Genomic DNA, 72,089 nt, shown 5'->3' with positions numbered 1-72,089 from the left:
ACTCAACACATTTTATGTACGGTTATATAGCGTCAGAGATATGGTTAAGGGCAACACAGACTTTGAGAGGAAAGCCGGTGTCAACACTACATGGGCTACTCTTTCCGATTAACAGCAAGGGATCTTTTATTTGCGCTTCCCACAGGCAGGATAGCACAAACCATGGCCTTTGTTGAACCAGTTATGGATCACTGGTCGGTGCAAGTGGTTTACACTTACCCATTGAGCCTTGCGGAGCACTCACTCAGGGTTTGGAGTCGGTATCTGGATTAAAAATCCCATGCCTCGACTGGGATCCGAACCCAGTACCTACCAACCTGTAGACCGATGGCCTAACCACGACGCCACCGAGGTACACGAGGGTAATAACGATGACTGCTCCACTGATCTTACACATGTCCTGAGTGTTTGGTTTTGATATATATGTTGTATTTATTGTGTGTGAAGTCTATGGACGATTACTCCACCATTGATCTCATACACGCACTTCCTTTATAGTGGGGTAGAAACAACCAGAGGTCGTTACCATGCTTGTGAAAGTTATTTTTTCAATGGGATCTTATAGTACTCGACCCAAGTAACAAATATCTGAAGGTGCCACACAAATTTGACCCCGAATAAGGTCAGTTTTTGTGACCTTGAAAGGTCATAGAGGTCAAATAGGGTAAAAAAAGCTAAAAAAAACCCCAACTATATCAGTAATGGATAGTCATACAAAGGTCATTCAGTGATGTAAATTGATAGGGTCAACAACGTGGTTTCTAGGGGTGAATAAAGGTTGTTTTTGGTAAACAAAAAAAAACAATACCCCAAAAGATGATACTATAATGATCGTGTATGGTGTCAAATGAAAGCTCTCATCAAAACAAAACACTTACACTTCAGAGTATACGTGGTGCTATCAACCGTTTGACCCCTATAGGTCATGAAAGGTCATGCACAGTCAACAGTCCGAGAACATCAAGCAGCGGATTTAAGATGGTCGCTTATGGTGTCAACTGAAAACACTCCTCAAAACAACTTGCTGCTGGTTAAATGTCTTGTGGTTAACTATGTGGCCTCTAGATCTCTTTAAGCAGGAACATTTGCAGTGGTATGCGTCCCGAAGAACAGTGTTTAGTGCTGCTACAGTGACCTGGTGGGCATACCAAGTCTTCATTGGATCTGCAGCAGTCAGAAAAGATGCAGCTGTCCTGGGTGTGGCAATCCCCGATTCTGCTATGACTTCCGCCCATCCACCGTCACGAAGAATGTCTCCAAGTGTATGCCACAATGCTATTTCGATTTCTGCTCACCGAGTTCATCTGGAAATGTCCACTGGAGCTTCTTCGCGATTGCATAAAGAGGCTGATCAACAGCAAATACGGGAACCTGACCAGGATTTAGGAAATCAACGATCTGTCTGACAATTTACATGCCATGTTTCATCATAAGGGGATCTGAAGAAGACTCATAGAAAAAATGCAGAATATAATAGCTGGGAGTGACATCGGCATATCTATGCCCCGAGATGCATGGTAAGATGACCACATAGATTTCACATCAGTCTCTGCCTCGTTTCCACTTTGGATTATTTGGCGTACATGTTTCATCCATTCTATTTCCTCAAGGCCTCCATCCTCTATAGCTTCGGGATGAGACTCGCTCCTCTTTCGCGGAGATGGAATGTCCATTACCAGTGACCGTGTCAGCGGAGCGACTACTGTGTAACTATCAGGCAGTAGCTTTGGACGATTCTCATCCTCATGACTGTATACACACGTGTCTCTTGGTGTCCCACATTTAGGCATTGACCGTTGCCGAAATACCAGTTCCATGGAAGGAAGTCTTGGATGTGCGTGGTCGGATTATGATCCAGGTTATCGAGAGCACCTACTGTGAAAAGCTGGTTCTGCAAGTTATGTGGGCAAACAATACCATCCCTCCGAGCTTGGTGTGCCACTGTTTTCGCCAATCGTTTCTCTATTGCTGTGACTCTGTCGAATGAAACGGATATTTCCAGCTCACTCATGTGCTTAATGAGTTTTTTTACTGCGTGTTTGGCTATTTAACCAGATACCAATGTATAAGGGTAACGGGGTTTCACACCTCCCACGACTAGACAAGCTCTCCATATTAAATAGAAGAAGCTCTGAAATTGTTTTCTCTGGTTTAGACATAGACCTTTGCTCCCCACCTGCATGGTAGCCGTAGAGAAGAAGACGAACAAGATGGAACAGTTGTGGGGACACCACTTCCGTACTGTCGCATAAGCTTACCTCACATTTGAACCGTTCTGTTGCAGATACTGCCCTCCGACAAACCATTGCAGCGTTCACAAGTATCTTGGCATGGCCTTCGGCATTATATTGAATAGCATAAGAGACAAGTTTCCACATTTCCGTTGATGCTATCAAATAAACGCAATGCCGAGCGCCTTGTTGTTCTTGTAATTCAGGAAAACAGGCAATAATTTCCTTTTTCAGACGTGTCGCATTGGTGGTGGTGGCCGTGTCGCCAAGTATTGTCTTGTAAATGTCTAACAGTTCACGCATACAGAACACTGTGATACCGGTAGCTATGTCATCCTCAATTTGACTAACAGTTCCTCCTTTCCTACATCAGTTGTGGAAAACTCACTTGGCACAGGCTTTATCTTCCTCAAATATGCACACTCATATGTGGTTAAACAGTCGTGATGATATTGGATATTCAAAGCAACCACATCACCTTGCTCCAAAAGGCCAATCAAGCGGTGATCTTCTAATGCATGTGCCATTTGTTTCACTTTGTTATCAAGTTTCTCACATTTATGTAGATCTTTCGCTAATCCATCTTGGCAGAAGGCACACTTCATTTTTTCGAAGACAGGGTTACACTACGAGTTGACTTTCGCTTCCTACTCGTTTTTCTTCGAATCTTCGACTCGTTGGAGCATATAGGAGGAAAACAACTTTGTGCAGGATCGATGCCAGGGTGCACCTTTCTCCTTCCATACTACCTTATCTTCATTGTCCGCATCAAATGCAATAGGCATGACATCCAACTCTTTGAATCGCCGCGCCCGATCCAAAATATATTTATACAGTTTCATGCCCTGAATGTTTACTAGACATTGGACAGTTCAGTTTCTCCTCAGTATCTTTCTGCCAAATGGCACACATCGTGCAGTCCATTGTAACGTGCTGATGATGGGTGTATCAGGTGTGTGCTCGCTTAGATCCGCTGTGTTGTACATGCACCATTAATGGTTCAACATAAAGGTAACACAATTTCAACCAAAGAATGAAATTAGTTGATCCTATCAATATACATCCTGGAATAAAAGTGTTTTGCTTTGAGTGTTATGGTTTGATAAGGGCTTGCATTTGACACCATACGCGGTCATCATAGCATCACAGTTTGGAGTCTGTATTTTTACCAAAATTACCCCTATTGACCTCTGGAGGTTACATTGTTGACCCTGCCAATTTACTATCTGGAATAGAAGTGTTTTGGTTTGATGAGAGCTTTCATTCGACACCAACATTGCCTTTTTATGACTATCCGTTATCGATTTAGGTTTTTGCCCTACTTGACCTTTCAAGGTCACTGAAACTGGCCTTATTTGGGGGGGGGGGGGATTTTTTGGCACCTTCGGATTCGTGTTCCTTACATCAAAATCTATAGGAATGTGTTAAAAAAAAGTAACTTTCACAAGCATGGTAACAAACTCAGTTTTTTTGTATTGCTCTCATCCCTTCTATTATACAAAGGATATAAATAGATAGTCATTTGCTTGTTTGGTATCTTTATAAACAAAGACATACACTATTGAAGTTTAAGTTTTATTTGAACACACAAGGTGTAACACACAGGAAAACACAACAGTAATGGAACATGTAACAGACCCTAGCTTCAACACGTAAAAATGGACACTAAGTTTGGTTAAGTTACAAACCTGTGACACATTTGAATAGCGTTACCAGAGAGTGAAACAAGAGTCTGCGAAGTTGAAACGGTGAAATACCGTTAAAAGCAGACTAAAACTCAACTCCATAACTGTTACTTCTCAGACGCACGCGCATTTAAAAAAATATAATAAAAGCATTTTGTGGTATTATAAGCACCAGGAAGATCAGAAAAACGTCGGCTGTACAGAAATGGATAATCTAAACAATAAAATATAAGTAGTTTGATTTCAGTGACCATAAACAGCTCTAACAGTGAACACTGTGCCTATAGTGTTTAAAACTAGGGTATGTATCTTTAATGTAAAACTAATCTTAGCTCATTTATTGGAATATCTATATAAAATACAATCATCATTAAGTTGAACTGCTTATTTAAATAAATAACAAGAGGTCTATCAGTCTAGAGAACTCAACTATGTGATTTTCATCATTAAGTTGAACTGCTTATTTAAATAAACAACAAGAGGTCTATCAGTCTAGAGAACTCAGCTATGTAATTTGCATGTGTTTGTCTGCAGTAGATAATGCATCACTTTTCAATGTAAAATGTTTGATTAAACTTTTGAAAATGTAATACAAATTCACAAAATTTGAAACTTTCAAAATATGTTTCTGTTTCTTTGTGAATATTGCAAGATAATCGCAGTATTAACTTTCACAACTATCTGATCTTAAGTCCAGGAGAACGTAGCTATTCTAATTTTGCCCCAGGAGATCCTAGCACCAAGTTTCAGAACAACCCAATCAAAACTATAGGACAAAATATACTACCAAATCCGAACTTTCATTATTCTCAGTCTCAGGAATATCAATTAAAAACTAGGAAAAGACTTTGAAAGTGTCGTTGATAAATGTACATTTAACTTAAATTAAATTTGAAATGTTTTGAAATATCTCTCCATTGCTTTGCGCGGACCGACCCACACGATAATTGTGCCAAATTTCAGAACAACCGTTGTAAGCTTAAAGGAGGAGACACACTATACATTTTGACGGACGAACACCGGACAAATCAGTCTTGAAGAATCTCCACTGACGAACGTCTGAGCGAAGCCAAGAAATGGTAAAAAAATGGAAACACAAAGAGCAGCAACAAAACTCGTAAACTATCGTAAGTTTGTCATAGTCTATATTCAAAACTCACAAATATATGAAGATACTGTTCCGAGTTTGTTGTCATAGTTTGGGCTACTCTAAACATTTGAACGATCAGATACGCACTGAATAAACTGAACCTGATATTGTAAAGAAGAACATATTGTTAATATGGAATGTTCAACCCTGGAGATGTTTCATTATTTGGAAATGTTATAATGGCAGCAAACTCGGGACAGTCCCTTTAAGTTGAACTTTAAAACACAACTAACAGTAAAAACATATGAACACACAACGTGCAGCAATAGCAATGGTAAACTGTATTAATGTAATCTAACTTTGTTTATTAGCGTATCTACACCAAGGAGAAAAACACCATTTAGTTAATGGGTTTATTAAAGGAACAACAGGATGAGAAATACTGGAGCTAGTCCCAGTTAACATATTGGCCGAGTTTGACAACATCCACAATGGTACTAACAAAGTTGGTGCAACTGTTTTCATGTTCATTACTAATATTTGTGGAGTTTTTGTCACCCACATTCCTGTGGGTGTATTGCTGGTTGATGATGTGTCTGTGGAGTTTGCCACAACATTCCTGTGGGTTTATTGTTGGTGAATGATTTGTCAGTGGAGTCTGCCACAACATTCCTGTTGGTTTATTGTTGGTGGATGATTTGTTTGTGGAGTTTTCCACAACATTCCTGTGGGTTTATTGTTGGTGGATGATTTGTTTGTGGAGTTTGCCACAACATTGCTGGGTAGTGAACCCTCTTCATATAGATCCCTTGCCTTCACCAGAGTACGCGGCAAAACTAGATATTAAAAACATATATATATTGGGGTATCATCTGGTTCTGAAGACTGCCACATTGATGTAACACTAGCCAAAATAGTTATAATTTGATGGCATCAGTTTCATGAACACTGATTGAGTCAAATACATTCAGTTCAAGGATGATTTTATTGACAAGTTACATAGAAACAGTTGGTCTCATCATGGCTGTCAGTAGCTAAGTTTTATGATCTGTTGTAATGTCCCCCGCAATATGTCACTGTCACTTCCTGGCAGGCCATGTACACGAAGGACTTCCTTCACTGTGTCACCACGCTTTCAAATCATCAGCTTAATGTCCTCTTTATTACGTGTTTCCATGCTCTGAGTTTTGTCCTCGCATAATAATGGACACGAAGTAGAAACACAGGTGTGTTGTCCAACACCACTGCAACTCTGTGTGGACACTCCAAAGACCTTCTGGGCAATAATTGTGTCAGCATAGTGGGATGTGTCACAGTCGTCCTCGTATGGACGAAAACTTGATAGTGGTTCATGGATTCAGTCACGACTTTGTCTAAAGTCCTTTCAACTCTGCTTTGTGAAACAGACTACAACCAAGCATATAATCTCTCAGTAGATGACAACTGCAGACTTTAAGCTGACAGGAGAAAAAAAAAACCCAAGTAATTCTGACATATAAGTCTTAGTGAGAGAACCTGCGACATATTTCCATTAGTAGCAAGGGATGTTTTATATGCTCCATCACACAGACAGGACTGCACATACCACGGCATTTGGTGTATCAGTCATGGTGCACTTGCTGGAACGAGAAGTAACCCGATGGGCCCACCGACGAAGGTCAATCCTACATCACACATTAAGTGAGAACTTTACCAGTGGGCTACACCCAGTCCCTTAAATTTTCCACCAGTACTAATATAATCATATTATGAACGAAAGACATTAGTAATAAACACTTGCACCAACTACCATTCAGGACGGTATTCAACTCGACCCAGATTAGATCCTGGAAGTGATAAAGTCTGTGGTCTACACTGCAGTATTTTGTTGTGCTTGTTACGCAGTAGACCGCTCACGATGACAGTAGGTTAGATGTACAACTGTCATCGTAGATGAAAGAGCTCCACAATGCCAAGAGGTAGACGGGGAAGGGCTATGTTACTAAACATCATTTTGCCAGTTTGTGTGTGCTTCATTTTATTAGAACTGTTACTTCATCCTAATGTTTAGCTACCACTGTTTATGTGTTTATTGCATATCCCATTTAAGTAAATGTATTTAACAACAGCACTCTGTTGGTGTCTCTAGGAAAATAACAAACTCAAGTTTGTTTTGTTTAACAACACCACTAGAGCACATTGATTTATTAATCATCGGCTATTGGATGTCAAACATATGGACATTTTGACAGTCATAGAGAGGAACTCGCTATAATTGTTTTTTCCATTAGTAGCAAGGTATCTTCTATATGCACCATCCCACAAACATGATAGCACATGCCACGGTCTTTGATATACCAGTTGTGGTGCACTGGCAGAAACGAGAAATAGCCCAATGGGTCCACGGACAGGGATCTATCTCAAACTGACTGCGAATCAAGCGAGTGCTTTACCACTGGGCTATGTCCCGTCCCCAGGAAAATAACGAAGAGCTACCCCGTACATTGAAGAACAACAAACAAACTAAACAGCAACAGGAAAAAACAAACAAACTAAACAGCAACAGGAAAAAACAAACAAACTAAACAGCAACAGGAAAAAACAAAACAAACTAAACAGCAACAGGAAAAAACAAAACAAAAAAACAACCCCAAAACCCCCAACGCATTAAGAAAACAATGGGTATAAGTAATGATTTTGTTCTTTGACGGTGTGGTTCAATTTTAGTATGCATGTGCAAAATAGTGGTGTGTAACCATTCATAAAGAATAGAAGCACAGTATTGTTCACTGTACTATGGTTGTGGTGTGTGCATACCCATTCATATGTAGTATGAAAACATTAATGTATGCAATGTTCAAGAAAATAGAAGTACAGCACTGTTCACTGTATTATAGTTGTGGTGTGTGCATAACTACTGATATGTAGTATGAAACCCTAAATGTATGCAATGTTGAGTAAAATTGAAGTACAGCGCTGTTCACTGTATTATAGCTGTGGTGTGTGCATACCTATTTATATGTAGTATGAAAACATTAATGTATGCAATGTTGAGGAAAATAAAAGTACAGCGCTGTTCACTGTATTATAGTTGTGGTGTGTGCCGTATTTATATTTAATAGGAAAACTTGAGGTCTTAAAGTTGAATAAACATGTCTGTATTTGTATTCAGTCCCTGGAGAATGATTCATTAGTCAGAAACGTTATAAAGACAGCAAACTTTGGACTGTCCATTTAAAATGCCAGGAATGTTTTATACGAGGCGTCTAACTGTAATAATGACAGCAAACTATGGACTGTCCGTTTAAAACTCAGGAATGTTTTATACGAGTCGTCTAACTGTTATAATGACAGCAAACCATGGACTGTCTATTTAAAATGCAGGAATGTTTTATACGAGTCTTCTAACTGTTATAATGATAGCAAACTATGGACTGTCCATTTAAAACGCAGGAATGTTTTATACGAGTTGTCTAACTGTTATAATGACAGCAAACTATGGACTGTCCATTTAAAACGCAGGAATGTCATATACGAGTCTTCTAACTGTTATAATGACAGCAAACTTTGGACTGTCCATTTAAAACGCAGGAATCTCTTATACGAGTCGTCTAACTGTTATAATGACAGCAAACTATGGACTGTCCATTTAAAACGCAAGAATGTTTTATACGAGTCGTCTAACTGTTATAATGACAGCAAACTATGGACTGTCCATTTAAAATGCCAGGAATGTTTTATACGAGTTGTCTAACTGTTATAATGACAGCAAACTATGGACTGTCCATTTAAAACGCAAGAATGTTTTATACGAGTCTTCTAACTGTTATAATGACAGCAAACTTTGGACTGTCCATTTAAAACGCAGGAATGTTTTATACGAGTCTTCTAACTGTTATAATGACAGCAAACTTTGGACTGTCCATTTAAAACGCAGGAATGTTTTATACGAGTCATCTAACTGTTATAATGACAGCAAACTATGGACTTTCCATTTAAAATGCCAGGAATGTTTTATACGAGGCGTCTAACTGTTATAATGACAGCAAACTTTGGACTGTCCGTTTAAAACGCAGGAATGTTTTATACGAGTTGTCTAACTGTTAAAATGACAGCAAACTATGGACTGTCCGTTTAAAACGCAGGAATGTTTTATACGAGTTGTCTAACTGTTAAAATGACAGCAAACTATGGACTGTCCGTTTAAAACGCAGGAATGTTTTATACGAGTTGTCTAACTGTTAAAATGACAGCAAACTATGGACTGTCCGTTTAAAACGCAGTAATGTTTTATACGAGTTGTCTAACTGTTAAAATGACAGCAAACTATGGACTGTCCGTTTAAAACGCAGGAATGTTTTATACGAGTCTTCTAACTGTTATAATGGCAGCAAACTATGGACTGTCCATTTAAAACGCAGGAATGTTTTATACGAGTTGTCTAACTGTTATAATGACAGCAAACTATGGACTGTCCGTTTAAAACGCAGGAATGTTTTATACGAGTTGTCTAACTGTTATAATGACAGCAAACTATGGACTGTCCGTTTAAAACGCAGGAATGTTTTATACGAGTCTTCTAACTGTTATAATGACAGCAAACTTTGGACTGTCCATTTAAAACGCAGGAATGTTTTATACGAGTCTTCTAACTGTTATAATGACAGCAAACTTTGGACTGTCCATTTAAAACGCAGGAATGTTTTATACGAGTCATCTAACTGTTATAATGACAGCAAACTATGGACTTTCCATTTAAAATGCCAGGAATGTTTTATACGAGTCATCTAACTGTTATAATGACAGCAAACTATGGACTTTCCATTTAAAATGCCAGGAATGTTTTATACGAGGCGTCTAACTGTTTTATGAGGGCAAACTATGGACTGTCCAGGACTTTTTTATACGAGTTGTCTAACTGTTATAATGACAGCAAACTATGGACTGTCCGTTTAAAACGCAGGAATGTTTTATACGAGTTGTCTAACTGTTAAAATGACAGCAAACTATGGACTGTCCGTTTAAAACGCAGGAATGTTTTATACGAGTCTTCTAACTGTTATAATGGCAGCAAACTATGGACTGTCCATTTAAAACGCAGGAATGTTTTATACGAGTTGTCTAACTGTTATAATGACAGCAAACTATGGACTGTCCGTTTAAAATGCAGGAATGTTTTATACGAGTTGTCTAACTGTTATAATGACAGCAAACTATGGACTGTCCGTTTAAAACGCAGGAATGTTTTATACGAGTCTTCTAACTGTTATAATGACAGCAAACTTTGAACTGTCCATTTAAAACGCAAGAATGTTTTATACGAGTCTTCTAACTGTTATAATGACAGCAAACTTTGGACTGTCCATTTAAAACGCAAGAATGTTTTATACGAGTCTTCTAACTGTTATAATGACAGCAAACTTTGGACTGTCCATTTAAAACGCAGGAATGTTTTATACGAGTCTTCTAACTGTTATAATGACAGCAAACTTTGGACTGTCCATTTAAAACGCAGGAATGTTTTATGCGAGTCATCTAACTGTTATAATGACAGCAAACTATGGACTTTCCATTTAAAATGCCAGGAATGTTTTATACGAGGCGTCTAACTGTTATAATGACAGCAAACTATGGACTTTCCATTTAAAATGTCAGGAATGTTTTATACGAGGCGTCTAACTGTTTTATGAGAGCAAACTATGGACTGTCCAGGACTTTTTTATACGAGTTGTCTAACTGTTATAATGACAGCAAACTATGGACTGTCCGTTTAAAACGCAGGAATGTTTTATATGAGTTGTCTAACTGTTATAATGACAGCAAACTATGGACTGTCCGTTTAAAACGCAGGAATGTTTTATACGAGTCTTCTAACTGTTATAATGACAGCAAACTATGGACTGTCCATTTAAAACGCAGGAATGTTTTATACGAGTTGTCTAACTGTTATAATGACAGCAAACTATGTACTGTCCGTTTAAAACGCAGGAATGTTTTATACGAGTCGTCTAACTGTTATAATGACAGCAAACTTTGGACTGTCCATTTAAAACGCAGGAATGTTTTATACGAGTCTTCTAACTGTTATAATGACAGCAAATTATGGACTGTCCATTTAAAACGCAGGAATGTTTTATACGAGTCGTCTAACTGTTATAATGAAAGCAAACTATGGACTGTCCATTTAAAACGCAAGAATGTTTTATACGAGTCGTCTAACTGTTATAATGACAGCAAACTATGGACTGTCCATTTAAAACGCAGGAATGTTTTATACGAGTCTTCTAACTGTTATAATGACAGCAAGCTACAGACTGTCCATTTAAAACGCAAGAATGTTTTATACGAGTCGTCTAACTGTTATAATGACAGCAAACTATGGACTGTCCATGTAAAACGCAAGAATGTTTTATACGAGTCGTCTAACTGTTATACTGACAGCAAACTATGGACTGTCCATGTAAAACGCAAGAATGTTTTATACGAGTCGTCTAACTGTTATAATGACAGCAAACTTTGGACTGTCCATTTAAAACGCAGGAATGTTTTATACGAGTCTTCTAACTGTTATAATGACAGCAAATTATGGACTGTCCATTTAAAACACAGGAATGTTTTATATGAGTCGTCTAACTGTTATAATGACAGCAAACTATGGACTGTCCATTTAAAACGCAAGAATGTTTTATACGAGTCGTCTAACTGTTATAATGACAGCAAACTATGGACTGTCCATTTAAAACGCAGGAATGTTTTATACGAGTCTTCTAACTGTTATAATGACAGCAAGCTACAGACTGTCCATTTAAAACGCAAGAATGTTTTATACGATTCGTCTAACTGTTATAATGACAGCAAACTATGGACTGTCCATGTAAAACGCAAGAATGTTTTATACGAGTCGTCTAACTGTTATAATGACAGCAAACTATGGACTGTCCATGTAAAACGCAAGAATGTTTTATACGAGTCGTCTAACTGTTATAATGACAGCAAACTATGGACTGTCCTTGTAAAACGCAAGAATGTTTTATACGAGTCGTCTAACTGTTATAATGACAGCAAACTATGGACTGTCCATTTAAAACGCAAGAATGTTTTATACGAGTCGTCTAACTGTTATAATGACAGCAAACTATGGACTGTCCATGTAAAACGCAAGAATGTTTTATACGAGTCGTCTAACTGTTATAATGACAGCAAACTATGGACTGTAAAACGCAAGAATGTTTTATACGTTAGTTTCTAATTTGAGCTACGAATTTATTTAAAGAAATGATAAAAGATAAAATACTGGAACACAATATGTAGCAATAAAAAGCCATGTAAACCATCTTAATTTACTCTAGGCTTCTTTTGTGATATAGTTGCATCTGAAACGAAAACCACTGGGTAATACTAGGGTTAGTGTCATTTTGCCTTCCATATCGGGACACTAGTTAGAGGCGAAGGCAAGGTTGTCGACTGTATTTTGTTGTTCTTCAGTTGTCCGTTCTGTTTGTTCGTTCTGTGCACCTGTTTTTTTCTTTTGTATTTCCCTGTAAAACATTATAATCTATGCTATATTCCTAATGTAATGTGCCATAAAATACCAATATCTGATAATGTTATAACACAATTTTCAATGTGTTATTTACCAAATATTAGCATTGAAGAAAGCAACATAAATAGAGTATAATAAAACAATGACCTGGTATCCAGTCTCAGCATGGCTCCAGTGTCTTTAAGACAACCTTACACAAACATTTATATTAACAGACATCGGAAGCATTCAATTCTTCTATTTGTTTAACTATTAAAGCGAGCTGACTAGAATCGGGGTTTCTGCCAGAGGGTAAAATGGGTATGGTGCCATACCCTAATTCGTTTATATATATATATATATATATTTTTTTTTTAAAGTTAACCTTTTTTTGACAACATTAATTACTCTTATCATTACTGTATGATTTTCTTAACCCTAACCCTAAGCCTAACACATTTTCTTTCTTGGGGAGTATAAACAGTTTTAAGACTCCAATAGTAAATTTGGAAATGGATTCCAACCACACCATGTAAACAGACAAACACACACACACACACACACACACACACACACACACACACACACACACACACACACACACACACACACACACACACACACACACACACACACCAATCAAGTCACTAAAATTAAGTAGTTTGTGGGTTTTTTTAAAATAATGTTAATGATATTTAGACCAATTAATGCTGATTAAAATTATGAGAAAACCCAAAAAAACACAAAAAAAACAACGTTGCGTCTATTACGGGTATTTGTGGCCAGCTGTCCCGTATTTATGTCTATTATTCTCGATAACAGTGGTTTTCATTCTTGGTCATAACAGACGAGTAGTGTACTAAAGATATTTTTTGTTTTAAAAAACCCCCAAAAAACCCCAATTATACCCGGTGCTTGAACCTTAATTGGATATAAGCACGGAAATAAGTTGAAATGAAGTATAGCAGATATGTGTGCAGGGTTGTTTCCACCAGGGTCACATGTCTGATATGACTGTTAACATTGGCACCAGGGTTGTTTCCACCAGGGTCGCATGCCTGATATGACTGTTAACAATGGCGCCAGGGTTGTTTTTACCAGGGTCACATGTCTGATATGACATTGTCGGCATGGTTGTTTTCACAAAGTTCACATGTTTGATATGACTGGGAACATTGGCGGCAGGGTGGTTTCCACCAGGGTCGCATGTCTGATATGACTGGGAACATTGGCAGCAGAGTTGTTTTCAACAGGGTCACATGTCTGATATGACTGGAAACATTGGACCCAGGGTTGTTTTCAACAGGGTCACATGTCTGATATGACTGGAAACATTGGACCCAGGGTTGTTTTCAACAGGGTCACATGTCTGATATGACTGGAAACATTGGTGTCAGGTTTGTTTTCACCAGGGTCACATGTCTGATATGACTGTTAATATTGGCGCCAGGGTTGTTTTCACCAGGGTCGCATGTGTCATATGGCTGGGAACATTGGCGGCAGGGTTGTTTTCACCAGGGTCGCATGTCTGATATGACTGGGAACATTGGCAGCAGAGTTGTTTTCAACAGGGTCACATGTCTGATATGACTGGAAACATTGGACCCAGGGTTGTTTTCAACAGGGTCACATGTCTGATATGACTGGAAACATTGGACCCAGGGTTGTTTTCAACAGGGTCACATGTCTGATATGACTGGAAACATTGGTGTCAGGTTTGTTTTCACCAGGGTCACATGTCTGATATGACTGGAAACATTGGACCCAGGGTTGTTTTCACCAGGGTCACATGTCTGATATTACTTGCAACATTGGCGCCAGGGTTGTTTCACCAGGGTGGCATGTCTGATATGACTGTTACCATTGGCCGCAGGGTTGTTTTCACCAGGGTTGCATGTCTGCTATGACTGTTAACATTGGTGGCAGGGTTGTTTTCACCAGGGTTGCATGTCTGATATGACTGTTAACATTGGTGGCAGGGTTGTTTTCACCAGGGTTGCATGTCTGATATGACTGTTAACATTGGTGGCAGGGTTGTTTTCACCAGGGTCGCATGCCTGATATGACTGTTAACATTGGTGGCAGGGTTGTTTTCACCAGGGTCACATGTCTGATATGACTTGCAACATTGGCGCCAGGGTTGTTTCACCAGGGTCGCATGTCTGATATGACTGTTACCATTGGCCGCAGGGTTGTTTTCACCAGGGTTGCATGTCTGCTATGACTGTTAACATTGGTGGCAGGGTTGTTTTCACCAGGGTTGCATGTCTGATATGACTGTTAACAAATTACACTTTTTTATCATTATAATCATTATAATACGATTCATAGTGTGGGTGGCTCATGTCTGCTATGACATTGGCGGCATGGTTGTTTTCACAAAGGTCACATGTTTGATATGACTGTTAACATTGGCGCCAGGGTTGTTTTCACAAAGGTCGCATGTCTGATATGACTGGGAACATTGGCGGCATGGTTGTTTTCACAAAGGTCACGTTTGATATGACTGGGAACATTGGCGGCAGGGTTGTTTTCACCAGGGTCAGATGTCTAATATGACTGTTAACATTGGCGCCAGGGTCGTTTTCACCAGGGTCACATGTCTGATATGACTGTTACACTTGGCGGCAGGGTTGTTTTCACCAGGGTTGCATGTCTGATATGACTGTTAACATTGGTGGCAGGGTTGTTTTCACCAGGGTCACATGTCTGATATGACTGTTAACATTGGCGCCAGGGTTGTTTTCACCAGGGTCGCATGTCTGATATGACTGTTAACATTGGCGCGGGGGTTGTTTTCACCACTGGGAACATTGGCGCCAGGGTTGTTTTCACCACTGGGAACATTGGCGGCAGGGTTGTTTCCACCAGAGTCACATGACTGGGAACACTGGCGGCAGGGTTGTTTCCACCAGGGTCAGATGTCTGATATGACTGTTAACATTGGCGCCAGGGTTGATTTCACCAGGATCACATGTCTGATATGACTGGAAACATTGGTGGCAGGGTTGTTTTTACCGAGGTCACATGTTTGATATGACTTGGAACATTAGCGGCAGGGTTCTTTCCACCAGGGTCAGATGTCTGATATGACTGTTAAGATTGGCGCCAGGGTTGTTTTCACCAGGGTCGCATGTGTGATATGACTGGAAACATTGGACCCAGGGTTGTTTTCACCAGGGTCACATGTCTGATATGACTTGCAACATTGGCGCCAGGGTTGTTTCACCAGGGTCGCATGTCTGATATGACTGTTACCATTGGCCGCAGGGTTGTTTTCACCAGGGTTGCATGTCTGATATGACTGTTAACATTGGTGGCAGGGTTGTTTTCACCAGGGTTGCATGTCTGATATGACTGTTAACAAATTACACTTTTTTATCATTATAATCATTATAATACGATTCATAGTGTGGGTGGCTCATGTCTGATATGACATTGGCGGCATGGTTGTTTTCACAAAGGTCACATGTTTGATATGACTGTTAACATTGGCGCCAGGGTTGTTTTCACAAAGGTCGCATGTCTGATATGACTGGGAACATTGGCGGCATGGTTGTTTTCACAAAGGTCGCATGTCTGATATGACTGGGAACATTGGCGGCATGGTTGTTTTCACAAAGGTCACATGTTTGATATGACTGGGAACATTGGCGGCAGGGTTGTTTTCACCAGGGTCAGATGTCTAATATGACTGTTAACATTGGCGCCAGGGTCGTTTTCACCAGGGTCACATGTCTGATATGACTGGAAACATTGGTGGCAGGGTTATTTTTACCGAGGTCACATGTTTGATATGACTGGGAACATTAGCGGCAGGGTTCTTTCCACCAGGGTCAGATGTCTGATATGACTGTTAAGATTGGCGCCAGGGTTGTTTTCACCAGGGTCGCATGTGTGATATGACTGGAAACATTGGACCCAGGGTTGTTTTCACCAGGGTCACATGTCTGATATGACTTGCAACATTGGCGCCAGGGTTGTTTCACCAGGGTCGCATGTCTGATATGACTGTTACCATTGGCCGCAGGGTTGTTTTCACCAGGGTTGCATGTCTGCTATGACTGTTAACATTGGTGGCAGGGTTGTTTTCACCAGGGTTGCATGTCTGATATGACTGTTAACAAATTACACTTTTTTATCATTATAATCATTATAATACGATTCATAGTGTGGGTGGCTCATGTCTGCTATGACATTGGCGGCATGGTTGTTTTCACAAAGGTCACATGTTTGATATGACTGTTAACATTGGCGCCAGGGTTGTTTTCACAAAGGTCGCATGTCTGATATGACTGGGAACATTGGCGGCATGGTTGTTTTCACAAAGGTCACATGTTTGATATGACTGGGAACATTGGCGGCAGGGTTGTTTTCACCAGGGTCAGATGTCTAATATGACTGTTAACATTGGCGCCAGGGTCGTTTTCACCAGGGTCACATGTCTGATATGACTGTTACAATTGGCGGCAGGGTTGTTTTCACCAGGGTTGCATGTCTGATATGACTGTTAACATTGGTGGCAGGGTTGTTTTCACCAGGGTCACATGTCTGATATGACTGTTAACATTGGCGCCAGGGTTGTTTTCACCAGGGTCGCATGTCTGATATGACTGTTAACATTGGCGCGGGGGTTGTTTTCACCACTGGGAACATTGGCGCCAGGGTTGTTTTCACCACTGGGAACATTGGCGGCAGGGTTGTTTCCACCAGAGTCACATGACTGGGAACACTGGCGGCAGGGTTGTTTCCACCAGGGTCAGATGTCTGATATGACTGTTAACATTGGCGCCAGGGTTGATTTCACCAGGATCACATGTCTGATATGACTGGAAACATTGGTGGCAGGGTTGTTTTTACCGAGGTCACATGTTTGATATGACTGGGAACATTAGCGGCAGGGTTCTTTCCACCAGGGTCAGATGTCTGATATGACTGTTAAGATTGGCGCCAGGGTTGTTTTCACCAGGGTCGCATGTGTGATATGACTGGAAACATTGGACCCAGGGTTGTTTTCACCAGGGTCACATGTCTGATATGACTTGCAACATTGGCGCCAGGGTTGTTTCACCAGGGTCGCATGTCTGATATGACTGTTACCATTGGCCGCAGGGTTGTTTTCACCAGGGTTGCATGTCTGATATGACTGTTAACATTGGTGGCAGGGTTGTTTTCACCAGGGTTGCATGTCTGATATGACTGTTAACAAATTACACTTTTTTATCATTATAATCATTATAATACGATTCATAATATTGGTGACTCAATTTGATAATTAATAAATACTGCTTCAACTTACCCCCCGACCCTCCCTAACTAATATGGATGGACAGAGAGATATGAGGAGAGGGAGAGAAGAGATGAGAGAGAGGTCGAGATGAGAGAGAGATAGAGAGAGAGAGTAGAGAGAGATGAGAGAGAGAGGGGTGTTTTAACCAGAGGAAGGGGCTAAACTGTGATAGTGAGAAAGGACTCTTAAGAGACGACATGGAGACTGGGAGATTTTATGACGGGGAGAGCCTAGAGAGGGAGGAGGGATCTGTGGTATTTTCAAGGGAGGGGGGGGGGGAGACAGCTCTTTACTTTCGGGGTTAGAGAGAGAGAGGGATCTGGGACGCTGTCTTTAGAGAGCTTAGATAGAGTTAAGATAGAGAGAGGGAGATTACGAGAGAGAGAGACTTAGACAGCTTTAGAGAGAGAGGAGAGAGAGAGGTTAGAGAGGAGAAGAGAGAGAGAGACAGAGACAGAGAGACAGAGACAGAGAGAGCGAAAGACTTTACAGAGATAGAGAGAGAGACTTTAATACACTTCAACACAGAGGGTAGATGTCAACACTATAGTGTTAAAGCTCTTTACTCTTGTAAAACTATGAACGCCACGTGGTATAGCAACAGCCAGTAAGATACCGATCACAATTCCTGATATAGCACCTGCACTTAAGCCAGACACCTTGGGCCTCCCTTTAACACCCCAATAGTCATCTAAAAATATAAACATTATAAGACTATACATTAAAACAGCGGTGACATTCACTGCTATAAGATCCCCCCCCCCCCCCCCCCAACACACACACATAAACACTAATTTGTGTATAAACCTGAAAGATATTTACATTTCTAAGAAACCAATACTATATTATTATAATTTAGTAATTGTTACGCCCACATCCGCTTCCGATGCTTATGCGATATACGAATTATCAATGCACATGTATTATGAACGTCGGCAAACTTGCCTTTATATTCACATTGTGACATTATTACTAGACACTCTTCTTTTTCTCTCTATAACTTTTTATACTTTCTGAATTTTATGAAATATAATATATCGAATTCCGGATAGATTTGACAATCATGTATGAAACATTTAAGTATAAAATATGCCAAACTGTGGTGGAACATACACAACTTAGTTTTTCCAATCTGTGGTATTTTCACTAGATACAAGCATATGCAATTGTCTGGAACTTTAATAGTGTTAAAGCTCTTTACTTTTTAATAGAACTTTAATAGTGTTAAAGCTCTTTACTTTTTAATGCAACTTTAATAGTGTTAAAGCTCTTTACTTTTTAATAGAACTTTAATAGTGTTAAAGCTCTTTACTTTTTAATAGAACTTTAATAGTGTTAAAGCTCTTTACTTTTTAATAGAACTTTAATAGTGTTAAAGCTCTTTACTTTTTAATAGAACTTTAATAGTGTTAAAGCCCTTCACTTTTTAATGCAACTTTAATAGTGTTAAAGCCCTTCACTTTTTAATGCAACTTTAATAGTGTTAAAGCCCTTCACTTTTTAATGCAACTTTAATAGTGTTAAAGCCCTTCACTTTTTAATGCAACTTTAATAGTGTTAAAGCCCTTCACTTTTTAATGCAACTTTAATAGTGTTAAAGCCCTTCACTTTTTAATAGAACTTTAATAGTGTTAAAGCTCTTTACTTTTTAATAGAACTTTAATAGTGTTAAAGCTCTTTACTTTTTAATAGAACTTTAATAGTGTTAAAGCCCTTCACTTTTTAATAGAACTTTAAAGCCCTTCACTTTTTAATGCAACTTTAATAGTGTTAAAGCCCTTCACTTTTTAATGCAACTTTAATAGTGTTAAAGCCCTTCACTTTTTAATGCAACTTTAATAGTGTTAAAGCCCTTCGCTTTTTAATGCAACTTTAATAGTGTTAAAGCCCTTCACTTTTTAATGCAACTTTAATAGTGTTAAAGCCCTTCACTTTTTAATGCAACTTTAATAGTGTTAAAGCTCTTTACTTTTTAATGCAACTTTAATAGTGTTAAAGCTCTTTACTTTTTAATGCAACTTTAATAGTGTTAAAGCCCTTCGCTTTTTAATGCAACTTTAATAGTGTTAAAGCTCTTCACTTTTTAATACAACTTTAATAGTGTTAAAGCCCTTCACTTTTTAATGCAACTTTAATAGTGTTAAAGCCCTTCACTTTTTAATACAACTTTAATAGTGTTAAAGCTCTTCACTTTTTAATACAACTTTAATAGTGTTAAAGCTCTTCTACTTTTTAATACAACTTTAATAGTGTTAAAGCTCTTTACTTTTTAATACAACTTTAATAGTGTTAAAGCTCTTCACTTTTTAATACAACTTTAATAGTGTTAAAGCCCTTCACTTTTTAATACAACTTTAATAGTGTTAAAGCTCTTCACTTTTTAATACAACTTTAATAGTGTTAAAGCTCTTCACTTTTTAATACAACTTTAATAGTGTTAAAGCCCTTTACTTTTTAATACAACTTTAATAGTGTTAAAGCCCTTCACTTTTTAATACAACTTTAATAGTGTTAAAGCCCTTCACTTTTTAATACAACTTTAATAGTGTTAAAGCCCTTCACTTTTTAATAGAACTTTAATAGTGTTAAAGCTCTTTACTTTTTAATAGTGTTAAAGCTCTTCACTTTTTAATAGAACTTTAATAGTGTTAAAGCTCTTCACTTTTTAATACAACTTTAATAGTGTTAAAGCTCTTCACTTTTTAATACAACTTTAATAGTGTTAAAGCTCTTTACTTTTTAATAGAACTTTAATAGTGTTAAAGCTCTTTACTTTTTAATGCAACTTTAATAGTGTTAAAGCTCTTTACTTTTTAATACAACTTTAATAGTGTTAAAGCTCTTTACTTTTTAATAGAACTTTAATAGTGTTAAAGCTCTTTACTTTTTAATACAACTTTAATAGTGTTAAAGCTCTTTGCTTTTTAATACAACTTTAATAGTGTTAAAGCTCTTTACTTTTTAATAGAAATATTTTGTGCTAATAATATGTAAAAAAAAAAAAAAACAATTTATGAAAAACTAATGCTAAAATATATTTATGTTAATTAAAATCATAGTAAAATATTGACACTTTCGAGGAATCTATATCTCTGAGTATCTTTTGCTACCATAATTTGTTTTGCTATGTGCAACATTATCCAGGGATAGCAGATAACGCTCGCCCCCTCGCCCCAGGCGAGTAGAAATCCCTGGGGGAGAGTACAATTTAAATGACGCTAGTCCCTCGGACGAGTAATACTGGGCAGTTCTGATTCAGATTCATGATGCCGAGTCATCATCAACTATTTTGCCAATGAAACCTGTTAAACATACAAACTTTAGATGTATTAAATTTCACAAAAATAAATTGCCATGGCAGATTGACAAAGTCAAAAAGTATCGCAGTTTCGTTTGGTCTCGATAAATCCGGATAATTACTGCAAACATCATCGGAACTTTCCGGTTTTTGTTTCCGAATTCAAAAAATTGCCCTAATATTCCGATTATAGATGAAGTATGTTCGGAAGGGATTGTGTGTGTGTGTGTGTGCGTGCGTGTGCGCGCGCGCGCGCGCGCTTGTGTGTGTGTGTGTGTGTGTGGTGTTTTTTTTTTTTTCGTCGGTAATAAATAAACGCCTTGTATTAGATAATTTTGGCGTCGGTGGATTTTAACTAGCTCCTTCCAAACGTCTCGAGTTTACCAGTGGACATCCGAGTGTATTAGGACATCCGAGTGTATTAGGACAGAATAAAATAATTTAGTAACAGTAAGGATAATTCCCGAGTTGTATGACTTAAATTAATTTAATATTATAATTGCTATTATTTTTTTGTAAACACCCCACCCTTTGCTGCCGCCTTTGTGGGGGTGGGTGTAATTTAAAAAACAAAAACAAAAACATTATTTACTGAATGATGTCCAAGTTGGTGTACTTCACTGTAATGTTTATGATATGTAATTATGATCTTTTAAAAAGTATTCTTAGCCAGAAGCGTGTGACAATGGCTTCTAAATAAGTAATCTCCATTAAACAAATACGCAAAGTAACCACAAATGACAACACATGTGGAATTTCACTTTTATTCATTTTATTATTTTATAAATTACAAGGAACACAGTAAGGTGTGTTCAATCCTTGAACAACTTGCTAGCTCCCATGTAGGTTTCATCTTCTCAAACTGCTCCAATAATAAAGAGGGTAAAACGGGTATGGCGCCATACCCATATTTATTTATTTTAAAGTTAACCTTTCGACAAAATTAATTACTCTTATCACAACTGTATGAGTTTTCTTAACCCTAACCTAAAAGTTAACCCATTTCTTTCTGAGGCAGGTCCCTCATACCCACTGTTGACAGCGATTGCATCCAATCCCATAGTGCCATTCCCAAGCATTTATTTCTGGCAGAAACACTGTATGTTACAAAGCTAAATGTATCAATATCTATGGTGTTTATTTATTTGCATGTTATGGCTATGGCGACCGGGTCATCATCTAGGAGCAATCCGTCATACTAGTATGTGTTTAAATCAATGGAGGGGGGGGGGGGGGGGGGGGGGGGGTAGGTGGGTGCGGGATTTAGCTCAGTCAGTTGAGTTCACGCTTGAGGTGCTTGCGTCACATAATCGAACCACCTTGGTGGATCCGTTCAGCTGACTGATTGTATTGCTCCCGTTCCAACCAGTGCACCACAACTGGACAAAGGCCGTGGTCCGTGCTTGCCTGGTTGTGGGGAAGTACATATAAAAGATCCCTTTCTGTAGAAATACCAAATGTTTGACATTCAATAGCCGATGATTAATTCATCATTGTGCTCTAGTGGTGTTGTTATACAAACCAAACCTTTTAATCAATAATGCACGTATGGTGATGTTCCAATGACCAATTATAACAATGTTGCCCTACGAAGGTGATGAACCATAATTGATTGTCGTGTAAAATGGTAACTGTAATCGTTCATCCAGTTTAGACGATGCAACTGACGTACATCTAAATATGGTCAGGTTTTGTCTATTTTCATGTGCACATAAAGAAAACAAAGTTATAAAAGTTAAACTCTATGCAGTCTACCCCGATGAACAGGACACTATGTGTTTCAACACCATGCTGTTATTGGTGTTTAATAAATGATGCTCTCACCAATGCATATTTAATAAAACTAAATACTTTTTTTTAATAACCATATATATATATATATATATAGTGGAAAGGCTAGAACGTATAAATGCATCAATTACTCACTGTAAACACGTAGATACACGTTACTAGTGAATTGTTTAGCTGTATTCAGTCCACACCACCAGTTTGTTTCGTAACGTCCTGCAATGCTTTTGATCTTTAAAACATAGTTCTTGTAGGTGGACAAGTTGCTGTCAGTTCCAGGCCCACAGGATGCCGAGTATTCGTCTGGTTCCGGTATAAGCACGGAACATGAACCACCATTCTGTTCAAAACTAGCAACTGGACCAGCAGAATTTCCATTGAAAAATGCCACTGTATCCACAAGACCAGCTGCTTGTCGGATTAAGCACGTGTATGTAAACGGCTCGTCCTCCACTGCATATTTGTAAGACCCTTCTAAATACACCCTTTCACCTAGATCAAAAGAAAAAAAAAGAAGAAAAAAAAACATTGCATTCAGTGAACATTCAGAAAAACAAAACAAAAAACAACAAAAACAAACAAGGTATGCAGCTATAATAAAAACAATTAACACGTTAACAACGAAGATAGAAAAAAAAGTGTTATGTAACGACACTCAGTACATTTTATTTACGGTTCTATGGCGTGTGATATATGGTTAAGGAGGAGAGAGGAAATCGCTGCCGTCACTCCATTCCATGGGCTACTCTCTCGATTGGCAGCACCAGACAGGATTAGGAAAAGGAAGGAAATGTTTTATTTAACGACGCACTCAACACATTTTATTCACGGTTATATGGCGTCAGACATATGGTTAAGGACCACACACGTATTGAGAGAAGAAACCCGCTGGGCTACTCTTTTCGATTGCCAGCAAGGGGTCTTTTTTATGCACCATCTCATAAACAGGATAGCACATACCACGGCCTTTGATGTACAAGTCGTGGTGCACTGGCTGGAACGAGAAATAACACCGTGGGGCCCACTGACGGGGATCGATCCCAAACCGACAAGACAGGATTAGGAGTGGGATGATTAATCGTCGTATGTCATATTCACAGTTTCAGGCCTACGGCTGTATGCACCGTTTTCCAATTTGCGTACCGCGATTTATTTGGCAACCTTGCAATTGCCCACTGTAATCGCCAATGTCACGGGATTTTTAATTCTCAATGGCACTTACAAGCTTTTATTTAGTAAAGTTTTCAGTATATTCTCTAAATAAGAACATGTTTTGTCAGTTGTCTATAAAGACCTATGCAAGCCTTCCTCAACAAATGACAAACAGAGGTAACCTGTTTTATTCAATAGTTTTTCTTCTTATCTCCTAAATTCAAGGGCCATACCTCAGTGAAAAGTGGGTAAATCACCATGAAAGTAAAACTTGATTAGTAACAGTACATGAAAGTAAAACTTGATCAGTAACAGTACATGAAAGTAAAACTTGATTAGTAACAGTACATGAAAGTAAAACTTGATTAGTAACAGTACATGATAGCACTTTATATAAAACAAAAATCATCTCAATATCTTCAGGCATTATAAAACAAGTCTGGAATTTTTTTTTTTTTTTTATCATATAATATCTTACATGTTCAATGCAATGTGATATTTTTAAGATCACATACTTTAAGAATTTGAAAACTTTTCAAATTAGATGCAAATTAATCGAGGTCACGGCACTAGGTTTATTGACATTTAAGCAAACGTACTTGTGTGACACTCCATAATCGACGTATGCATTCATAGTCATCGAATAAAAACATTTCAATGGCAATTGACACTGAAAGCTGTCCAGCGTTCAGAAAAAAAAAACCGAAAAAAAAAAAACGTTAAGCCCTAGTTTGTTTTGATGTCAGGACATCAAAAAAGACGTCATTCGAGTTTGACGTAATTTTCATTCAAACATATACCGCACCACATATTCTTACGCCATTTGAATATCTAGTAATGGCGGACTGGAATTAAAGTTGCGTGTACAGTTCACAAAAACACGTTGTATTAAGCTTGAGATTATATGCTAAAGAGATTATTACCCTCATGTATTTCGGTATCGTCAATATCATATATTAGGAATCAAAAAAATGTATTCCTAATATATGACATTTACGATACCGAAAAACACTCTGGTAATAACCTCTCTATAGCTCCTAAGTTCAAGGCCCGTAACTCCATGTCAGTACACACATTTCAACTCAATATCCGGAGGCCTTCTAAAAACAATTTCAGAAAGGTTCATGGGTCACAAGTCCGTTAAAAATGGCTAAATCGCCATGGAACATCCGGAAAACTACATGTGGGACATACGGACAGAAGTACGGAGATGATAGCATTTGTTTACTGTGGCAATCACCAAACCTGTTTAGCTATTGAGTTTTTATTTATGCGTGTCTTTCAAATCACAAAATGTATGTATTTATTATTTCATTTCAATATGATAATTAGTGAGTGAAATTGTAGAAGATTACTTTGAAGCTAAATTCTTATGTGGCAATGGCTTACTGAGACTGTTGGTGTCAATGGCAATGCAATGATCAGTTTGATGTGCTTGTTTAATTCCTGATAGGTCTATTCAGTAGCTATCACGATGATAGTGTTTTTCCAATGTGTGTCTCAGTGGTATTCCAATACAATCTGTTTGAAAGGGGGTAATGTATAACGAACATTTCTGACCTGCAACATTAAGTATCAAGGGCTGCTACAATTCCAAAACTACAAAAGTTAACTTCAAATCATTATATTATTATAGAGCTGACATGTATAACTAGTATATGAAATGCAATATTCATAAATTTCAGAAGTGTTATTTTTCGTTTATCCCATTGTCTTTATATGCACCTCTTTATTGAGAAACAGTTTGCCAGTGTTGGAGTCAACCGAGACCTGGACATATTGTCACATACCGAGTGAGTTATTGCAACAACAAAAGAGTCAGGTGAGAGAGGTGCTGGAGAAGTATGATGATGTTCTAACAGACAAACCAGATTTGACAAATTTAGATACAATGAAATCCGACTAAAAACTATACTCGATGATGATGTTTCAAAACCAATATATTATTGGTGTTTAAATGGATATTTATGGAAACTAAATATTTTTATAAACGTATATAGTACAAAGGCTACAGCACGTAGATAAATTATTAACTCACTTAAAACGTGTTGATAAATGTACTCAGAGAATGTGTTAGCCCTTTTCAATCCACACCGCCAGTAGGTTTGGTCACTTTCTGTGATGCTGTTAATCTTTAAAATATACTTCTTGGTGGTGGACGAGTTGCTGTCAGTTCCAATCCCACAGGATGATGAGTGATCTTGTCGTGTAATCAGCACGTAACATAGAGCACTATTCTGTTGGAAAGTAGCAATTGGTTTATCTGAATTTGAATTGAAAAATTCCACTGTATCCACAAGACCACCTGCCTGTTGGATCACGCACGTGAATGTAAACGGCTCGTCCGACATTCCTATATGGTAAGACCTATCTAAAGACACTGTTGCACCTAGATAAAAAAAATAATAATAATAAAATAAAATAAACAAACAACAAAACCCCAACAACTTTGCATTAAATGAACATTCTGAAAACCCCCAACAAAAACCCCCAACCAAGATATGCATATATAACAAACGCAATTGACACTTAACAACGAAGATTAAAAAAAAAAAGTGTTATGTAATGGCATGCAGTACATTTTATTTACTGTTATATGGCGTTGGATATATGGTCAAAGAGAAGAAAGGAAATTGCTGCTGTCACTCCATTTCATGGGCTACTCTCTCGATTAGCAGTACAAGACACGATTAGGGGTGGGTTGATTAATCGTGGTACGTCATATTCAGTTTCAGTACAAGCCACGATTAGGGATGGGTTGATTAATCGTGGTACGTCACCGGCCTCGGTGGCGTCGTGGCAGGCCATCGGTTTACAGGCTGGTAGGTACTGGGTTCGGATCCCAGTCGAGGCATGGGATTTTTAATCCAGATACCGACTCCAAACCCCGAGTGAGTGCTCCGCAAGGCTCAATGGGTAGGTGTAAACCACTTGCACCGACCAGTGATCCATAACTGGTTCAACAAAGGCCATGGTTTGTGCTATTCTGCCTGTGGTAAGCACAAATAAAAGATCCCTTGCTGCTAATCGGAAGAGTAGCCCATGTAGTGGCCACAGCGGGTTTCCTCTCAAAATCTGTGTGGTCCTTAACCATATGTCTGACGCCATATAACAGTAAATAAAATGTGTTGAGTGCGTCGTTAAATAAAACTCTTCTTTCTTTCAGTACAAGCCACGATTAGGGATGGGTTGATTAATCGTGGTACGTCATATTCAGTTTCAGTACAAGCCACGATTAGGTGTGGGTTGATTAATCGTGGTACGTCATGTTCAATTTCAGTACAAGCCACGATTAGGGGTGGGTTGATTAATAGTGGTACGGCATATTCAGTTTCAGGTCCAAGGTTGTATGCACCTGTTTTCCAATTTGGGTACCAGGTTTATCTGGACCCCCACCCCACCCCACCCCACCCCACCCCAGCCCTAGCTAGCATTCTGGTGTGAATCGTGATGACTCGGTCGAGTATTTCAGTGCTATCGCACGACAGAGACCCTAGGTCCCATATCGACCGTAACAAGTGTAACTCCCCCAGGGTTCCTGCACTTGTAGCTTAACCAAGATATTTCCACCCCCCCCCCCTCCCCCCTTGCATCGACCAGTGATCCATAACTGGTTCAACAAAGGCCATGGTTTGTGCTATCCTGTCTGTGGGAAGCACTTATAAAAGATCCCTAGCTGCTTATCGGAAAGAGTAGCCCATGAAGTGGCGACAGTGGGTTTCCTCTCAAAATCTGTGTGGTCCTTAACCATATGTCTGACGCCATATAACCGTAAATAAAATATGTTGAATGCGTCGTTAAATAAAACATTTCTTTCTTTTTTTCTTTCTTGTTTGTAGCTTAACCAAATTCCAAGACATTTCCAGAACATTTTCCAAAATTTTGGTATTATTACACATGGAGTTAGTGGATAGTTCAAATAAAAAAATAAAATATTGGGGGGAGGGGGAGCAGTTGTGCCTTGTTGATTTGTTTAAACTGCAGTCTCACATATTTAAGAAAGATCATCAAAATTAATTTCCTTACTGTTGCACACCATTATTTTCTCAATATCCTTTGACAATGTTAAGTTATGAAAATAGAACCACTATAAAATAATAGGCACAATTCAATGGGATCAAACTTGGACTAACATGCACACTGGGCTCATTTTATTTTATTAAAAGCAAATTGACACAATGTGACATAAAAAGTGACATACTGTATTACTAATTGGTGTTAAAAATGTTTTTAAAGTTGCAAATGCAGGTTACGGTATCATGGTGTATGTTACATATTATTTAAAGAAAAAAAAAAAAAAAAAGGGTGGGAAAAGGGGGAAAAAAGAATAAAAAAGAAAAGGAAAAGAAATATTATAAAACAATAATGTTAATACTTCATAATATGTATTACTTATTTGGCACGGGACACCCGCCGTTTGCGGCAACAATATTTACAACATGATTTACACGTTACGGTTTCACGTGGGCAATTTTGTTTTTTCTTTTCTTATCTGTTTTGCTTACTCTTACACGTAATAATTATGCTATTGTCTTCCTGGAGTGCTTACTACATTATCGGCAGTAATTTCATTACATGAATCCATCATTAAGTACGAGTAGCATCTACATCGAATAATCACGACAAACACGTTCTTATATAAAATAAAATACATAGAATCAAATGTTTGCCATTTTTGTCATAGACAACCAGAAACATTGGAGCATTTGTTCTATGACTGCTCTAAAGTCTTTCTTTTATGGAAGGAAATTGAACAATGTATTCAGGAGAAAGGTCAACATATACTCTTCAAAAGAAGAAACGCAAAACCACATTGTCGTAACATTTGGAGAATTGATTTAATTATTGAATGGTGAGTCCGATAATTACCAAATGTTGCAGGATTGTTCACAATTCACTCTAGTCCATTGTGAGTAAGTGATAGGACACACCACCAAGGTCAAGGTCATCTGGAGTCAATACCGGGTGTGGCCTCCGCGTGTGTTGACAACTGCCTGGCACCGCCTGCCCATTGAAGCAACCAGAGTACGGATGACGTCCCGGGGGATGGTGGCCCACTCGGCCTGCAAGGCTGCTGCCAGCTCGGGCAGGGTCTGGGGCTGTGGTTGTCGCTGTCGGAGGCGTCGGTCCAACTCGTCCCATAGATGCTCATTTGGGTTCAAATCCGGTGATATCGATGGCCAAGGAAGAACATTAATGTTGTTGTTCTGTAGGAAAGCCGTTGTGAGACGTGCTGTGTGAGGCCTGGCGTTGTCATGTTGGAACACTGCGTTGGCGTTGGCCATAACTGGAACGATGTGTGGCCGGAGGATCTGGTCAATGTAGCCCTGTGCATTCAGGTTGCCCTGCACGTGGACCAGGTCAGTTCTGCCAGTGTGTGAGATGGCTGCCCACACCATGACACTACCCCCGCCGAATCTGTCCACTTCCTGCACGCAGTTTGTCGCATAACGTTCACCACGACGCCTATACATGCGACATCTTCCATCATGACGTCGGAGCAGAAATCGGGACTCGTCACTGAACCACACCTGTCTCCATCGCAGTTGAGGCCATTGTCGATGAATCTGGCACCACTGCAGTCGGAGTCGACGGTGTTGTGGTGTTAAGATGACACCTCGAACTGGACGTCTGGCACGAATTCCTACCTCACGTAGGCGGTTCCGTACGGTCTGGTCGGATATCCTGCGCAAACCTGGTATTGCCGCGGCTGTGGAGGTGGCAGTAGTCAATCGTTCCCGAAGGTGGCGTACCCGGATGTAGCGGTCCTGCCCGGGGATAGTGACCCGTGGTCGACCGGATCTAGGGAGGTCACGTGTTGATCCATGTTGCTGGTAACGGTCCCACAGTCTGGAGATGGTGCTTGGGGACACATGGAATGCCCTGGCAACGGCCGTTCTGGATTCGCCTGCGTCTAGTCGGCCGATGGCATTGTTTCTCTGCGGTTCACTGAGACGTGGCATGTCCTGGATTGTCAACTGTCGGCCAGATACAGAGGCCAGGCAAGCGAACACCCTGCACTTTTATACTGTCGGTGTTCATGTTGCACGTGCAGACAACGCACGTGCAGTGGTGATATGGTTTGCAAGTGGCTGCGTTTTTGCGAATATTCACATTTTGGAACTTTATTGTACAGTAGCTGCGTTTTATCGAATGTAACCGTGGGAATGTGTTTGGGACATGCAATGACCTTATATTCACAAAGCATGAACCGGTAGGAAACATAAAATCGGAGTTATAACCCATTTGTACCCTTTTGCGTTTCTTTTTTTGAAGAGTATACATAACTCGATAAAGAGACAGTCTTGTTTGGAATCATAAAGAGGGAAAAAAGCAAGATGGTATTTATTAATTGGCTGATTATCAATGTTAAATACTATATATATAGATCTAAAATGCAGAAACATGGACCTAACATATATGCTTTTTAAAATATTTTAAAAGATAAAATAGAAATTGAAAAATATATACTTCTCAAAAATTGTCAATTTCAAGAATTTGAGGAATATTGGGCACCTTGGTCCAGATACCTAGAAACAAGACATGGCAATACAATGTTCTAGAGGTATTTCAATACAAATATGTTTTCTTTCGAAATTAAAGTATTTAATTCACTCATTCTTTCCTTCTTCCTTCCTTACCTTCTCTTTTCTCCCTTTACCATTTCCTTCAAATCTTTCCTCTACCTCTATCTTCACTGTTAACCCCACATATTAGTGAACTCCATGTTTTCATGTATTCATGCTTATTAATATTATTATATTGATTCTAATTACACTATATTATATATATAAATAACGTTCATATGCACTTATAACATGGATGTAAGGTAGTGAAATCAGGGCCCCCAACTCTGACACTGTCATACTTGTGTCTGGGGACAATAAATAAAAAATAAATAAATAAATAAAAAAATTACGAGTAGCACGTAAGATCAACTTTGTATATTTGTAAAAATATTGTATTAATATATTTCATTTATACATTGATGTGCTTACAAATTGTCTATCATTTGTTTATATGTTAAATGTATTTTATCTGGATGGGCGAGGGTTGTTTTGTTTGTTTGTTTGTTTTTTTGGTTTTTTACTGAACACGTGAAACCGAATGACCTTTTCGAGAGCAGTCAAAATAATTCGGGAAAGTTTCGACCATTCGCTGTTGCTGAACGCAGCCTACTTCATGAATAATCGGACAATTAGTTCAAAAATATGAAAGCAAGTTTACACATTTCCAATCTAATTAAAATTAGCGCCACCATTACATTTAAATCTGTTTATACTAGTATACAATCCAGAGTTTATTACTGCACGTTCCCCCATGTTTTTTTTAATGTTGAAATAGACCAACAAGTTCGCTTATTGCATAAATAGTCTCGCCCGATATTTTTAGAATTTGTATGCTCCCAAATAACGCTATAAAAGGCGAAGTGTAATTGGTCGATATTTAAATTGTTATTTATAGATGAAATGTCACCTAGACATAGGAGTCCACGCAATGCTGTTAGATCTACTGGTAGACCAGTAGAGCTAATTTTAATCAGATTGACAAATTTCCTGCTGACTGTTACATTCGTCATTCATTCTCCTACGAAACATGGAAAATATCACCATGAGCCCGGATTTCAGACTCCAAATGCCGGGAAATCGCTTTTCCGGACAGCTACAAATACATTCTTTTGTATGGGGGAGAGTCCCTAGACCCTCCTCCCAATAAGGCGCCTTCGTCGCCCGTGGCAGGCGTAGCCAGCTCCGTGATCACAACCCCGTAACTACGTACCCAATTTGTTTTTTTTGTCTGACTTAGTACATTAATTGAAATCAAAACGGTTTGAAGCAGGATAACCACAACTGTATGACGGATTGTCACTGATGGATCTTTTGAACCTATGATTATTCTAGGCGAAGTCTACGGTGAACAAAAAAGAAGTAAAACAATTCGAAAGCCAAATAAACCAAGATTATAAGTCAAAATTAGCAGTAGGTAATGATATCTACTCATGGAATATTTATCACCCGCGCGCAAGCCCCCAGCAAACTGCCCTATTCTCTGCCTGTACAGACTCAAATCAAGTGTCTCTGGTAAAATATATGCACATATATAAAAAAAAAAAGTATGTACAGGCAGAGAAGGGATATAACACATAGAAACCTCAAACGCAAATCTGTCAGTAATGTGTAGCACATGACACACTTTTTTAATCAAGATATTGAAGTAAGTATAGTATATATAGTTTTTATAAGTTTTCCCAAAAGAATAAATGTAATTCTTAATTGTAATGCAAAGAATTTGGGTCAAAACATTGTTCAAATGTCTGTAAAAGCGTTTCCTAACAAAGCAATCTTAATTTGAGCACAACCGAAGACAAGTGCGTATGTGTTTTACCTGTAGCAATTTAAGGGAAGAAAAATGAGATACATGACAATAGATGAAACAACGTGAATATGAATAAAACGGCTATACCGAGACATAGAACCGCGGTCATAAGATGGTTTGGTTTGTAGCATTAATTATTAACATAATATTAAATATCAGGTCTAGCATATAAACATGCACGCCTGTACACAAATGGTCATGGGAGACAGCTTACCACTGGGTCAAAGTTCGAGGTGCACCGAACTTTTGATAGAGAAGTTAACACCACAAGTCCTGTGATTGGTAATAAATATGAGTGTGTTTGTTGGGGGGGGGGGGGGGGGGGGGGGAGTTTCATCTGAGCCAAAAATGTATGCAATTTTATTTCATCTAGTACCACTTTGTCAAGTAGCCTTCTGCTTGAAATATGTATGGGGTACCTGTAAAAAAAAAAAGTACTCAAATTGTGTGCGAAACTAGGATAGTCATCGACGCTACCCATTATCTCTGAAAGGAGCAGCTTCAACCCCCAATTTCTTTCTGATCCACTTTAAGGGTAGTATTTATATCTGTTGTGTTTATTTTGATTTATACGCTGCAGGTAGGTGTTTTAGCCACATATGTTACTATTGTCGTCTATGGGATTTGATTTGGTAGTATACACCCTAAATTTTTTTTGGAAATAACAAAAAAAAGACACCCCAAAACCCCCACCCCCCCAAAAAAAAAACCCACAAATAACACCCACAAAACAAACCCCCACTATTTTTGTGCGCAAAATTGCATTACGTGACCCCAGCACATTTGTTTCAGATATTGGGTCATTTGAAATAGCACACCTAGGACCTGTTTGTATCGGCTAGGGATTTAAAGCCAATATGTTGTTTTTGTAATGAGTAGAACATACGGGAACAGTGTTATTTTATGTCAACCTTCAACATAACCTCTAATACTGTGACTGATAGTTTTGCCATCCATGAAACATATCTGAATGTCTTTTGTTGCCATGAAACGGCAATATGTCCATTTTGAAAACTCTGGATAAACTCTGGATCCGTTCCTGATATTTGAATGTTCTATAAACTGTCAAAGAAGTATATTAAAATAACATATATAATTAATTTTAAACACAGTTATGAACCTGCAAAACAATTATAAGACAACACTGTTACTGCCAGTAGAGATGGAAATAGGCAAAGCAGTTTCTCTCCTTATTGAGACACAAATGCATATATTCAGTAGCGTAGATAGGTGCCAAAAAGTGGGGGGCACACTTTTATATTTAAACACTTTTACACTATTATAAAGCAAATATAAAGCAAAATATCTGAAAAGTGGGGAGCACATGCCCTCTTGCCCCCCCCCCCCCTACGCCAGTGCTATTTAATACTAACATAAACCCCCTCCACCCCTTCATGAAATCATAGGTCCGCCCCTGTATTTACAAGTTAATGCATTTAAAACATTTGCAATGCATTTTCAAAGTACTAAGTAGAACACTGTATCAGTTTAGCTGAACCCGTTTGTTCCCCTGAAAGCCTTGTGCTACATTAATACCCATATGCTACATGACAAATGTCATGTGTATTACAAAAAAAACCCATTGTAAAGCAAGCAAACTGTATGAAATTAAATTTGATACATTTTATATAATTAATTTCATTTTTTTTTTTATGGCGAAAATATTTAAAATCACATGTATGTTGACTTTATAGAGTAATTTAGTTTGTGTAGCAAATATGCCACACCGGGCACTAGAGCTAAATGGAACATCACCCATTGTTTAGTTTTTTTGTTTTTGTTTTTTTTACAAACATACACAACTGAAATGTTTTTCTATATTTTAGAATGCATTCAGTAATTTTGTATTTACCATAGTTTGACACCCAGTAGCCGATGTATTTTGTATTTACCATAGTTTGACACCCAGTGGCCGATGTATTTTGTATTTACCATAGTTTGACACCCAGTAGCCGATGTATTCAGTATTTACCATAGTTTGACACCCAGTAGCCGATGTATTTTGTATTTACCATAGTTTGACACCCAGTAGCCGATGTATTTTGTATTTACCATAGTTTGACACCCAGTAGCCGATGTATTCTGTATTTACCATAGTTTGACACCCAGTAGCCGATGTATTTTGTATTTACCATAGTTTGACACCCAGTAGCCGATGTATTTTGTATTTACCATAGTTTGACACCCAGTAGCCGATGCATTCTGTATTTACCATAGTTTGACACCCAGTAGCCGATGTATTTTGTATTTACCATAGTTTGACACCATGTAGCCGATGTATTTTGTATTTACCATAGTTTGACACCCAGTAGCCGATGTATTTTTCATGCCTGGGTGTCGTTAAACATTAATTCATTCATTCATTCATTCATTCATTCATGCTTTAAGTAAAGTTCCACTTAATAAACATCGAAATTATATGCATTCGAATGTGTTTACTGTATTCCATATGCTTTTATATTGGCGTATTTGGGTGCTCTATTATTTAGGGGATAACTATGTTGTATTTGAAATACTAGTAACGTTCCAAATAAGTCTAAAATACCCCGATACAATGCCCTTACGTGCTATTGTTACATGCCTTTCACTCCCTTAATGTCGGCCGTTCCCACCTACCCACCCCCGTAATGCTCGTAACGCTTGACAATATACCTCTCAAAATGTTACCTATTGCTCCGAGAGCCCCCCCCCCCCCCCCCTCTTTACATTCCAGCCACCCCATTCATAAACAAGTCATGTGATATGAAGAACACAAAATAAAGTAATTAAAAAAGAAGAAAGAACAAACGACTGCGCTACATAACGCTGTTCTGTACACATTCAACCCACTGCGTACCGTTTGGACTGGTCTCTCAACGGGCTCGAGTAAATATTATAATTATATTCAACAATTAACAGACACGTTCTTCCAAGTGATAAACTAACGCTGTTCTGTACACAATCAACCCACTGCGTACCGTTTGGACTGGTCTCTCAACGGGCTCAGTAAATATTATAATTATATTCAACAATTAACAGACACGTTCTTCCAAGTGATAAACTAACGCTGTTCTGTACACAATCAACCCACTGCGTACCGTTTGGAATGGTCTCTCAACGGGCTCAAATAAATATGATAATTATATTCAACAATTAACAGATGCGTACTTCCAAGTGATAAACTAACGCTGTTCTGTACACTCAACCCATTGCGTACCGTTTGGACTGGTCTCTCAACGGGCTCAAGTAAATATGATAATTATATTCAACAATTAACAGATGCGTACTTCCAAGTGATAAACTAACCTAAACAGACATCACAGATTAGCACCAACGCCAACAGGAATGGCTTCCACAACATGAAGAACTGTGTTCGGCTCCAGCACGACAAAGCGACTAACTTCCCTATTGAGAACATCTTCCAATACGTGTGATGCACTTCAAAGTCAGGAATATCGTACGTCCTATCGGCCTTCGCTAGCTGTTTTTAGCACTTCCCTTTATTTACTCTAGAAGCAAGCACTCAACACACGTTGCAATCTGTAATGAAATGAACCGATAATGGTGACATGGTTGCCATCTAGTATGTTGGAATTTCTGTTTAAAAAACACAATAACGAACAATAATAATAATAATAATAATAATAACAACAACAACAAAACATAATTAGTGTCAGTGTTCTCGCTGGGTGAAAATTAAAGGAGGGCGGCCGATCGGCACCACACCCTTCAAAAAACAAAACCACCACCAATAAACGAAAAGCAAAAAAAAAAAATTATAAAAAAATAAAGGGGGGGGGGGGGGAGGAGTAGTTTGGCTACCATATTGTTGTGTGTTGGTAGACTTTGAGAAAAGACATACTCCTTATTTTGCCAAAAAAAAGTGCAAAGGGGTTTATAAAAAGACTTCGTCTTTTAATTGAACCGAAGATGATATCGGTCTGACATTTACGGGCAGTTCCGGTTTTGCTGGACCGAACAAAGTTTTAATATTATTATTTTTAATAAAGATTTCAAGAGATACGAAAAACAATAAAGATGTTTGTAAAGTGATCTCCTAATGTCAGATACATTTTTGTTATTTCCATCTTCATCGAATGAATCGATCGCTGTGATAAAATATTATCGCCAGCTGACAAAAAGTAGTTTCGTTTTTGTAAAGACGGTGTATATATTATTTGGCACTCAAGATAAATGATTTTAATGATAAACACTGCCACTTCCGTTGTTTTTATAAGCGTTCATATCCCCTCAAAATAAAAAGTTTACAATATTTTATAAAGAACTGCTGAATAAACAGAATAACAGAAAGTAAAAATCATCAGTTTCAACCAATTATATCTGCAACTGAGGACAAAATATCAAACGATAGTTAGTGGAAACAAAAGACAGAATGACCGTTCTGATCACGTGACAAATTTGGCGCCAAATAAGAGGGGTTTTTCAATCGGAGATTGCCGAATCCGTAAAAAATAAAATGTTTTCATTGCTTACATAAAATATAACTTCTATTGTGTCTATCAAACATACAAATGGATATAGATATTGGACAAAATAGAGGCTGTTAAAAATACTGTTAAATTACGTTACAGTAACTGTCGTAAATGTTTCGTCAATTGCTTTTTCGTACACAACGCGGCTTGTTTCCTTTGATGTCCAGTGTGCAGACTGATCATTGTTTTTTGTGTGGAAAAAAGTGCATTTGGAAATAGCCGAGATGGGTGCTGGAAAATAAAGAGGGGCGCTCAAAAATAAAGGAGGGCGGGGAACATGAAAGGAGGGCGGCAAAATGGAATAGCGGGGCGGGGCGCCCCGCTTAAATGGAGCAGCGAGAACACTGTAGTGTGATGTTTAAAGGGTCAGATTTATTGCATGTAAATAATTTGTGTATTGAACTGCATTTGTCTATTCAAGTACTTTAGACAAGCATTTCACTTTTTTTCTCTACCTCAATTAGCAAAAATGGTTACAGCCTTTTGAAAATGGATGACACCCCTAACGAGGTCAAAGTTCAACAGCCTGTATCTCAAAGACTGATTTACCTAGAATATCGAGCTAGTAATGATATATGTAGGTCAATGTATTCTTATATCTACTAACTCGGCTGATTTGTATTTTTTAATATACCTACAAGCCTAGAACAGGGTCAATAACATCGGCTGTTACAGTGGAATGATAAGATACAATGTATATAAAACATATTTTTTATATGGACAGTCCGGGTAGAAAGAAGGATTGTAATCTGCATGGCTAACTGTGTTTCAAGTGAATGGTATTTTATTTTATTGACTAACACTAAACTATTATTCTATGTCCAAAATAAATGTTTTCTCATATTATATGTTGTTGGGATTTGATAAATGTGTTTACTTTACAATTTGAAATATGTTTAAGTCGGGCAAGTGAAAAACAAACAAACAACAAGAGCAAGTGAAAGTACTGTCAACACTTGCCAGAAGGTCAAGTCAATTTTTTCTTAATCGCAAACACTGACTGAGTAAGTGAACTAACTTTCACTGACATTTGAGATGATGAGTAGTAAGTGTTTGAGTTGACATGGCATTCCCCAAACGTAGATGCCTTGGCCACATGGGTGCGGAACTGGGAAGGGCGGGCCTAGTTGTGGGCAAGTATATGAGATTACTAACATTGTTTATTTGAGAGTAGATCTAAACAGTGTTTATTTGACAGTAGTTCTAAACATTGTTTATATGAGAGTAGTTCTAAACATTGTTTATTTGATAGTTGTTCTGTACAGTGTTTATTTGATAGTAGTTCTAAACATTGATTATTTGATAGTAGTTCTAAGCATTGTTTATTTGATAATAGTTCTAAACATTGTTTATTTGGGAGTAGTTCTAAACATTCTTTATTTGATAGTAGTTCTAAGCACTGTTTATATGAGAGTAGTTCTAAGCATTTAAAAAAAAAAAAAATTGAGACTAGTTCTAAACATTGTTTATTTGCGAGTATATCTAAACATTGTTTATTTGAGAGTAGTTCTAAACATTGTTTATTTGAGAGGAGTTCTAAGCATTGTTTATTTGATAGTTGTTCTAAACAGTGTTTATATGAGAGGAGTTCTGAACATTGTTTATTTGATAGTCGTTCTAAACATTGTTTATTTGAGAGTAGTTCTAAACATTGTTTATTTGAGAGTAGTTGTAAACAGTGTTTATTTGGGAGTAGTTCTAAACACTGTTTATTTGATAGTCGTTCTAAATATTGTTTATTAATAGTAGTTCTAAACATTATTTATTTGAGAGTAGTTCTAAACATTGTTTATTTGAGAGTAGTTCTAAACACTGATGGCCATTCTGAACATTGTTTATTTTGGAGTAGTTCTAAACATTGTTCATTTGGGATGCTGTGAAGGTGGTGTAATCAAATAACCTAACTCAAATGAAATTCAAAATGCTGAAATTAAAGTAACGGGTAGGTGTAGCCTGTGTGATGGCCATGAGTTTACCTTCCGTGAACCAGTATCTAGGTCAAGTGTCAAAATGACCATGGGGGAAATTATGAATGTTGTTTTACTGAAACACTGATGTTGAATACCAAATTTAAAATGTGCTGAGGTGTTGTAATACAAATATTAATTTTCTTTTCATTGTTGGTTATTCTAAAGAGACTGCAGAACTTCTTTTGCAATGTGATATTTAATTAAATCTTTGGAGCATAACAGAACAAACTGTTTGGTTATTGCTATTGACCCAAAACAAATGGACCATAACAATAAAATACTTTCCATATTGTAATCCAGAATTTATTTACATAAATATCCTGAAACCGGACATTTTAATATTTGTTCAGTTTATTTATTACCTTTTTTGCGGGGGTTGTTGTTGTTTTGTTTTTTTGGTCTACTTAGACTATTTTGCAAAAATATAGCAAAACAACATTTTATTCTGAAAAAAACACACCAAAAAAAAAACATCCCGGAATTAAACGGCGAAGAATGGAACGTTTTACAAATTAAGCTCGAAGACAGTCATTCTTCATACACAATACATATAACATTTCACCGTAATTTCACTTGAAATCCATATTTCGAAAACGTTATTAAAGTTTTTAATAAGAAAATATTGTTCAAACACATTCAGGTGTATTGGTAATGTAAAAAATAAATAAATAATAATAAAATAAAATAAAAAAATGCAATAGCACTTCACATATTTCCGTACCCCCACCCCCCCCCCCCCCCCCCCCCCCACACACACACACACTGTCCTTTGATGTGTCCTTTTTTTTGTTTAATTATAATTCATAATCCACTAAACAAAGTAAAGGGTCAAATTTACGACGATGTATAATTTTTCATATCAGACACTTTGCTATATGTCGTAAGCCGTATTTTCACGTTCGCTAATTGTCGGCAATTGCTGACAACAGTTACTCGTTCGGAAACAGTTTTCCCCGCTTTGAAAAAAAAAAAAAAAAAAAAAATAAACAAACATGCCACACCAGTGCCTAACTTTGCCTAACTCGATTGGTTGAAAGGCACGATGCATTTGAAATAATAACAGAACTATACTCGGCTATTATTAGTTGCTTAGACGAGATGAGAACTTCACCGAAGGATTGGAATCTTGTCACAATCAATGATGCTGGTTGTTATTTCCTTGCAATGACACAATTCAAATTCATCATTACACTCATTGTGACAATGTCATGTATGGCATACACACTAATCTTGACCGTGTGTCTTCAGGGCAGATCAGTTGACATCGTGAAAGCCTATCGACATATTATGTCCGTTCAGAACACACTTCAAAGTGTGCGTGACGATGTCAACAAATTCAGCAAACATTGGTGCAACAAAGCTGTTAAATTGGCTAATAGCATTTCTGTCGGTCCAACAGTTCCGAGAAGCTGTTATGTACAACAACGTCGCCGCAATGCGCCTACCCTGGACCCAGAGGGATATTACAGAAGAAACCTGCCTATAGCATAGTATAGTATACCGTATCTGGATCACATCATACAACAATTATCGAACGTTTCAGACACAGTCACGTTACTGCAGTTAAGTCTTGTCACCTAATACATCTAATACCATCTGTCATGAGGCAAGGATTAGTGTGTGTTGGGAGGGGGGGGGGGGGGGGGGGGGGGACGGGACGAATGCTCTTAGTGATTTTTTGTCAAGGTCTACATCCCTAGGCATAAAAAAATTATGATAGCATTGCAGGACTCACAGCTTTTTATGTCTATCTACCCGTTTTATAACCCTACCCCCATTTCCACGACAGTTATATTTTTATAGAATTTCTAAAGGGTGACTATATTAAAAACATTGTAAAATATTTGTCAGTGCGTTTAGAATTGCAAAACTTGGCGGAAGGGGAGTTTATGAACAGGGGAATTCAAATATGTTACCAATATTGAAATCCTTTGAGGATTAGGGCCACAGGTAACACCTGTTTTGTAACGTTACAAAATATAATTCACACAGTTTTATTTGTCACTAGACATTTGACATTTATAAAGTTTAGACTCAGCACCTCAAATATTTTTTTGAAGGATATTATTGCAGCAGATGCTTATTGTGACATCTAATTAGTATTTACATCCTATATATTAAGTTTACTTGGACGTGTTTCTGTGTAACGACCCTTATAATAACAAGGTTAGATCAAACCATATATAAAATTCCCATGCCTCGACTGGGATCTGAACCCTGTACCTACCAGCCTGTAGACCGGTGGCCTGCCACGACGCCACCGAGGCCGGTCAGCTGTGGAGAAGTAAAACTAGTTATTTTTGTTCAGCTTTTTTTGTTTTAGATTTAATTATCACAAAGATAAGTCTCCACATTGAAGATGATTATGCATACAGAAACGTTAGTAAAACAGATCTAAGACTCACCATTTCACTGTTAACAATGCATTAAAGTCCGAACCAAATTGTTAACAACTACAATAAATTAATCTCCTAACTTTAAGTACCGTTACATTTCCCCCAAATTTTGTCCAGACACAAATTGTGAAAAAAAAAAAAAAAAACATTACAGTGACAGATTCCACATTGAGACTGTAACGATGTCGTCAGTATCGACTTCGCCGAGATAGCAGCGGTTGCAAAACGAAGTACTAGTAGGCGTTGGAACTGACAGAGTAGGAGTTGGGGGTTTATCGAGAGCTACAGACACTCAGTAATGGGGCACACGGGAGGGGCTCTACGGGCCGGAGTCTGTTACCACAGAAGTGTGCAATGTGGTCCACTTGTAATGTACATAGTTGGTGAAATTGTTGGCCCAAGAATAGAACAAGTATGATTCAGTGGTTTTCCGTTTTTAAAAAAAGAGAAACAAAGAAGCTATTTTCTGTTTCATGTTTTTCTAAATTCCGTTTCATTTCCGTTTCAGACTACAATATGCAATTAACAATTGAACTAACACAAGTTGTGACAAATTAAAGGGCCCGAAAGTTGACTCAGTGACTGGTGTCGACATGCGTCGCTATTCCTCATTAAATCAAAGTAAGCCTACATATTAGTAGCGAAAATCACATCTGGAGCAAAGGCTACATTGTCCAACAATTATTCAACGAGGCTTAGGGTTCACAAAACGTAAACATTTATTTTATCATCTCTTTGACAATCTAACGTCGTCTGCAAATTGAAGTGTGCGCGTGACACTGCGGAAATAAAGTTACATTGCAACGTTCAGCCAGCGGTTTTTTGGCTAAACGTGTGCATATTTTGACTGGTGGTTCCCGAAATGGTCATTCGGTTTACAGGTAAGGGGGTGTTACTAATTACGTAACGCTCTAGTGGTAGAGGAAGAGGATACTGTGTTCGATGTACGTAACATTTTTCGACTATGTTATTTTTATTCATTACTTAGAACTAAAAAGGTATTTTTTGGAAATGCGCGGTCAGTCTAGGATCGATACTCATCGGCGGGTATATAAAATACCATGGTATGTGATATCCTGTCTTTGGTATGGTACATATAAACGATCCCTTGCTAAAAAACAAAAAATGTAGCGGGTTTCCAAGGCGTGTGTGCAGGGATTTCAGCGGGGTTGGGGTTATAGACTGTGTTGAACGAAGTTTATATGGGGCTATGCTCCCCCCCCCCCCCAAAAAAAAAAAAAAAATACATTTCAATTTTGTTTAAGCTTGGGCAAGTAAGGGTTTCGACCTCCAATACCCTCCCCCTGCACATGCACCCGATTCCTCTCTGAGATTATAGCAAAATTACCAAATGTTAGACATCCAACAGCAGATGGAAGGAAGGATAGGATATGTTTTATTTAACGACGCACTCAACACATTTTATTTACGGTTGTATGGGGTCGGATGATTATTAAATCAATATGCTTTATCTTTGATGTCGTTAACCCCCCCCCCCCTAACTTTACCCTTTCCAAACGAAATAATATTTATTTGAATTTGTCGTTTTTAACACGTAAAATTAAGAAGTGAAAACGTTCATTGTCTATTTTAGTATAATTTATTTTAAGAATGTATACATGATTAATGTGTTCCTAGTATACAAACTAAACTTTGAAAGTTCTACTAACACTATAAAATATCAATTTTGAAATAGGAAGGTACGACTGTCGATAATACGTTGTCAAGATCAAACCGGTTTTAACTAACGACTCGTACAGCGCAAGATTTCTCTTTTAATGTTTTGAGACGAACCCTACAATTTGAAATTGTCAAACGCACGTGTTAACTGAAACTGACAACAGGCTGTCGTTTGTGTTTTGCCGAGCTATGGCAGCACAGGCGGCGAATCAAGCGTATACGTTTGACGATATCCGTTCATAGCGAACACACATGACTTTTTAAAAAGTGCATTTGAGCTTGTATTTCACATTTGTACATGATGTTATACTATGGTAACCAGATAATGTAACTCTAACTTCGCGGAAAATCGTAATTCCGTTTCCAAATGTAAATTCCGTTTCACAATGGGAATTCCGTCCGTTTTCCGCGATCGCGGAAAAATCACTGGTTCTACTGTGCACATGAATCAAAACAAAATATATTTTTAAAACAAAGGCAATGAGCAGTAATGGACACTGTATTCGCAGGGTTGAACATTAGCGGTCGCCCGGTCGCCCGTGGCGACCTTTATTGGCTAAGGGCGACTAGGAATTTTACAAAGGTAGTCCATTGGGCGACCATCGATTTTAGTGTCTGACGAGTATGGTACTAGTTAAAAAAACAAAGAGAAAAACACTGATACTGAATCGAATGCGATTAAACACACCGCGTCTGTGTTGGCGCGAACTACAGATCTGGAAGCAGAAGACCTAGTACAGGTTCTATATTTTGACAGCGCCAACATAATGAATAAAGATAACATTCATATAAAAACATATTAATTTAAGTTTTAAACCCATACCGTCTCAAATAAGATTTTATTGGGTGTAAAATTGCAGTGTGAATTAAAACAAATGCTTTACAAATTACCAAACTGCATAGGTTAACTTTTTTGTTTTGTTTTATGTCATACACGTTTTAAGGCAGTTGATGGAATATCCCAGGTAATCTGAATGACACAACCGTAATATATGATCAGGGCCGTATCTCTGCACAAAGCAGAGTCGAATGGACAATTTCGCAAAACGGTAGAGATCCATGAATCTCTATCTAGGAAAACAGCCACTCCTGAAGAAATCATTTGCTGGGAAATTCACCTCTCTTGTATCGCCACAAAGTTTAGTCCATCCCTCTTGCATCGCCACAAAGAGAACTGCCACTCCCAGACTAGTTCACTAAAGCACGCGCAGTGCTACATTTATTCTGTATTGAAAATGAGATTCAATATGTTTAATTTAATGGTACTTTGTAAAGAAACATGCTTATTTATACTGGATTTCTTTTTCAATTTGTTTTTAATTTGAGTTGGTATGGGTTAAAAACTTAACATGTTTTTATATCAATGTTTACCTTATTCATTATAAAGTTAACACGTCAATTCATGGGCTTTTTTTTTTTTTTACGCAAATGGTTATTATTCAACAACAACAACAAAACCCACTATAACTTTACGTTTGCAGTTAAATTCCAATGTGATAATTGGAGGGCTAGTTGAATTTGAGAAGGGCAGTAAGATTTTTTTTCAACTGGCCCTGCTGGCTACCTTGGTTTTCATGCTAATTTTCAACCCTGTATTCGTGGAAAACTCAAAGTTTTCCTGAAGAAATTAACCCATCGAAGCCGAGCTATACATTCAGACAACAACCAAGCAAATATGAACTGGAGTCTGAGCAACTGTGGCGAAAATAGACGTCGGAAATGAGGGTAGTAAACGTCGCATGCTACGCGCGACGCCTTGTTTTGCAACCACTGGATAGCATAGGGAAAAATGCATGCACTTTTCTGCCATCTGCCTTTTTTTATCTTTTTTTTTATGGAATATTCTTTAACAGGGGTGAAAGCCTCCAAAGTATGTGACATAATTAATAAAAAATCAATTATCTCTAGTGGTATCATTAAATAATAATAATAATAAAATTAATATGACGTCATCACTTTTGCTTTTATAACATGTTATGACGTTGTTAGATTAAGTTATATCCGTTCACCCCTCTTGGAGAATATTCCATAACAAGTCAAAATGGCAGCCGGCACAAAATTGCATGCGTTTTGCCCTATGCGATCTCAGCGAAGTCGACATAAGTGACACGGTTATCATCTGGTATGTGGAATCTGTGTCACTGTAATGGGGTTTTTCTTCAAGATTTCTGTCTGGACAAAATGTGGCTAAAATCTAACGATAAATAAAGGTGGGAAGCAATTTTTCGTAGTTGTTGACATTTTGGTTGGGACTTTAGTTTGACATAACAAAATGTGATGTCATTATGAACCAACATTTCTGATATACATAGAATAAGCTCTGGAGCAATGATCGGTTATTTCCGTTTTTACTTCTAGTGTTTTGGTAGTTACGGTATTGTAACGGAAACTTTCGCCTACGTCTCGGTTACCGTTACGGGATATGGATGCCATTTCTTCGTAGGAGCGCCGCCACAGATCACAGCGGCACGTTTCCCGCCAATATTATCGCACGTTTTGTTCAAATAAAGTTGTAGTTGTATACATATTGAGGTTTCTTCACGACTGAAACGCATCAGGCGCCATAAAGATGTCTTATGTATTGGTAAGCCCTTAAAATTCGCAATGTACAATATCGTCTGGCTATTCTTATCCCTTGACTGCCATGTTGGTTGTAAGTAGTTTTCTTCGGAGCACCCCAGAAACTGCGTCGAGTAATATATATTTGTTTTTTTACATACATAAAATTAGTTATTAACTTTTGGTATTTTAAAACCATATACTGTCCGAGATGAGCTCATAAAGAATATTTGGCGATCACTAATAGTAATACAGTGCTAATAATAACAATAAATTGATTAATTAAAGTCCAAGACTACACTACTAGCACAACGTTAATATTATTTACAGTTCTTCATCTCAGATCTGAGATAAGCCACTACAATAAGGCACAAAATACACACTAATATTAAAATGACATTCTACCACTACACTACTAGCAAACGGCCAGCACTATAAGTACTTTAAAAACAACTACGGTCGACGACGGTCACTTAAAAGCATATACCTAGTCAAATTAGCTGGCACAAATTCAGCAATAAATTAACAATTACTCAAAACCACCCGCCTGTACATCTCTCGGACGGAAGAGCGACCGTAAGCGCTCGACCAAACAAGCACTCCAACCCGGGGATCAACGGCGGGATGATAGCGAATGATTTAATAACCATTAACATTAACATTAACATATGACAATGCTTGAATCGTGACATTTGTGACCCCCTTGGTGGAACATCCACCCTACGCACTCGAACAGACCACGTATTCCAACCCCGGGGGGGGGGGGGGGGGGGGGGGGAGAACGGTGAAACGACAAAAGTAAAAGCATATACTTATCCAAATTAGCTGGCATAAATTTAGCAATATAAATTAACAATTACTCAAAACCACCCGCCTGTACATCCCTTGGATGGAAGAGCGACCTTAAGCACTTGACCAGGCACTCCAACCTGGGGATTAACGGCGGGACGGTAGCGAGTGATTAATAACCACTAGATATGCCAATGCCATCCAGACCTAGCCACGATAACCATATTATTATACTGTAAATATGTTCATGTTCTGAAGCTCGTGATTGACAACTGGCATACACCACCCGCTAACGACACATTAGTTGGTTGTTGGGTTGTTGTTTTTTTCTTTTCTTTTCATTTCTTTCTCACTAAGACAGGATCGAAGTCGCAGTAACCCAATTGGCTAATTAACCAGTCCATCAACATCGTTAGATAATCAACCAAGATAGGACGCCACTAATTATCGCCTATTTTTTTGCAGCACTCTCATTGGTCCAATCCAGCCAATCACGGATCAAGAACCCCACTACACCTAACTTTTTATTATTACTGATGCATTCCATCCTAGCTAACTAAGGTAAGTCAACTAGGGTTCCAGAAGCAAAGAAATGCAGAAAAAACGATACCCAACTATCCAGATAGCCTGAAGACAAACCAAGTAAGCCTATTAAAATCCTATATTTAGGGGGCGGGAATCAAAATTCTTCAAACTAAGTACCTAGATTGGTGCGTATATGTATACAATTGCTACTTGCCACCGTTAGTTTCGTTTTATTGCATTGGTAATAAAGTTAAGCATGCCAAGCACTAGGCTTTTAAACCAATACCTACACTACAAGGGTTTAACCCTTCAAATTAGATAGCTAGGCTAGTTTAACTCCCCCTCCGTCATTGTATTCATCGCTATACCAGGACGGAGGGGGATGGATGGTCATGAATGGCCGTTGAATTCACTAGAATAGGGACTTAAGACAATAAGTACAACATTAACACAAAACTGCGCCAAATTCCCTCAATCAAAATTGCGCACCCTTTTCTCTTTGGCATTTAACTACTCCATTCAAATTCCATAGCACACCACCACCACCACCCGCCTGCTACCGATTTGATCGGGCTGCTGGTGCTCCTCTGCACCTGCCAGTGCAGGCGGTCCCTCCTCTCCCCTCCCCCCACCTTTCCTGTCATGGACGGAGGAGCCGGCGTTGGCCGGCTCTTGTGCCCACGACAGGCGTGCGCTGCAACAGCTTGTTCTGAATGTGCACGTAAAACCCTATGACATGACATGACGACGGTCACTTTTCGCACCCTTATTTTGGCTTTGTACACAATAAATATCCTACAGTAATGTACTTGAAATCCATATTTCGTAAATAATACGGGTTTTTTAATCACAAGATTTTCTTCAGAGTGAAGTGCATTAGTAATGTTAAAAAAAACAAAAACAAAAAACAATTCTATAGCAATTTTGCGTTGAAATATTTCCAGCGTTCTTAAAACGGAAACGTCATTCACCCAGTTTATTGTTCTTGTAAAGAGATGTAAAGTGACGTCATGCAAAAAAAAAAAAATAATAATAATAAAAATTATCTATATTATTACAATGCTTCGCCAAATTGAAATAAAAACTGGTCTACTTACCTTGACCTCGATCAAAAAAGTTCCGAGAGCAGACAATGCAGTTTAAATGTCGGTATGTTTTTATTTTTCATAATTTTAGACAAACTATTAAGTTTAAGTTTTAAAAGATAAAAGAAATTAAAAAATACATTTCGTCAAATATACCATAAAACAAAACTTACTCTAGTAGATTATATATTTTCATGTATGGATATTTCACATTCTCACGAGATTCTCGTATTATCTGTCATGGCTGCCGAAGAACGCTTTTAGTCTTGATATTTGTTAATCTGCATTGTATTAATTATATTTGCAACAACAATTAATTTAATATATATCAACAATATCGAGTAAGTGTTTCCTCATCTCGTAGCGCTGAACATCGTGTCGATGTCAGCGCTACGTTATCGTATCTAGTGTTTTGGTAATCTCGATTGAGATTCAAAACTTCTACTGTCGTCGTTTGAATCTCGACGGCGAGTAAATAAATCAGCACTGGAAATTTTACAGGACGGATTCTGACACTAATATCGAACGTTCGTAAAAATCCAAACACCTGTTGTCGGCAAATATATGTTCCTCCAACATGATTGTTTTTTTTTTACATATCTGACAATGGCAAGATTAGTAAATTTCCAAGCTTTTAATCCTTCTGACGTTTTTAAATGGCTGAATACCATCCTATAATCTGTTCTAAAGATTGTTATTATTATTGTGTGCATTCCACCTTTATTGTCGGTCCATTTTTTATAGTGAAATTGTATGTTTTGACTTGCATCTTATATGAGTCACTTTGCATTAGAAGTTTTGAATCTCAATCGAGATTAGTGTTTTGGGTGCTATAATATGCAGATCATAACAAACACGACATGTTCCTTGGTGGTACAATTTGATATGGTGACCAGTTGATTTCTCAAAAAAAAAAAAAAAAAAAAAATATATATAGTTTTACACATAAAGTAGAAATCACCAGTAGCTATCATTCAATACCCTCATGAAAAGACATAGGAATCCAAAACACAAATATGTTATTGTCCGAACCAAATTGTTAACAACTACAAAAAATTACTCTCCTAACTTTAATTGCCGTTAGATTTCCTCCTTAGTTTGTCCAGACACAAATCGTAAAACACCCTCTACAAATATAGAGATTTCACACACGAGACTGTAACGATGTCGCCGATATTGTCTTTGCTGAGATTGCATAGGGAAAAATACATGCAGTTTTCTGCCGTCTGCCATGTTGCTTGTTTATGGAATACTCTTCAAGAGGGGTGAAAGCCTCCAAAGTATGTGACACAATTAATACGAAATCGATGATCTCTAGTGGTATCATTAAAATAATAATAATAATAATAATATAAAAAAATAATAATATGACGTCATCATGTTTGCTTTTATATCATAACATGTTATGACGTTGTTAGATTAAGTCCTATCCTTTCACCCCTCTTGAAGAATATTCCATAAAAAGTCAAAATGGCAGCTGATACAAAATTACATGCTTTTTTCCCTATGCGCTCTCAGCGAAGTCGATATAGGTGACATGGTTATCATCTGGTATGTGGAATCCGTGTCATTGTAATGGGTTTTTCAAGATTTGTGTTTCGACAAACTTTGGAGGAAATCTAACGGCAATTAAAGGTAGGAGAGTAGTTTTACATGATGTTTTATAGGGGCCTACATATCAATGTATATACAATAGGACTCAACAAAATTCCCTGACATTTTTTTACAGATTCCATTACACCCAAATAAAATTCCCTGTATGTTCCCTGAATCAGACCAACATTTCAGATTCCCTGAATTTTCCTTGCAGGGAATTTAAAAAAAAATAATAATAATAATAATAATAATAAATACAAATTCCCTGTCCCGTGGGTACTCTGATAAAGCACTCCATGTATTTTGACAAAGTTTATACAGAAAATATTTTAATATCATCTGTTTAGAAATTGTAAAAACATAGCCATTAATTTCCAAGATTTTAGTGCACGTAATTTTACCCTTTGTACCGTCCGGCATAAACTCGTTGACGTTGGAGTGAAGAACCACAATGTTATAAAGTGAATATATATACTAATGAGCGAATCATAAATAATGAATAGTCATCTGTCGACAGAGCTCACATCTGGGTAACACCTTAGATTCGTATCCAAACACTATTTATCCACTCTTACTTTGGTTTTATGTAACTGAAAATAACATTACTCACTTTCAATATGGCTGCCGGAGTATACGTCATGAGCAGTGGTCAAATCACGTCATCACTGGAACTGATCCATGCAAGATCGCGGAGCCCGCAGCGACTCCTGTCGGAAGAGGTCAAAACGAGGCTGGGGAAGTTAAATGTAGATCGGCGGTCAGTTTTATTATAAGTAATTAATATGAATTTAAGCTGCTACCTCGAGACGAGCTCTGTAGACTAATTTAATTAATCAATGCGCTCCAGCGGCAGTGACGTAGCGGGAGTGGGGGGGGGGGGGAGGGGGTTGGGGTGGGGGGTCACGGAGTCCACACCCCGTCCCAAATCAAACTTTTTTTTTTTTACTATTCAATTTTAATATTAACTAGGTGAAACCTAAAAGCGAGTGCAAGAGAGACAAATTAAATACGCTGTATAAATACGCGTGTATGTTGGGGTTAGGGGAGTAGATAAACGTGTGTGTGTGTGTGTGAGTGTGCGTGCGTGCGCTCCAATAATTTGACCAGTTGAGATCACCGTCCCAAGAATTTTCCCACTTTACAACATTGTATTTGTATTGCCAAACGGTCCGGGTCCAAATCAGTTTTGTAATTATAGATTAATATTAGATTTGTATATAGATCTACATAATTGATATCCCTATCCGATACGTCTGCCATGATATGCTAAATAGTCATTTAGGACCAAAAACGGCTTGATACAGGTGATGCCACTCCCGAGTTTCATTTAACTGAGAAGGAATTCTATCGCCAAAAATACTTCGAGGCATTTGACATTGTTATGAACTGTATTAAGAGCCGGTTTGAGAAGGACAGATACAAGACCTACAGGAACGTCCTAGTTGTGCTACAAAACGCTGTAAATGGAAACGAGTGTGACGAAGAAATCGCATTACACGAAGTTTGCAAGCGTGGCGGTCTATGTTTAGATTTATGACGATTGATCCATGTAAATATAGACTAGGTATCTGTCTGCGACGAGCCGGACTAGACCATTGCAGAGAAGGGGTGTATTTATACAATATTTACCTGTGCTGTACAGTACAATACTGCTGCACGTTGACACTCGGAGTTGAGTGTTTGTGTAACAGGGGCTTTTTAATCTGTACATAATGTTTTCTTTTGTGTATTACTGTTTGTGGTATAGGCCCACGAAATGGACAAAACACGCCACTCGTCCACCCTTTGCAGCAGCAGCAATGGTACAGCCCACGCATGTCAGATTTTTACAGGGCAAGATATATACAAAAACACCTTCGTGTCGTTTATAAGACAAAAAAATACAAATATTACACATTTAGCATAATCTACAATCAATTCCAAAGTCATAAGAGCCCATAAAATCGAGACAATGATACATTCGCAAACAGCAGCAGACAAGAACACACACATATGGAGTGCGCATGCGCTGAGAGTAAGATAGACGGAAAACTTAACTTTTTTCAATTAACAAATGACGGATCATGATCTGCACCAATCAAAAAAAACAAAAACAAAAAATGTGCACTGATAACTCGGCAAGTTTCTCAGGCATTAATTGGGCTAGCGAATTGGGATGAAACGGCCTCTTGTCAAAATGCTTGACACGGGGAATCCCTTCGAGTCTTCGATTTTAGCAGGAAATCCTCGAGCGTTTCCATTAGGAATGGAATCAACACGATTTAAAAATCATGGAACATGACGCTGGAAAAATCAATCGGAAAACTATAACAAAAATAGTTTCGTGTAGAAACATGTTTATAAAGTTCCATATTATGAGCGAACTGGCTCGCGACCGCCGTATCATTAAAATGGAAATGGTGTTGACAGTGAAAAAACCCAATGTCAAAACGTTACTTAAACGCGCTCTCTCACAGACGGTTGACCTAATTATTGACCCAACACGGTATTATATGACAATATATACATTTGGTTTGTACCTAAAAGTACTTTTTTGAACCATCTATAAAAGTTCTTGTTCTTGTTCCGCCATATCACACTTGAATTATGGGTACGGTCCATAATTCTGAGAAAAATAACGGCTATTTGGAGAGCAGAGGTGTGACGTATTATTTTGAGTCACGTGACTGGCATTTCCCGAATAACCGCAGTGCCAAAACGATTTACCAAGCTCGTGTAACGAGAACGCTTGACCACCTCTGCGACGTAGGGTAAATAGAAGAAAAAAAAAATGAAAAAAAGTATTTAAAAATTATAAAAACATGTACTGAATGATAATAAGCTTATACATTAATTTATTTTAGTAACAGAAGCATGTTAAACATTGACAATCCCGACTAGTTAGGCATTTGCATCTATAGGTAAATGTATCGTTAGTCGTACGCGAAGCACTCTAAACATCTGGATCACAAACACCGTCATTTTCCACCTTGTCAAATTCATTATTATTCAAAATGAGCCATAACAGCTGACTTGGGATAGGAATTGTTACATTTTAAAATAATACTCTGAACTAGACGATACGAAGGCCGTGTCTATAGCCTCCACTAACGAGGGCTGGCTATGTTCACAGCAAAAAGCGGTAAATAAGTACATGTATTTGATTGATCCATATTACCAACCATCTGGAACAGGAGGAATACATATTAAGTATTGTACGAACAGTGCATTTTCTTAAAATGGGAGGGGGTGAGGGAGTATATGAATTTAGCGGACCATTTTGTGTACGTTTTCCATAGATATATGAATAGCGTCATATTGTCCCTACAATACTAACAAAACAATTTATTATAATAAATAAATAAATAAATAAATAATAATAATAATAATAATAATAATAATAATAATAATAATAATAATAATAATAATAATGATGATGATGATGATGATGATGAATAAATAAAAAAATAAATAAATAGAAATAATAAAATAACAGTTACAAATTATCAGCGGCTGAGGTAGATTAACTGAAAGAGAAACTAACTACAGACAGTACACAAACTAACAACACGGCTTGAACTTAATAATTTTTCACTGATTGCAGTTTTGAGGCTGTTTACGTAAATTTTGTAAAAAAAAGAGTTAATTTTACCGCAAATAAATATTACTAAAAGGTTATTTTGTTGTATGCAGTCACATTTCAAATGTTCAAAATTGCAAAGGGCAATAAAACTCACAATTGTTTTTTTTTAAAAGGCTACTAGTAAAGCTGAGACCACTCCCGGGTCCCCTTCTGAATTTATGTAATGTTTTTTGTAATAACCGCCCCCACCCACCCCACCCCACCGCGACGTGATTTTACCAACATTATAATACAGGTAATAATAATAATAGTAATAATAATAATAATTACACTATTATTATTCCTATTACTGTTACTACTACTACTGTTACTACTACTACTACTACTACTACTACTACTACTACTACTACTACTACTACTACTACTACTACTATTATTATTATTATTAACCTACTACTACCTTTTTGGGGTGGATGGGCGGTGTTTTATCTGGAGGAGTTTTGGCTATAAAAATGCAAGATTAACGTGCGTGCACACGCACAAACGGTAGGCTGAACTTGTCCCTGCACGTAGAACTGGATTCAACTGGGTTAAGTAATAATTAGCCAACCTTTGGACGACAAAACATGCAACAGTACACTGTTGTTGTTTTTTGTTACGCTATACATTAAAACCGAAACACCACTTTGCAAACAAGTCAATCTAATTTGCACACGCGCCTAATAATAATAATAATAATAATAATAATAATAATAAATGGTGAGTTCATGTTCCGACTGTTTATTATTTTATTTCAGCGCATTCGCGGTTAGTTTCGTCATGCAATAATATATGTTTTATTATTTGCCATGTATATAGCCGGCCCTCATTTGCCAAGTCTCTATACACGGCGATCGTCCGTGGCGGGGGGTCTGGGGGGATATGGAATTTGATTTCGCCTTGAGCGGGGGGGGGGGGGGGGGGGTCGAACCCGCCTGCGAAGAGCAAAAACATACCTACGTACAAGTATATCGCAAAAAAGGTTAAATCACCTGATGTACATAAGGACAGATTGGACAGCTTGGATAGGAAATCTGTAGGCGATGCATTTTGCTGTGGTCACGAGAAAAGAGTGCTCAACTTCGGCAAATTTAGAGTAATGAAAAAAAAAAAAAAAACCCACCCCACAAATGGCATATCTGAGACATCATTGGAAACACAACCTCTTTAAAAAACAAACCAACAACAACAAACAAACAAACAAAACCAAAAAACACCCCACAAATGGCATATCTGAGACATCATTGGAGACACATCCTCATTAAAAAACAAACCAACAACAACAAACAAACAAACAAAAACAAAAAACACCCCACAAATGGCATATCTGAGACATCATTGGAGACACACCCTCATTAAAAAACAAACCAACAACAACAAACAAACAAACAAAAACAAAACAAACATGGGTCATGGAAAGAAGCGCTTTCCAGTGGTGTGGCCTGAATGCATTTATAAACTTTAAGGAGCATTTAGTTTTTACATTTAAAAAAAATTCGTTAATGTTTTACACATATAATTTTCATTTCTTTTTATATAAAATACATTTTATCACAATCAAATATTATTTATAATGTCCAGAAGCCATTAAAATCGTGTTCCCCAGTATCTACATTTCAGACATGTCCAGGGGGAGCATGCCCCCTCCCCCCCCCCCCCCCCCCCCCAGCAAATTCGTGTTACATCATGGCCCTCAACATCACTAGTCCTGCGCCCCAATGTCACAATCGTTACGGCGGCACTCCTATGTGTGTGTTTGTGTGTATATGTGTGTGTGTTTGTGTGTATCTGTGTGTGTGTTTGTGTGTATCTGTGTGTGTGTGTTTGTGTGTTTGTGTGTGTGTATGCGCGTGTGTGTGTGTGTGTGTGTACGTGCGTGTGTGTTTGTGTGTGTATGTGTGTATGTGTGTGTCCGTGTGGGTGTCCGTGTGTGTGTATGTGTGTGTGTGTCTGTGTGTGTGTGTATGTGTGTGTTTGTGTGTGTGTGTGTGTGTGTGTGTGTCAGTGTGTGTGTGTGTCAGTGTGTGTGTGTCTGTGTGTGTGTTTGTGTGTGTGTGTATGTGTGTGTGTCTGTGTATGTATGTGTGAGTTTGTGTGTGTGTGTGTGTGTGTGTGTGTGTGTCTCTCTCTATGTGTGTGTCTGTGTGTGCGTGTGTGCGTGCGTTTGCCCACAGACGTTCGGTTCTTGGGTTATGGGTGATTAGTGCCACTCAACGGAACAAGTGGGAAGATAACGGTAATCTGAGGCCAGGTCTCACTGCACAGATCTCTTCCGGGTGAGAGTTCATTAATCACGGTCCACTATAGTTGCTAAGTGTGACACATATTGTGGTTCACATATTCGCTTCTAGGAAATGGTGAAGAATTAAAACAATATGTATGTTTAATGGTAAGTCTTCTGGCTATATTTTCCCCATGTTATTTTGTAATATTGTAAACTGACGTTTTGGGGCATGGGTGTATAGCGCAAGAGACAGTCAGAGTGAATCGTTTAATGAATCACCTGTTCGGACCGGTACTACAACCAAATACGGTCAAATAGCAAAAACCGGAGACGGAAATGTTCGCAATTTTGGAGTGAAAATAGATGCTAATATAGTGTATTATCGCAATGGTGTATGTTGTTAGTGCCAACGAAAACCCGTTCTATTGGCAATCTTCGTTTGAAGTCGGGCAATTTAACATGGGTTTCAATTGCAAATGACATCTGTGTAGTGATACCCTAGGCGCGTAAGCTGTACATTGATTACGTCGCATTGTTTGGAGGTTTCCACCCCTCTTGAAAAGTATTACGTAAAAAAAGACAAAAAAAGACACCCCAAAAAAAAGACAAGTTTTTTTTCTTCTCCAAGATGGCATGGTTATAATTTAGTATGTGAAATCTATGTCATTATAATAGTTTTTTCAAGATTTATTTCTGGACAAAATGTGGGGGGAAATCTATCGGTAATTAAAAGTAGGTAAGTAATTTATCGTAGTTGTTAACAATGAGGTTTGGAGTTTTAGAGCGTGACGTAATTATTGAACAGCGGGATTGAAGGATGTGACGTGATATAATGCAACCGTGATGACATCGAACTTCTTACAGACATCGACATGCACCTCTTCATCGAAAAGGGACTTAGGGGTGGAATCTCCATGATATCCCATCGCCATGCCAAAGCTAACAACAGCCAGGTCCCAAACCACCACAACGCTACCGAGGCAAGTCTTTTCTTTAATAAGTCTATATGTTAAGCGTTTAGTAGATTGCATCACTTCACTGCGCCAGTATTGTACAACATGGTCTCAAAGACGAAGCCCGACAGCTTGTTTTAACCGGTTTATAAAATATATCACACCTGGACATTGTAGAAGCCTGACAGCTTGTTTTAACCGGTTTATAAAATATATCACACCTGGACACTGTAGAAGCCTGACAGCTTGTTTTAACCGGTTTATAAAATATATCACACCTGGACACTGTAGGCCCCTAAATCCAAAAGACGAAGCCTGACAGCTTGTTTTAACCGGTTTATAAAATATATCACACCTGGACACTGTAGGCCCCTAAATCCAAAAGCCGTATAAAAGTAATTTTGAATCGTTTTCGTTTTACAATTATTTCTAATAGATAAAGTGTTCCAGACGGAACAAATATGAGACCCGTATATGAAAAGTCCATTAAGGAAAGTAACAGTCTGACATAAGTAATCGTGATATTTTGAATGATAGTCTGTCTAAATGGCTGGGGAAATTTCAGCTATTAGTTAATGAACAAATGGGTTCAGAAAAAAACGTAGTTGTGTGGATCACATGTATTTGTTATACAGTATAGTTAATACTAGACGACTTTCTGGTAAATCAAACTATACCTGTTTTATAGACCTTGGGAAAGCCTTTGATCATGCAGTTTAAATTACTGAAAGTTAGTGTAGGTGGCAATACGTATAATTCTATAAAGGCATTATATTAAAACACATAATGTTTACTTACAGTAAACAAATATAATTCATCTAGTTTTCTTGTTAAACGTGGAGTGAAACGGGGATGTAAACTCTCACCCACTTTGTATTCAGAAGGGATTAAAAAAACAAAAACTGGATTGCGGTGTTGCACTTGATGGCACGTGTGTATCACTGTTAATATTGTGCTATTAGCTCCTGACTGTGAATCTCTACAGCGAATGCTTAATTTGTAAAACACAACTGGTGTAAAAAGTGGAAACTTTCAATAAACCATGAACAAACTAATGTGGTTCATTTTAGAAAAGAAACTTGCCTGAAATCGTTTATTGTTTATTAATTGTGATGAACATATATTATAATACGTTGACGGCTATAAATATATCGGCTTGTGGTTTGACGAACATTGAACGTTTCAAAAAGTGGTGTCAGTGTTAGCACAAGTCTCGTTGAGCCAGGATTACTATATGGTTCAACCATTTGGGGCTTGTATGCAAATGGTGTAGTGAACACAGTGCACAACAAAGTTTGTCGTTTCTTCCTGGGCTCTATGTTTCGACTAAGTCAAGCTATACACTTTGCTAAACGAATACACCATTGATTCTTTGTACGAACAATCATCAGATATGCTGAATCAATGGCAATTTGATATTTGATGTACAAGCTGATATGATTAGATGTGCAGAATTGAAAGTATGTACAATAGGTTTTAGGAGCACGCAAACAGACTAAGAAGAAGAAGAAGAAACCAATAATCTAAACCCTGCAGAGTGGAAATGACAAATAATGTCGAGGGAAAAGTTAATCAGGCAATGCGTTGATTCAAGTTGATCCAAACATCAGCATGAGGTGAAACCTAGGGTCTGACATTTACTACGAGAACCTTATACGCATAATACTATTTTCTACTCAGCCGATGTAAAATAGGAAGATAGCTTTATGATGACAGTGTATATGTTTATAATGTTTTCTTTTTTAATAGAACACCTTTCTGTAGTTTTAAAAAGTGTTAATAGCGAGAAATCTGTGTAGAATTGTATATTAAAACCAACATACAGTTGTATATCTAACGCTTTTAAAAGGCATATTGTAAAATATATTGTAATAATATTTATTTTTGTCGTCTGCGTCAAACTATGCATTTCGATAAATTAATATATCATTGATTATTTATATACTGAGATGCATAAATAACGCAATGAACTTTTGACTAAATATTTCCTGATAGAAATGTTATATCATATACATTAAGCATGAGGATAAATAGTGTATTGGTAACAATTGTAAGTTAAAGAGAATATTGCTTAAATCGGGAACAAATGGAGCCAAAAAACCAAGAACTGGGCGTTTATTACAACAAAACATCATTGCATATAAAAATCGTTTTGCACGTGCGTTGCCTGCACTCGTCTCCCTATAAAAACAACCCTTATTTAGTTTTTCTGTCAGTCTTCAATATGTCACGATTACATAATGCTGATAGAAATCAAGTCATTGGAATGATCAACGCTAGAATAACCAATGCAATCATTGCCCAACAGTTTCAAGTTCATGAATCGACAATAACTCGATTAAGAACACAATTTCTTGCAACGCGAAGCATCAAGCGATCGACCCCACCCTGGAGCGCCACCAGTCACGTCAGCCAGACAGGACCGTCAGATCCACCTTCAACATCTTCGAAACCGGTTCCAAACAGGAGACATTACATTAGTGCCCGTACAGTTCGTAGACGTCTTGTAATGCTTGGCATAGTGTGTCGCCGCCCCTGCCACGGTCCGGTACTAACCCACAGACATCATCTTGCAAGACAACGTTGGGCAACAAATGGTGCAAATCTTCAACGCAGAGGATGGCACAATGTTGGGGGTTTTTTTTCTGACGAATCGCGATTCAACTTTATTTTTTGCGGATGGACGTCAACGCGTCTATCGTCGCCACGAAGAACAATATGTTCAAGCCAGTGTGATGGAACGATATCGTTTTGGAGGCTGAGGTGTGATGGTATGGGGTGCCTTCAATAGAGAGTTTCGGTCACAACTGGTTGTGGTCCAACAAAACCTTAATGCTGCACGCTACATCGACAATATCCTACGGTCGGTGCTTTTGCCCTTATTGCAACAACATGGAGGAATCGGACGACTTGTCTTTCAACAGGATAATGCCAGACTTCACACTGCCAGACTCACCCAGGCGTTTCTTCGTAACAATAGCATCAACGTGATGAATTGGTCAGCATTATCACCCGATATGAATCCAACTGAGCACATGTGGGATGAACTTGGACGTCTGGTTCTGGACAAGTGAACCCACCTCAAAATGTTCTTGAGTTGATTCAAGCTTTACAGCATCACTGGGCAGCCATACCATAGGCACTGGTGTGCGACGTTTGTGTGAACCCATGCCCAGAAGATTGGAAGCATTGATCAGATCACAAGATGGACACACGCGCTGTTGAATGCCGTCTCAAATTCACCTGCTGATTGACGGTACTCTGAGGAGAGCTGAAACAGCTGTGTTATGGAGCAACATAGACATATTTAACATACACAAACTTGAAATTGCCATATCCATTGTGTACTTATTAAATCATAATTATAATTCAGTTTGCGATATTGTTATGGATCCGTGCTGAGCGCACTGGCGATTGGGCACTACATTTATTCTGTGTTGCAAAGATTATCCCGGTTCTTCATTCTGGAGGACATACTGCGTATGCCAAATCAACAAGGCTATACCTGGACCAGATGAAAGAGCTGCCCAAAATAATGGCCAAGGACCAATATGAGAAGTACACAGCATGTGGGTACTGGACCATCAGAAGGATTCTGGTATGGTGGTTTTACTGACCAGACAATGGAGCAAGTGTTGATGCGAATGTTTAAAGTATGTGGTGGAGGTCTAGCACATGGTCGTGGTATTACAACGAGTACACAAGCCAAAGTTGTCCATGTCCTACCACAAACCGTTCCTGTATGCTATTCATTAGAGTCATTTTATGGTGTGCATTCTCAGACAAGTGACCAACACTCAGACCTGAGGGCAACCACAACACGTGATGGCAGACATATTGTCACCTTTTGCAAATACTTCACTTCCCACCCACCATTCGCCTATGGTGGTGATTACCATGATGGCTTGGTCAGCATTTTAACAAGGGTTGTGGCCCCTAAGTGTTCCAATGCATATTGTGCAGTAGAGTTAGGTATAGAAGCAGCTGCACGTTTAACAGGACAAAACTACATTGGGGCAGCCACCAATACTATCACTTTTTGTGGCCAAGATGTTGAAGTCGATCCAGCACTACTCTTTATGTGGGTTACCTGTGTAATATGAAAGCCATCTGATATGGAAAATCATCTCAAACATGAGTTCAGCAAACAGTCACCTGCACTGTTTCAAAAGGGTGTGATGCGCAAAAACACACACAGTGTTCTTGTCACACACCTGAACGCTCCTGTTGTGCCAGTATCAGGAAAGTCTTGAGAACTCCTACTATGTGGTGGATGGAGAACATATGTTGCAGAGTGTAACATGGCCAGTTGAATGCACATATGATGATGTGTGTGACACCTATGTAAAACATGTGCTACAAAATTATGGCAGAGATTGCACACACTGCTTTGATGGCTACACTGATCTTAGTATGTCCACAAAAGTTGTAGAACAGAATCGTCGCTCTGTAAAAATACTTCTGCAGATATAGTATTTGATCCAAACACACCAGTCGCCAACAATCAACATTCAGTTCTAGCAAATCGTACTAACAAGTCACGGTTAATTGAACAGCTGAAGCTGAGGGTGTTGCCTGCAGCCAAAGTCAGGCTGATGCTGACTACTTAATTTGTAGCACAGCACTGGCTTTTGCTGATACTAATGCACGACCAGTGGTGCTTGTTGGCAAAGACACAGATCTGTTAGTCATACTGATTGATAGGGCAACCACAGACAGCATCTACATGCAGTGCTCACGAGAGTCAGTTTATAATATAAAGAGCATCCAACAGAAAATGGCACCACAAACTTGGCAACATATTTTGATAGCACATGTCATTACTGGGTGTGATATGACATCAGCGATGTACGGCATTGGCAACAAGAAGGCTATTGACGTGTTAGGCAAAGGAGACTGGAACATGCTTGATGTATTTAAGCAGAGTAATGCCAGTGCCGATGAAATCGCCAGGGTTGGAGAACTGTTCCTGCTGAAGTTATACAATGCCAAACAGTCAGTAACTGCACTTGATAAGTTGAGGTATGTGCAGTATATACAAAAAAATAGCAATACATCCAGCACGTTCCAACTTCAGATCCTCCCACCTACTTCTGCAGCAGCGAAGTACCACTCATACCGAGCCTATTTCACAGTTCAAGAGTGGTTTGGTAATGTTGCTCACTTGAATCCAACTGAATGGGGATGGGAGCTAAAAGATGGAATGCTCACCATCATTTTGACTGATAGACCCATTGTTCATCATATCTTGTGGTTGTAAAACAGTATGTGGCAAGAGATACACATGCCGTAAAGCAGGCCTCGATTGTACACCTATGTGCTCCATATGTGCCAGACAGACTTGTACAAACTCCTGTTCACTTAATGGGGAAGACACTGACAAATAAACTTTTTGAGAGAATTGGTGAGAAAGCAGCCATATATGCTATTATTCAAGCATATAATCATGTTATTACCTTGACACACTTTAAAGTTGATACTTAATTAATTCATATTTTAATTATAATTAGTGATTGGTGTTGCATTGATGATTTTAAATCAGACTTAAATCATGATATACATTAAAGGGACACTTATGTCACTTACGTCAGAACTCATTTCAAGAACTCGCCACCAAGGCTTACTAATTACCCCAGCAATCTTGCCTTAATAATATTCAGCTAAAAGTATAGTTCTACAGCCTAGATAAGAAACCTCTGGATATACCTGTTGGCGAGTAATAAATTAATTTAAAATAAGGAAAAACTAGCCGGGGTGGTGACGTAAGTGTCCCTTTAAATTTAAATACATATTCTTTGTAAGGTAGAATGTTTGGAATGTTTGCGGATTATGACTGACAAATTCAGCTTTCTCTATTTTTTTCACAGCTGTGTATATAATTTTGACCTAATGCTCCTGTACTATAGCAAATAGCAAATCGATATGGACTGTAGAAGTTGATTTGATTGGCTGTGCAGATTTGAAATATGCTACCATAGGTTGTATACAAAAAAGGGAAACGCTTGTTGGGTCCAGTATTGTTTTAAATTGACTAAACCAGCGGGTTAAAACAGGAATCAACATTTAATAGAAGAACTTTCTACGAGCAATATTATTATCTACTCAGCCAGTGTGAACAAGCAAGATATACTTATAACGGCAATATATTTATTTCAAATATGTTCATGTTTTATTAGACCACGACTCTGTGTTTTAGCTGTTTTATTTAATATTTTCACACAATCAGCTGTATCTATCTGTGGTGACAAATCATTTCGAATATCTCCATTATACATGAATTTGAAACCTATAGAAATTCCAACGAAACAACTGAAGGTTTCCAGTAGAATGGTATGCTCCACAAAGTGTTACAATGACGTCACGTGTACAGGGTTTTTCTACAACTACGACGGCAGATGTTCTATGTTCAGCGCAAAATTTCATTCCTTTACTTTAGTGAACGAGACAGGAACACAGGCATACGGTGAGTGACTATTATAGTGCAGATAGGGACAGACACATAATACGACATCATGTAATATATAGTTTACTGTTTGTGTGGCGTTTTACTTCCAGTTAAATACACTTTATTTTGAGTATGATCAATTAGGACCTGTAGCCTGCATTGGTGTGATTTTAAAACTGGTTAACCAATACGACACTGAAACACCCTGATGCAATACCACTGTTATTCTCAATTTTATAGCTGCTGCTGCTGTCACCATCATCACCACCACCACTATGTTAACAATACCAACACTAATGGTGTTCATCATCACTACCACTATATTAACAATACCAACACTAATGGTGTTCGAATTTAAGGACATGTTTTAATCGCAGTTTGGTGAAATGCATATAGATTTCACTATCCATAAGCGGAAGGCAACCACTCCCCCGAGTGGCCAACCAGACAAGCCAGGCCCTCCGAGTCAACCACCGAAGCCGGACAGGGACGGGGATGAGCCTTGGTCACTGAAGGCCGGCAAATTGACAGCACGCCACGCTCAGCTCTCCAAGACCAACATCGAGGACGTCAACTTCCTCTTCACGCAACCTAAGCATGAGGCCTTCCAACCATTACCAACGAGGCCGACAGAGGGAGACTACTGTTTTCACCACGTCACAATGCGGGATGGCCGAGGTATCTGTTTTACAGTACGCCGAAAAGGAATTTACAACCAAGGACTGCTACTCCCAGAAATGGATAACCCGATCATACACCGAATGATTAAGATCACAGCCGGGGAAGATTATCGCTCAACAGCCAAGGCGTTAGCAGCATCCCCATACCGGTCGGTCATCCCGCATTTCGACGCTGTCAACTTCATCGGAACACCATGACGTGCTCCCCTTTGCCAACCTCCTTCACCTCCGTGAGTACTATTTTTTTGGGCTAGTTAGACTTTAAGAGTTTTCGATCGAGTTCTAAATTCATATGTTTATTTTTTTTTTGTAAACAGTCTAACGCATTTTATTTTGGCGCCCGTTCAATTGCTCAAAATCACCTTAAAACCCTTTCGGCCGAGCAGTCATAAACTTTTTGGGTTTAAATTTAGAGTCCGGACATGTTTTTGGATGCAGTTACTCTTTGTAGACTTAGGTAAATTACAGGCTTCACCGAGGAATCGAAATTCAGCCAATCAGAGCACGGCTCCCACTCGGTGTTACTTCAAGTTTGCGAAGTGTCTGCTAGTCGGTCCACGCTCGCGTTGACCTTACTAAATGGCTTTCTTCCAAATTCTGCCCACTTCAAACTTACCTCCCCCCCCCCCCCCCCCCCCCCCCCCCCTGCTCCGGAGTTAGTCACTGGCGAAGTCAGAGGCTAAATCCATAGTGTGCGTGCCTGAACCTTTTTGGATAGGGGCACGTTAATACAGTTCCCAGTTCCCAGTTCATGTCATATTAAAGGTCTAATTCATATCAAAAGTCCACGTTTTGTCGCGTTCGCTTCAAATTAAGTTTTTATAATTATTCATCAAATGTGTCAAGTTCTTAAATCAATGATTTTCGTAAATAACGAGCAATCCACTTTATTCCCATGTAACAACGGTATCCGTAAAGGCGAAAATGTATTCCCCATTCTATTTTTCCTGTATTTGAATTATTTAGAAGATTATTTATCTAGCCATGGATGTGAAGGGTTTTACCCTACAAAAGACAACCACGATCGCCCAATAGATACTGCTTTCCACATGCTTAGCTTGTTATATGCAGACGATACTGCCTTGTTATCAACCACCGCAGCAGAAAATATTAATTTTTAACGGTAACGCTAGAGATTATAAACATAATGTTAAGATTGGAAATACTATATTAGAAAATGTGAAATAATACAAATACTTAGGAATTACTTTCACAAAATTAAACAATGACATTGGCGACGAGTTCCATTATATTTTCATTTGTCAATTGTTTTCATAATTCAAGAGTCCAGTTTGCAGACCCATATTATTATACGCGACCAAGTACTAATACATTTATAGTACTAATGGCGAATACACGAATTAGTACCCTAATGACATTACCACGTTTCATAAGTATAATGACTAATGGATTCAAACGTCATTGACTACAAGCACCATCAAAACCAAACATATTTAATAACATATTACCATTATATACTGCACCATATTATATCTTTAACAATCTATTATTTTATAAGTGCCTGGATATCTGTATTAAATAGTTGTATTATTGTATAATATATTGATATATGTGATTGTATGCATTTGTGTGTGTACTGTAATTAATTATTTTCGATCAACCATCTTGTCACGCTCCTCGTATGTCGTTGTGAAACAGCCCGAGTGTAAATAAAGTCTTGTCTTGATTGGTGGCGATCGTGATGGCGAGAGTACTCAGATCACATTGAACCGACAACGAATACGGTACATGAATTTGTGGAATAATCTCAGTGTCATTCAGAAACATCAGTCGACGACAGATCTGTGTAATCACAAAGTCGACCTGACCTAGGCGTTCACAAAGTCGACCTGATCTAGGCTTTCACAAAGTCGACCTGACCTAGGCTTTCGACAGCACAGTATCGTGTTTGCAGATCTATGTTATCACAAAGCCGACCTGACCTAGGCTTTCGACAGCACAGTATCGTGTTTGCAGATCTATGTTATCACAAAGTCGACCTGACCTAGGCTTTCGACAGCACAGTATCGTGTTTGCAGATCTATGTTATCACAAAGTCGACCTGACCTAGGCTTTCGACAGCACAGTATCGTGTTTGCAGATCTATGTTATCACAAAGTCGACCTGACCTAGGCTTTCGACAGCACAGTATCGTGTTTGCAGATCTATGTTATCACAAAGTCGACCTGACCTAGGCTTTCGACAGCACAGTATCGTGTTTGCATATCGCTTTGCCCTGTTACCAGCGCTTAGTGAGTTGGTCCCCAGACGATCTGGCACACGTACTATTGTCTGAAATTAACGAATTTTAACCAATCAATCAATCAATCAAGTGTAGTTGTCATAGCTGCCATTCAGCCATTGGCTGAAACTTACAAATACAATGCGTGATCACAGTATGCAACATTAAACACAATAAATGGCTAGTACATTAAAAATAGTATAAACAATAATAACAAAATATTTATAATATACACACGATTTGGAGGAAACAAGTACTAGAATTAGGATAACATCTATTGGCGTCTTTGTATGTCTTTGATCAATATAACGCTGAAAAAAAATGGCAATATGGACGCAACGTTATGAAAAATAAACCCGCATAACACTGAAACAAAGCGATGGCACACCTCTCCGTTTCAGGTGAATAGGTTGTGTTTCACGAAACTACCAATCAATCAACTAATCATTAATGTGTTGCATTTCAATTCTTTATTCACTTAGACCATATACATGATGCATGAGGTAATATAATAATAAAATATTTACAAAGTGAGCGAGTTACAAACATATACAGATGACGTTTGGAGAACAAAGTATAATAAATAAATTATATAGTATATGCATGTACTCATATTCATTTCTAGATCACACTCGTGTTAAACCGTGTTTAATGTAATCGCATAGTTTACTCTGCTTATTAAAACATACATTCATTTCTTTTTACATTTGGCTGTATATAATAATAATTCGATACAAATAATACTCTAATATCATTTAGTGTTTTACATTCAACTAAGAAGTGCAATTCGTCACAATATTGCTTCCTTCTTTCTATTTCAACGGGTAGTCTGTGATTAGCAAGTCTAAATTTGGTAAATACAATTCTTCGTTTCAAAGGGAGTATGTCTAGATATGGTTCATATGAATGCTCTTTTTTAAATACTCTATAAATGGTACCTTTTCTAGAGACCTGTTCCACTCCTGTATATACATATCGCGATAAATTATTTCAATTTTTCGTGCTAAACATTTTCTATTGACAGTAATATAAACGTTGAAAACGGGTAGAATTGAAAATGGGTAGAATTTTGAATAAAGTCAATAGAATTGAAATGAAATAATACAAAAAGTTACAAGCCAAATATAAAAATAAATGACTGCTCGGCAGAATTTTAATATAATTTGGAGCATTTTAGAAGAACAGTCCGAATATAAATAAGAGAAAGAAGAGAGGATCGGACTATTTAATAATATTGTAAAAAAAGTAATTTCGACATATAATTTTGAACGAAGGTCTAAAAGTTTAATGTCCAATCTATATGTCCACGTGAGTGGCCTCGTTTTAGAACTGGAACCACAACGTTTAAAGTCCAACTAAGCCCTAAATCCGGAGGAAAGGTTGTTGGAAAGGTCACCGTCTATGGTGTTCCTATGAAGTTCGTGACGTCGAGTTTGGGGTGTAAGGAAGGAAGGAAATGTTTTGTTTAACGACGCTCTCAACAAAATTAGGGTCATAATGCGTCGGACATATGGTTAAAGACCGCACATATATTGAGAGAGGAATCCCGCTGCCGCTACTTCATGGCATACTCTTTTTCTATTAGCAGCATGGGATCTTTTATATGCACAGACAGGATAACACATACCACGGCCTTTGATGTACCAGTCGTGGTGCACTGGCTGGAAGGTTGGGGGTGTACTGTCGGTAGACGGGGAGTCCGCCACTGTCCTGGTGATGGCTTCATACTTTTTCCCTGAAATGATTTTTAAAATCCGATGAATCGTCGGGTTGTCCATGTTGGATAGCAGTAGCCCCTGATGGTAGACTCCTGACCGTCGAACGGTAACACACAAAGCTGGTGAATAGCCCTCTGTCATTACTTTGTGTAATGCAAAGTCCCCCTCTGCACGGTTAGTTGGAAGTGGCTGGTAAAACTCGGACTTCGGAATGCTGAAGAGCTGCCTGACGTCCTCTTTGTTGCAATTGACAAGCCGTTGGTGGCGCTGATAAAGTTTGCCGGCCTGTAGTGCCCACTGTTCGGCTTGCCTCACGTCGGGTTGCGGCGGTCGACTAAGAGGAGGGGTGGCTTGTCTTGTTGTTCGCTCTGTTGAGCGGTTGCCTTCCTCTTCGCAATGGCGACTGATCGGGCCTTCCGTGGTGTCAGTGGCGTCGCCGGAATCGTGAAGATCGGAAAGGGAGGAGGGCCCCAGAACGGCTCTTTGCGCATTGCTGTGTTTATAACCGATCCTGGCGCCTCTGGCAGAGAGACGATGGCAGGCTGAGCAGGCTCTGTCCGTTTCGCTGTCTTGCAGCCCCCCCGTGCCGCCCCTGGCGCTCGTTTCCTTTTCCTCCACCTCCTCTTCTTCTAATGGACCGGTTCGCCCGTGACCCGGTGTAGCATTTAATTTGCACTCCCCAAAAATATGCACTCCCCAGTCATTATTATATGTATAATTTGCACTCCCCCAGTTACTATTATACGTATATTACGCACTCCCTTTGAATTATTTGCACTCCTCCAGTTATTATTATACATGTAATATGCACTCTCTCTCTCTCTCTCTCTCTCTCTCTCTCTCTCTCTCTCTCTCTCTCTCTCTCTCTCTCTCTCTCTCTCTGTGTCTCTCTCTGTATGTCTCTCTCTCTGTCTCTCTCTCTCTCTCTCTCTCTCTCTCTCTCTCTCTCTCTCTCTCTCTCTCTCTCTCTCTCTCTCTCTCTCTCGCTGTATCTCTCTCTCTCCCTCTCCACATGTTTGAATACTGAATCCATATTCATTATTAGTCAACTATCGGGCCAGGGGCGGGGCGTAGCTCAGTGGTATAGCACTCGCTTGATGCGCGATAGATATTGGATCAATTCCTGTCTATGGGCCCATTGGGCTATTTCTCGTTCCAGCCAGTGCTCCGCAACTGGTGTAACAAAGGCTGTAGTATGTACTATCCTGTCTGTGGGTGTATATAGTGCATATAAAAGATCCCTTGCTGCTAATCAAAAAGAGTAGCCCATGAAGTGGCAACAGCGAGTTTCCTCTATCATTATCTGTGTGGTTCCTAACCATATGACTGACGTATATAACCGTAAATAAAAATATGTTGAGTACGTCGTTATATAAAACATTTCCTTCCTTCCTTCCCATATTGGTCCATCCGGAGGGGACTATAAGTTTTATATAGATATTCAGCTGACAGTTTGTGTATACCTTTATCACGTACTATTACAGATCTTGCATGGCAAGTTACCCTCTTGATTATGTGTATAATAATGAATGGGTAGTGTACCGTATGCATATAATTATGAATGGGTTGTGTAGATTATACATATAATTATGAATGGGTTGTGCATATTACATATTATAATGCGGAGTGTCGATTGTATGAATAATAATGAACGGAGAGTGCAGATTATGTGCATAACAATGAATGTGGGGTGTAAATTATAAGTAAAATAATGAATGGACAATGCACATTATATGTGTAGTAATGTATCGGTAGTACAGATGGTGTGTATAGTAATGCATAACTAGTGTAGATTATATGTATAATAATGAATGTGCAGTGTATCGTATTACAATTCATGGGCAGTATAGAATATGTGTCTAATAATGTACGCAGTGTAGATTATGTGTATAGTAATCAATGTGGAATTACATGTACTTAATGGGTAGTAGAGTTTAGCAATTATATGTAGTTTAGTTTAAATGTGAATGTGAAGTGAGTAGTATATAGTATATATATATATATGATATATACATACAAATATATATATATACATATATATACATACATACATACATATATACATACATACATACATACATACATACATACATACATATATATATATATATACATACGTACAGGGGAGTGCAAATTGTGTGTGTGTGGGGGGGGGGGGGGGGGGGGTGTAACCTAAAAGCCAATAACGTTTGTTTTCTATATTTGGAAATATGGATTTTTCTTTTCTTCTTTTCTCTATCTGTTTAATTTCTTTTTTATTATATATTTAGTCTGTCATTAATGTTGTGCTCCAAATTGGACTGTTTCAATTAACTAGTAATTTTATTGAATGCACTTTATATGTATGTATCTATTGTAAGATAATGATTTCAGGGCCCAACCTTGACATTATCAATATATAAATATCTGGGACAATAAATATATTTAAAAAAAAAAAAAAAAAAAAAAAAAAAAAAAAAAAAAAACACCAGGAGTTAGCAGGAAAGTAGTTTGTTTTAAAGGGTATCTGACATTTTGAGAAGAAAGTGTATTCAATGTATAAATTTAGTCATTAAACATCCTAACAACGTATAATATATATATATATATATATATATATATATATATATATATATATATATATATATATATATATATATATATATGTGTGTGTGGTGTCTGTGTGTGTGTCTGTATGTGTGTGTGTGTGTGTTTGTGTGTGTGTGTGTGTGTGTCTGTGTGTCTGTGTGTGTGTGTGTGTGTGTGTGTGTGTGTGTGTGTGTGTCTGTGTCTGTGTGTGTATATTTTATTGTTCCCTGAGCGCACTGTTTTACAATATTTGTGTTATATTACATATGACACACATATTTGTATATACAGTAGAATCTCTGGAACGCCCAACGGTCGAAACTACCGGTATTCTCGAACCAAGAACAATGTCCCGATCAATGTCCCGATTTTTTTCTCTATTAAACCCTTATATTTTGGTGCTGATTGGTCGAATACCCCTGGGGTCGAATAGAAGCTTTCTCTCGAACCAGTTTATTGGTCCGAACTGTAAAATTAAACATATTTAGCTCGAACGACTAAGTCTATCCGAAGAAATACAAAAACATTATTTATGTACGGATTTTTCATCGACCTTTTTACGTCAGTCACAAAGTAAGTTATTATAAATTCGGAAGTGGTACGAATTAATCCTAGATCGTATGCCGGCTTATCATGTTGTTTTTTTAGCACCTATCGGTAATTATCTTTCTAGTACAGACAATTGTACTACGATAATCGTTAGCTGAATGAACCTGACATGTAACACCAATCAACTGGTCAGCCTAGGCAGGCCTCGCCGGTTTACTTTAATCATTTTAATCAATAAAGTCAATAAAGAAATTAAAAATAATCGTCACTCGACGCATGAGCGTCGGCATGTTTTGTTTTTAACTTGAAATACAGGAGAGATCAATGTAATGTAGTGATTGCAACAATAACAGATAAAGGGCTTCCGTCTATGCTTCATGCAATTTCATTTTTTCTCAACGTTGTCAATATGTCACACAAGATCCTAAAACAGCATAATAAAGAACGAGTTTTTAAATTAATAAATATTTATAAATACAAACTACCAGTGTGTTTGTTATTTGTTTATTTAACGGTGATAAATAATAGTTATAAATACGTATCTCATCCGACATTTGACGGTGACTTCGTTACTCATGAGTCATACTTATAAATGACAAGATATATATACACGAATAGATACACTCAACACACCATAGTGTCGCTGTTGTTCATGTTGTTGTCGTCGTCGTCGTTGATGTTGTGTTTCTTCTGTTTTTAATTATTATTCCAAAAAGGAAAGAAAAAGAAAAAGGAAACTAAGTTATGTACGGAATTAACATTGAAAAAACAATGCGTGTAGAAAGTGCGAAGAAGGTATTTTAGAAATAAATATATCTTAATATTTCATATATTTAATAAGCTTCACAATTACAATTTTTAAATAAGATAACATTTTTTTCAGTTTCCAAATCTCCTTTAATTATAGTTTGTACCGGAGAGAAGTTTAATTTTTGTTGTTGTATTTCCATGGAATACATACAATAGTTTATGTTAATAAGTCGCCAATGTATTGCATATGCATTTGTTTCCTTAAACAGACCCGAAATTGCAATATGCTTATCTATAATAATATCTAACGCATTTCAAAGGTATATAAATGAATACAACATTCATTATTTATACGAGCAATCATCGGAAGTGCCAAATCAATGGCAATTCGATATTTACTTTAGAAGGTGATATGATTAGATGTGCATAATTGAAAGATGGTACACTAGGTTGTACACACAAAAGGAAACGTTTGTTGGGTCTAGTATTGTTTTAAATTGATTAAACCAGCGGGTTAAAGAAGGACTCAACATTTAATAGAAGAACTTTCTACGAGCAATACTGCTAAGACATTATGAACTAGCAAGATATGCTTATAATGTCAATATATTTATTTCAAATGTGTTCGTGTTTTAATAGAACACGACTCTGTGTTTTAGCTGTTTTATTTAATATTTTCACACAATCAGCTGTATCTATCTGTGGTGACAAATCATTTCGAATATCTCCATTATACCTGGATTTGAAACGGCAGATGTTCTATGTTCAGTGACAGATTTCATTCCTTCGCCAATATGGAAAACATCAATGTTTTCCAGACAAAGTTTTATATCAGAGAGAATACTCAAAAACAGAATTGTGAAGGAAAACGAAAAC

The 72,089-nt window shown here is 38.1% G+C and overlaps 1 protein-coding gene across 1 annotated transcript; it reads right to left on the bottom strand.

The window, feature by feature from the left end:
- Positions 1-12,386: 12,386 nt before the first annotated feature.
- LOC121386256 lies at positions 12,387-50,175 on the bottom strand. Its single transcript, XM_041517099.1, has 6 exons — positions 50,094-50,175; positions 35,697-35,930; positions 26,074-26,424; positions 23,022-23,375; positions 18,363-18,488; positions 12,387-12,523 (listed from the first exon to the last, which is right to left on the bottom strand). The coding sequence occupies exons 2-6, from the start codon at positions 35,806-35,808 to the stop codon at positions 12,396-12,398; spliced, it is 1,071 nt and encodes a 356-aa protein (XP_041373033.1). The 5' UTR covers positions 35,809-35,930; positions 50,094-50,175; the 3' UTR covers positions 12,387-12,395.
- Positions 50,176-72,089: the final 21,914 nt, after the last annotated feature.

Source organism: Gigantopelta aegis, chromosome 12 (genome assembly GCF_016097555.1).
Source record: "Gigantopelta aegis isolate Gae_Host chromosome 12, Gae_host_genome, whole genome shotgun sequence".
Taxonomy (NCBI): domain Eukaryota; kingdom Metazoa; phylum Mollusca; class Gastropoda; order Neomphalida; family Peltospiridae; genus Gigantopelta; species Gigantopelta aegis.
Note: the sequence above shows the minus strand (reverse complement) of the source record. Positions and strands in the feature narration are given on the sequence as shown.

Coding starts and splice junctions, on each gene's coding strand:
- LOC121386256 (XM_041517099.1), bottom strand. CDS start 35,808: ATGTTCTCAATAGGGAAGTTAGTCGCTTTGTCGTGCTGGAGCCGAACA. Junction 26,425..35,696: donor AATCTGTGATGTCTGTTTAG/GTTAGTTTATCA, acceptor TTTTTTATCTAG/GTGCAACAGTGTCTTTAGAT. Junction 18,489..23,021: donor CGTGTATCTACGTGTTTACA/GTGAGTAATTGA, acceptor TTATATTTTTAG/ATGACTATTGGGGTGTTAAA.